The 72,089-nt window shown below is 47.9% G+C and overlaps 1 protein-coding gene across 2 annotated transcripts; it reads left to right on the top strand.

Moving 5' to 3' along the window:
• The first annotated feature begins 30,816 nt into the window (after window positions 1-30,816).
• LOC138295271 (zinc finger protein 850-like) lies at window positions 30,817-53,152 on the top strand. Of its 2 annotated transcripts, none has more exons than XM_069233461.1 (2): window positions 30,817-30,991; window positions 44,946-53,152. In XM_069233461.1, the coding sequence occupies exon 2, from the start codon at window positions 45,365-45,367 to the stop codon at window positions 47,639-47,641; it is 2,277 nt and encodes a 758-aa protein (XP_069089562.1). In that variant the 5' UTR covers window positions 30,817-30,991; window positions 44,946-45,364; the 3' UTR covers window positions 47,642-53,152. The 2 variants fall into 2 exon arrangements, with proteins under 2 accessions (XP_069089562.1, XP_069089563.1); XM_069233462.1 differs by lacking the exon at window positions 30,817-30,991 and adding an exon at window positions 31,753-32,173.
• Window positions 53,153-72,089: the final 18,937 nt, after the last annotated feature.

The following is a 72,089-nucleotide window of genomic DNA, read 5'->3' as shown; positions in this document are numbered from 1 at the left end:
GGGTTAGGGAAAAGAGGTCAGCAAATTGCTGGAGGACCTGCCTGCTGTCAGCTTGCTGTTGGCCAGAGAGGGTATCTGAGTAGATCACTCCATCTACTGTGCCATCTCTAGGGTCAGTGGAGAGGAGATCAGGTAGAGGTTCACTCTCTGCTTCCTGGTCCTCATCTGTAACCATTAACATGTTTACATCTGCCCTGTCATGGAAGAGTTTTATGCGGTTAACATAGATCACCCTCTTGGGGGTCCTGCTAGTGCCTAGGTCCACCAGGTAGGTGTCCTGACTCTTTTTCTCTAGCACTGGGTAAGGGCCACTCCATTTATCCTGAAGTGCCCTGTGAGCCACAGGCTCCAGAAACTAGACTTTCTGCCCTGGCTGAAACTCAACCATAGCAGCCTTTTGGTCATACCACATCTTCTGGAGTTGTTGGCTGGCCTCAAGGTTTTTACTTGCCTTTTCCATGTACTCTGCCATTCTTGAGCATAGGCCTAGTACATAGTCCACTATATCTTGCTTAGGCTCATGGAGAGGTCTCTCCCAGCCTTCTTTCACAAGATCTAGTGGTCACCTAACAGGATGGCCAAACAGAAGTTCAAAGGGGAAACCCCTACTCCCTTCTGAGGCACCTCTCTGTAGGGGAAAAGCAGGCATGGCAAGAGGACATGTGTAGGAAAGTACCATCTTGCCTGGCATGTTACCCCCATATTACACTGTATATATGTTGTTTTAGTCTATGTGTCACTGGGACCCTGCCAGGCAGGGCCCCAGTGCTCATAAGTATGTGCCCTGTATCTGTTCCCTGTGTGATGACTAACTGTCTCACTGAGGCTCTGCTAACCAGAACCTCAGTGGTTATGCTCTCTCTGCTTTCCAAATTGTCACTAACAGGCTAGTGACCAATTTCACCAATTCACATTGGCATACTGGAACACCCTTATAATTCCCTAGTATTTGGTACTGAGGTACCCAGGGTATTGGGGTTCCAGGAGATCCCTATGGGCTGCAGCATTTCTTTTGCCACCCATAGGGAGCTCTGACAAATCGTACACAGGCCTGCTAGTGCAGCCTGAGTGAAATAACGTCCACGTTATTTCACAGCCACTTACCACTGCACTTAAGTAACTTATAAGTCACCTATATATCTAATCTTCACCTGGTGAAGGTTGGGTGCAAAGTTACTTAGTGTGTGGGCACCCTGGCTCTAGCCAAGGTGCCCCCACATCGTTCAGGGCAAATTCCCCGGACTTTGTGAGTGCGGGGACACCATTACATGCGTGCACTATACATAGGTCACTACCTATGTATAGCGTCACAATGGTAACTCCGAACATGGCCATGTAACATGTCTAAGATCATGGAATTGTCACCCCAATAGACAATTCCATGATCCCCCAGGTCTCTAGCACAGAACCAGGGTACTGCCAAACTGCCTTTCCGGGGTCTCCACTGCAGCTGCTGCCAACCCCTCAGACAGGTTTCTGCCCTCCTGGGGTCCAGGCAGTCCTGGCCCAGGAAGGCCGAACAAAAGATTTCCTCTGAGAGAGTGTGTTACACCCTCTCCCTTTGGAAATAGGTGTGATGGCTGGGGAGGAGTAGCCTCTGGAAATGCTTTGATGGGCACAGATGCTGCCCATCTCTGCATAAGCCAGTCTACACCGGTTTAGGGATCCCCCAGCCCTGCTCTGGCGCGAAACTGGACAAAGGAAAGGAGAGTGACCACTCCCCTGACCTGCACCTCCCAGGGGAGGTGCCCAGAGCTCCTCCAGTGTGCCCCAGACCTCTGCCATCTTGGAAACAGAGGTGTTGCTGGCACACTGGACTGCTCTGAGTGGCCAGTGCCAGCAGGTGACGTCAGAGACTCCTTCTGATAGGCTCTTACCTCTCTTAGTAGCCAATCTTCCTTCCTAGGTAGCCAAACCTCCTTTTCTGGCTATTTAGGGTCTCTGCTTTGGGGAATTCTTCAGATACCGAATGCAAGAGCTCACCAGAGTTCCTCTGCATCTCCCTCTTCACCTTCTGCCAAAGGATCGACCGCTGACTGCTCAGGACGCCTGCAAAACCGCAACAAAGTAGCAAAGACGACTACTGCAACCTTGTATCACTTCATCCTGCCAGATTTCTCGCCTGTTTCCTGGTGGTGCATGCTCTGGGGGTAGCCTGCCTCCTTCTTGCACCAGGAGCTCTGAAGAAATCTCCCGTGGGTCGATGGAATCTTCCCCCTGCAACTGCAGGCAACAAAAGACTGCATCACCGGTGTAGGAGGCTGGACTGGCTTGTAGTGAGTACCAAGGGGTACTTGCACCTTGCACCAGGCCCAGTTATCCCTTATTAGTGTATAGGGTGTCTAGCAGCTTAGGCTGATAGATAATGGTAGCTTAGCAGAGCAGCTTAGGCTGAACTAGGAGACGTGTGAAGCTACTACAGTACCACTTAGTGTCATATGCACAATATCATAAGAAAACACAATACACAGTTATACTAAAAATAAAGGTACTTTATTTTTATGACAATATGCCAAAGTATCTTAGAGTGTACCCTCAGTGAGAGGATAGGAAATATACACAAGATATATATACACAATAGCAAAAATATGCAGTATAGTCTTAGAAAACAGTGCAAACAATGTATAGTTACAATAGGATGCAATGGGGAAACATAGGGATAGGGGCAACACAAACCATATACTCCAGAAGTGGAATGCGAACCACGAATGGACCCCAAACCTATGTAACCTGGTAGAGGGTCGCTGGGACTATTAGAAAATAGTGAGAGTTAGAAAAATAACCCTCCCCAAGACCCTGAAAAGTGAGTGCAAAGTGCACTAAAGTTCCCCTAAGGACAAAATAGTCGTGTTAGAGGGACAATGCAAGGAAAACACAAATCAGCAATGCAACAACGATGGATTCCTGACTGAGGGTACCTGTGGAACAAGGGGACCAAGTCCAAAAGTCACAAGCAGCTCGGAGATGGGCAGATGCCCAAGAAATGCCAGCGGTTGGTGCAAAGAAGCTCTTACTAGGCTGAAGAGCTGTGAATACTGCAGGAACGACAAGGGCTAGAGACTTCCCCTTTGGAGGATGGATCCCCCATGCCTTGGAGAGTCGTGCAGAAGTGTTTTCCCGCCGGATGGACGCCAACAAGCCTTGCTACACGCAAATCGTGCGTTTGGCGTTTTTGGACGCTGCTGGGGCCCAGGAGGGACCAGAAGGTCGCAAATTGGATCTGCAGAGAGAGGGGACGTCGAGCAAGACAAAGAGCCCTCACTGAAGCAGGTAGCACCCGGAGAAGTGCCAGAAACAGGCACTACGAGGATGCGTGAAACGGTGCTCGCCGAAGTTGCACAAAGGAGTCCCACGTCGCCGGAGACCAACTTAGAAAGTCGTGCAATGCAGGTTAGAGTGCCGTGGACCCAGGCTTGGCTGTGCACAAAGGATTTCCGCCGGAAGTGCACAGGGGCCGGAGTAGCTTGCAAAGTCGCGGTTCCCAGCAATGCAGCCCAGCGAGGTGAGGCAAGGACTTACCTCCACCAAACTTGGGCTGAAGAGTCACTGGACTGTGGGGGTCACTTGGACGGTGTCGCTGGATTCGAGGGACCTCGCTCGTCGTGCTGAGAGGAGACCCAAGGGACCGGTAATGCAGCTTTTTGGTGCCTGCGGTTGCAGGGGGAAGATTCCGTCGACCCACGGGAGATTTCTTCGGAACTTCTGGTGCAGAGAGGAGGCAGACTACCCCCACAGCATGCACAAGCAGGAAAACAGTCGAGAAGGCGGCAGGATCAGCGTTACAGAGTTGCAGTAGTCGTCTTTGCTACTATGTTGCAGGTTTGCAGGCTTCCAGCGCGGTCAGCGGTCGATTCCTTATCAGAAGGTGAAGAGGGAGATGCAGAGGAACTCGGCTGAGCTCATGCATTCGTTATCTGAAGTTTCCCCAGAGACAGAGACCCTAAATAGCCAGAAAAGAGGGTTTGGCTACCTAGGAGAGAGGAAAGGCTACTAACACCTGAAGGAGCCTATCACAAGGAGTCTCTGACGTCACCTGGTGGCACTGGCCACTCAGAGCAGTCCAGTGTGCCAGCAGCACCTCTGTTTCCAAGATGGCAGAGGTCTGGAGCACACTGGAGGAGCTCTGGACACCTCCCAGGGGAGGTGCAGGTCAGGGGAGTGGTCACTCCCCTTTCCTTTGTCCAGTTTCGCGCCAGAGCAGGGGCTAAGGGGTCCCTGAACCGGTGTAGACTGGCTTATGCAGAATTGGGCACATCTGTGCCCAACAAAGCATTTCCAGAGGCTGGGGGAGGCTACTCCTCCCCTGCCTTCACACCATTTTCCAAAGGGAGAGGGTGTCACACCCTCTCTCAGAGGAAGTTCTTTGTTCTGCCATCCTGGGCCAGGCCTGGCTGGACCCCAGGAGGGCAGCTGCCTGTCTGAGGGGTTGGCAGCAGCAGCAGCTGCAGAGAAACCCCAGGAAGGGCAGTCTGGCAGTACCAGGGTCTGTGCTACAGACCACTGGGATCATGGAATTGTACCAACAATGCCAGGATGGCATAGAGGGGGCAATTCCATGATCATAGACATGTTACATGGCCATATTCGGAGTTACCATGGTGAAGCTACATATAGGTAGTGACCTACAGTATATGTAGTGCACGCGTGTAATGGTGTCCCCGCACTCACAAAGTTCAGTGAATTGGCTCTGAACAATGTGGGGGCACCTTGGCTAGTGCCAGGGTGCCCTCACACTAAGTAACTTTGCACCTAACCTTTACCAGGTAAAGGTTAGAGATATAGGTGACTTATAAGTTACTTAAGTGCAGTGTAAAATGGCTGTGAAATAACGTGGACGTTATTTCACTCAGGCTGCAGTGGCAGGCCTGTGTAAGATTTGTCAGAGCTCCCTATGGGTGGCAAAAGATATGCTGCAGCCCATAGGGATCTCCTTGAACCCCAATACCCTGGGTACCTCAGTACCATATACTAGGGAATTATAAGGGTGTTCCAGTAAGCCAATGTAAATTGGTAAAAATGGTCACTAGCCTGTCAGTGACAATTTGGAAAGAAATGAGAGAGCATAACCACTGAGGTTCTGATTAGCAGAGCCTCAGTGAGACAGTTAGTCACTACACAGGTAACACATTCAGGCACACTTATGAGCACTGGGGCCCTGGGTTACCAGGGTCCCAGTGACACATACAACTAAAACAACTTATATACAGTGAAAAATGGGGGTAACATGCCAGGCAAGATGGTACTTTCCTACACAACCCCCCCCCAAACGAAGGACAATAAGACTAGCCATTACCTGATGAGTCTTCATTGTCTAAGTGGAAATATCTGGAGAGTCCATCTGCATTAGAGTGGCTACTCCCAGGTCTATGTTCCACTGTATAGTCCATTCCCTGTAGGGATATGGACCACCTCAACAATTTAGGATTTTCACCTTTCATTTGTTTTAGCCAAAGTAGAGGTTTGTGGTCTGTCTGAACAATGAAGTGAGTGCCAAACAGGTATGGCCTCAACTTCTTCAGAGCCCAGACCACAGCAAAGGCCTCCCTCTCTATGGCAGACCAACGCTTTTCTCTAGGGGTCAACCTTCTACTAATAAAAGCAACAGGTTGATCCTGGCCCTCAGAATTAAGTTGTGATAGGACTGCCCCTACTCCTAATTCAGATGCATCAGTTTGGATATAGAATTTTTTAGAGTAACAAGGGCTTTTCAGGACAGGTGCAGAGCACATGGCCTGCTTCAGCTCCTCAAAAGCTTTCTGACAGTTTGCTGTCCATAATACCTTTTTAGGCATTTTCTTGGATGTGAGGTCATTAAGAGGGGCTGCAATGGAGCCATAGTTCTTAATGAACCTCCTGTAATACCCAGTGAGGCCTAGGAAGGCTCTCACCTGAGTCTGAGTGGTAGGGGGAACCCAATCAATAATAGTTTGGATTTTCCCCTGTAGTGGTGCAATCTGTTCCCCACCAACAAGGTGTCCCAGATAAACCACCTTACCCTGCCCTATCTGGCACTTTGAAGCCTTGATAGTGAGGCCTGCCTTTTGCAGGGCCTCCAAAACTTTCCAAAGGTGGACCAGGTGATCATCCCAGCTGGAGCTAAAGACAGCTATATCATCCAAATATGCTGCACTGAAAGCTTCCAGCCCTTGCAGGACTGTGTTCACCAACCTCTGAAAAGTGGCAGGTGCATTTTCAGACCAAAAGGCATTACAGTAAACTGGTAATGTCCTCCAATGGTAGAAAATGCAGTCTTAGATTTAGCATCTTCTGACAATTTGATCTGCCAATACCCTGCAGTCAAATCAAAAGTGCTTAGATACTTGGCAGATGCCAGTGTATCTATGAGCTCATCTGCCCTGGGTATAGGGTGAGCATCAGTTTTGGTTACCAAGTTGAGACCTCTATAGTCGACACAAAACCTCATTTCCTTCTTTCCATCTTTAGAATTGGGTTTTGGTACCAGTACCACAGGAGAAGCCCATGGACTGTCAGAGTGCTCAACCACTCCTAGTTCCAACATCTTCTGAACTTCTTGCTTTATGCAGTCCCTGACATGGTCAGGCTGCCTATAGATCTTACTTTTGACAGGTAAACTGTCTCCAGTATCTATAGTGTGCTCACACCAAGAAGTGGTGCCTGGCACAATGGAGAAGAGTTCTGAAAATTGTCCTAGGAGATTTATGCAATTATCTTTCTGCTCAGCAGTAAGACAATCAGCCAAAACTACACCTTCCACAAGAGCATCTTGTTCTGTGGAAGAGAAGAGATCAGGTAGAGGATCACTGTCTTCTTCCTGTCCCTCATCTGTTGCCCTGAGCAGGGTGAGATCAGCCCTGTCATAGTAGGGTTTCAGGCGGTTGACATGGAGCACCCTAATGGGACTCCTGGCAGTGCCTAAGTCAACCAAGTAGGTGACTTCACCCTTCTTTTCAACAATTGTGTGGGGTCCACTCCATTTATCTTGGAGTGCTCTTGGGGCCACAGGCTCCAAGACCCACACTTTCTGCCCTGGTTGGTACTGAACCAAAACAGCCTTCTGATCATGCCATTGCTTCTGGAGCTCTTGGCTGGCCTGAAGGTTTTTACTGGCCTTTTTCATGTACTCAGCCATCCTCGATCTGAGGCCAAGTACATAATCCACAATATCCTGCTTAGGAGCTTTTAAAGGTTGTTCCCAACCCTCCTTTACAAGTGTGAGTGGACCCCTAACAGGGTGTCCAAAAAGAAGTTCAAAGGGGCTGAAGCCCACTCCTTTCTGGGGTACCTCCCTGTAGGCAAAAAGGAGGCATGGTAGAAGGATATCCCATCTCCTGCGGAGTTTTTCAGGGAGTCCCATAATCATGCCTTTGAGAGTTTTATTAAATCTCTCCACCAGTCCATTTGTTTGTGGATGATAGGGTGTTGTGAACTTGTAAGTTACACCACACTCCTTCCACATGGCCTTTAAGTATGCAGACATGAAATTGCTTCCTCTGTCTGATACTACTTCCTTTGGGAAGCCCACCCTGGAAAATATTCCCAGGAGGGCCTTTGCCACTGCAGGAGCTGTAGTGGTCCTTAAAGGAATAGCTTCAGGATATCTTGTGGCATGGTCCACTACCACCAAGATAAACCTATTGCCTGAAGCAGTAGGAGGGTCAAGGGGGCCAACTATGTCAACCCCTACCCTTTCAAAGGGAACCCCAACCACAGGCAGTGGGATAAGGGGTGCCTTTGGAGTGCCACCTGTCTTACCACTGGCTTGACAGGTTTCACAGGACTTACAAAATTCTTTTGTGTCCTCAGACATCCTAGGCCAATGAAACAGTGGTACCAATCTGTCCCAAGTTTTCATTTGACCCAGGTGCCCAGCTAAGGGAATGTCATGTGCCAGTGTTAGGAGGAACTTTCTGTACTCCTGAGGGATCACTAATCTCCTGGCAGCTCCAGGTTTAGGATCCCTATGCTCAGTGTACAAGAGGTTGTCCTCCCAGTAAACTCTGTGTGAGTCACTGACATCCCCATTAGCCTGTTTGACAGCTTGCTGTCTGAGACCCTCTAATGTGGGACAGGTTTGCTGTGCCACACTCAGCTCCTCTCTGGCAGGCCCCCCTTCACCCAAAAGCTCAGCAGTGTCTGCTTCCAGCTCCTCTGGTGTAGGTTCTGCACAGGGAGGGAATTCTTCTTCCTCAGAAGTAGAATCCACTGTAGAGGGAGGGATAGTAGGAAGTGGTTTGCTTCTACTAGCCCTAGCTTTAGGGAGCACTTGGTCCATTGTTCCAGGATCCAAGCTTCCCTGTCCTTTTTGCTTTTTGGCCTGAGCCCTTGTCAAAGCAAAAATATGCCCTGGGATGCCCAGCATTGCTGCATGGGCCTCCAACTCCACATCTGACCAAGCTGATGTCTCCAAATCGTTCCCTAATAGACAGTCTACAGGTAAATCTGAAGCTACCACAACTTTCTTTGGACCAGATACCCCCCCCCCAGTTGAGATTTACAACAGCCATGGGGTGGCTTTGTGTTATGTTGTGAGCATCGGTTACTTGGTACTGGTGTCCAAGTATGTGTTGTTGAGGGTGCACCAGTTTCTCAATCACCATTGTGACACTGGCACCTGTGTCCCTGTAGGCCTGGACCTCAACACCATTTATTAGGGTTAGTTGCTTGTACTTCTCCAAGTTATGGGGGCAAGCAACCAAAGTGGCTAAGTCAATAGCCCCTTCAGAGACTAAAGTAGCCTCTGTGGTCTCCCTAATCAGACCAACCCCAACTAAATTACCAAAAGTGAGCCCAGCTACTCCCTTGGATTGGCTATTAGTAGGTTTGCTCCCACCACCACTGCTATTAGTAGGGACACTAGGTGTAGCAGTAGGGGTTGTAGTGGTAGGAGCTGTGGTGCCTTTCTTTGGACAACTGGGATCTGTTGTCCAATGGCCTTTTATTTTACATAAATAGCACCATGGTTTCTTTTCCTTGTTCTGATTAAAGGAGGATTTGGACCCACCACCCCCACCAGAGTGTTTTTGTGGGCCTGATGAAGACTCATTTTTAGATTTGTCCCCACCCTTGTCAGAAGACTTACCATCCTTCTTTTTGTTGCCATCTTTGTCACCCCCTGTATGAACTTTTCTGTTCACTCTTGTTCTGACCCATTTGTCTGCCTTCTTTCCCAATTCTTGGGGAGAGGTCAGATCAGAGTCCACCAAGTACTGGTGCAACAAATCAGACACACAATTATTAAGAATATGCTCTCTCAGGATCAAGTTATACAGGCTGTCATAATCAGTAACTTTACTGCCATGTAACCACCCCTCCAAGGCCTTCACTGCCTGGTCAATGAAATCAACCCAGTCTTGTGAAGACTCCTTTTTGGTATCTCTGAACTTTATCCTGTACTGTTCAGTGGTTAAGCCATAACCATCCAGGAGTGCATTCTTAAGAACTTGGAAATTGTTAGCATCATTTTCTTTTACAGTAAGGAGCCTATCCCTACCTTTTCCAGTAAATGATAGCCATAGGATAGCAGCCCACTGCTTTTGAGGGACATCCTGTACAGCACAGGCCCTCTCAAGTGCAGCAAACCACTTGTTAATGTCATCCCCCTCCTTGTAAGGGGGAACTATCTTATGCAGATTCCTGGAATCATGCTCTTTTGCAGGATGACTATGGGGAATACTGCTGCTGCCACCATGGGTATCTAAACCCATTTTCTGTCTTTCCCTCTCTATTTCTAAAGACTGTCTATCCAAATCCAGCTGTTGCTTCTTGAGCTTCAGTCTGGTTTGCTCCACTCTCAATCTATTGAGCTCCCTTTCTAACAATCTGTCATCAGGGTGGGTGGGAGGGACATTTCTAGATACAGAGGTATGATGGGAATGAACAGAAGGAGACCTGTCCCTTACCAAGGGCACCCTAACAGCTTGGCTACCAGCATAATGTGAGAGCACATCATCAGTATGATGTGATTCAACCTCTGTACCAACTATGCTAGACTGTCTAGTAATGGGCAGGCTGAGAAGTTTCTTTCCTGAACCTTTTCCTGGGGGAGTCCCTGGATCAGATTGAGAACCATTAGCTACTTTTTCTACAGATTGGGCACTTATGGCCTTATCCTGTACTCTAAGCATATTAATTAACAGTTCTAAGGAAGGATTCTTCCCTACACTCAAACCTCTCTCTATGCAGAGACTCCTTGCTCCTTTCCAGCTAAGGTGATCATATGCAAGTTTGGACAGTTCAACTTTTTGGCCTGTGCCAGACATTTTTAGAGAGAGTTAAAGTGATAGACAAAAGAGAAAAAAGTTTTCAGAACTTTTTGGAAAGACAGAAAAAACTTTTTAAACTTTTAAGAACTTTTTGAAAGTTTAGAAGTACTTTTCAGCACTTAGAAAAGAGTGAAAAGAGGAAATGCAAAACTTTTTGGCTATGTGTATATACACTGACCTTGTTTTGTATATTTTTCTCTTATGAAAAGTACAATGACAAGAGTGGTAAGTAGTCTCAAAACACTTATCCCACCGCTGCACAACCAATGTAGGAGGCTGGACTGGCTTGTAGTGAGTACCAAGGGGTACTTGCACCTTGCACCAGGCCCAGTTATCCCTTATTAGTGTATAGGGTGTCTAGCAGCTTAGGCTGATAGATAATGGTAGCTTAGCAGAGCAGCTTAGGCTGAACTAGGAGACGTGTGAAGCTACTACAGTACCACTTAGTGTCATATGCACAATATCATAAGAAAACACAATACACAGTTATACTAAAAATAAAGGTACTTTATTTTTATGACAATATGCCAAAGTATCTTAGAGTGTACCCTCAGTGAGAGGATAGGAAATATACACAAGATATATATACACAATAGCAAAAATATGCAGTATAGTCTTAGAAAACAGTGCAAACAATGTATAGTTACAATAGGATGCAATGGGGAAACATAGGGATAGGGGCAACACAAACCATATACTCCAGAAGTGGAATGCGAACCACGAATGGACCCCAAACCTATGTAACCTGGTAGAGGGTCGCTGGGACTATTAGAAAATAGTGAGAGTTAGAAAAATAACCCTCCCCAAGACCCTGAAAAGTGAGTGCAAAGTGCACTAAAGTTCCCCTAAGGACAAAATAGTCGTGTTAGAGGGAAAATGCAAGGAAAACACAAATCAGCAATGCAACAACGATGGATTCCTGACTGAGGGTACCTGTGGAACAAGGGGACCAAGTCCAAAAGTCACAAGCAGCTCGGAGATGGGCAGATGCCCAAGAAATGCCAGCGGTTGGTGCAAAGAAGCTCTTACTAGGCTGAAGAGCTGTGAATACTGCAGGAACGACAAGGGCTAGAGACTTCCCCTTTGGAGGATGGATCCCCCATGCCTTGGAGAGTCGTGCAGAAGTGTTTTCCCGCCGGATGGACGCCAACAAGCCTTGCTACACGCAAATCGTGCGTTTGGCGTTTTTGGACGCTGCTGGGGCCCAGGAGGGACCAGAAGGTCGCAAATTGGATCTGCAGAGAGAGGGGACGTCGAGCAAGACAAAGAGCCCTCACTGAAGCAGGTAGCACCCGGAGAAGTGCCAGAAACAGGCACTACGAGGATGCGTGAAACGGTGCTCGCCGAAGTTGCACAAAGGAGTCCCACGTCGCCGGAGACCAACTTAGAAAGTCGTGCAATGCAGGTTAGAGTGCCGTGGACCCAGGCTTGGCTGTGCACAAAGGATTTCCGCCGGAAGTGCACAGGGGCCGGAGTAGCTTGCAAAGTCGCGGTTCCCAGCAATGCAGCCCAGCGAGGTGAGGCAAGGACTTACCTCCACCAAACTTGGGCTGAAGAGTCACTGGACTGTGGGGGTCACTTGGACGGTGTCGCTGGATTCGAGGGACCTCGCTCGTCGTGCTGAGAGGAGACCCAAGGGACCGGTAATGCAGCTTTTTGGTGCCTGCGGTTGCAGGGGGAAGATTCCGTCGACCCACGGGAGATTTCTTCGGAACTTCTGGTGCAGAGAGGAGGCAGACTACCCCCACAGCATGCACAAGCAGGAAAACAGTCGAGAAGGCGGCAGGATCAGCGTTACAGAGTTGCAGTAGTCGTCTTTGCTACTATGTTGCAGGTTTGCAGGCTTCCAGCGCGGTCAGCGGTCGATTCCTTATCAGAAGGTGAAGAGGGAGATGCAGAGGAACTCGGCTGAGCTCATGCATTCGTTATCTGAAGTTTCCCCAGAGACAGAGACCCTAAATAGCCAGAAAAGAGGGTTTGGCTACCTAGGAGAGAGGAAAGGCTACTAACACCTGAAGGAGCCTATCACAAGGAGTCTCTGACGTCACCTGGTGGCACTGGCCACTCAGAGCAGTCCAGTGTGCCAGCAGCACCTCTGTTTCCAAGATGGCAGAGGTCTGGAGCACACTGGAGGAGCTCTGGACACCTCCCAGGGGAGGTGCAGGTCAGGGGAGTGGTCACTCCCCTTTCCTTTGTCCAGTTTCGCGCCAGAGCAGGGGCTAAGGGGTCCCTGAACCGGTGTAGACTGGCTTATGCAGAATTGGGCACATCTGTGCCCAACAAAGCATTTCCAGAGGCTGGGGGAGGCTACTCCTCCCCTGCCTTCACACCATTTTCCAAAGGGAGAGGGTGTCACACCCTCTCTCAGAGGAAGTTCTTTGTTCTGCCATCCTGGGCCAGGCCTGGCTGGACCCCAGGAGGGCAGCTGCCTGTCTGAGGGGTTGGCAGCAGCAGCAGCTGCAGAGAAACCCCAGGAAGGGCAGTCTGGCAGTACCAGGGTCTGTGCTACAGACCACTGGGATCATGGAATTGTACCAACAATGCCAGGATGGCATAGAGGGGGCAATTCCATGATCATAGACATGTTACATGGCCATATTCGGAGTTACCATGGTGAAGCTACATATAGGTAGTGACCTATATGTAGTGCACGCGTGTAATGGTGTCCCCGCACTCACAAAGTTCAGTGAATTGGCTCTGAACAATGTGGGGGCACCTTGGCTAGTGCCAGGGTGCCCTCACACTAAGTAACTTTGCACCTAACCTTTACCAGGTAAAGGTTAGACATATAGGTGACTTATAAGTTACTTAAGTGCAGTGTAAAATGGCTGTGAAATAACGTGGACGTTATTTCACTCAGGCTGCAGTGGCAGGCCTGTGTAAGATTTGTCAGAGCTCCCTATGGGTGGCAAAAGAAATGCTGCAGCCCATAGGGATCTCCTGGAACCCCAATACCCTGGGTACCTCAGTACCATATACTAGGGAATTATAAGGATGTTCCAGTAAGCCAATGTAAATTGGTAAAAATGGTCACTAGCCTGTCAGTGACAATTTGGAAAGAAATGAGAGAGCATAACCACTGAGGTTCTGATTAGCAGAGCCTCAGTGAGACAGTTAGTCACTACACAGGTAACACATTCAGGCACACTTATGAGCACTGGGGCCCTGGGTTACCAGGGTCCCAGTGACACATACAACTAAAACAACTTATATACAGTGAAAAATGGGGGTAACATGCCAGGCAAGATGGTACTTTCCTACAACCGGTCCTCTGGGTCCCCTCTCAGCACGACGAGCGTGGTCCCTGGAACTCAGCAACTCTGTCCAAGTGACTCCCACAGTCCAGTGACTCTTTAGTCCAAGTTTGGTGGAGGTAAGTCCTTGCCTTCCCATGCTAGACTGCATTGCTGGGTACCGTGTGATTTGCAGCTGCTCCTGTGCACTCTTCCAGGATTTCCTTCATGCACAGCCAAGCCTGGGTCCCCGACACTCTAACCTGCAGTGCACAACCTTCTGAGTTGTCCTCCGGCATCGTGGGACTCCCTTTTGTGACTTCGGGTGGACTCTGGTTCACTCCTCTTCTAAGTGCCTGTTCCGGTACTTCTGCGGGTGCTGCCTGCTTCTGTGAGGGCTCTCTGACTTGCTGGGCGCCCCCTCTGTCTCCTCATCCAAGTGCCAACATCCTGGTCCCTCCTGGGCCACAGCAGCATCCAAAAACCCTAATCGCGACCTTTACAGCTAGCAAGGCTTGTTTGCGGTCTTTCTGCGTGGGAACACCTCTGCAAGCTTCTTCACGACATGGGACATCCATCCTCCAAAGGGGAAGTTCTTAGTCCTCTTCGTTCTTGCAAAACACCAAGCTTCTTCCATCCGGTGGCAGCTTCCTTTCACCCTCAGCTGGCATTTCCTGGGCTCCTGCCCACTCTCGACACTGTCGCGACTCTTGGACTTGGTCCCCTTGTCTTACAGGTATCCAGGTCCGGAAATCCACTGTTGTTGCATTGCTGGTGTTGGTTTTCCTTGCAGAATCCCCCTATCATGACTTCTGTGCTCTCTGGGGGTTGTAGGTGCACTTTACACCTACCTTACAAGGTCTTGGGGTGGGCTATTTTTCTAACCCTCACTGTTTTCTTACAGTCCCAGCGACGCTCTACAAGCTCACATAGGTTTGGGGTCCATTTGTGGTTTGCATTTCACTTTTGGAGTATATGGTTTGTGTTGCCCCTATACCTATGTGCTCCTATTGCAATCTATTGTAACTTTACACTGCTTGCATTACTTCCTTTGGATATTACTGCATATTGTTGGTATTGTGTACATATACCTTGTGTATATTTTGCATCCTCATACTGAGGGTACTCACTGAGATACTTTTGGCATATTGTCATAAAAATAAAGTACCTTTATTTTTAGTATATCTGTGTATTGTGTTTTCTTATGATATTGTGCATATGACACCAGTGGTATAGTAGGAGCTTTGCATGTCTCCTAGTTCAGCCTAATCTGCTCTGCTATAGCTACCTTCTATCAGCCTACGCTGCTAGAAACACCTCTTCTACACTAATAAGGAATAACTGGACCTGGCACAAGGTTTAAGTACCTCTGGTACCCACTACAAGCCAGGTCAGCCTCCTACAACATCCCATCTCCTTTTGAGTTTTTCAGGTTGCCCCATGATTATGCCCTTCAATGTCTTGTTAAATCTCTCAACAAGACCATTGGTTTGTGGATGGTATGGTGTGGTGAATGTGTAAGTCACCCCACACTCATTCCACATGTGTTTCAGGTAAGCTGATATGAAGTTGGTACCTCTGTCAGAAACCCCCTCCTTAGGAAATCCCACTCTGGTAAAGATACCAATTAGTGCTTTGGCTACTGCAGGGGCAGTAGTGGACCTAAGGGGAATTGCTTCAGGGTACCTAGTAGCATGATCCACTACTACTAGGATATATTGATTCCCTGATGCTGTGGGAGGTTCAAGTGGACCCACTATATCCACTCCCACTCTTTCAAAGGGGACCCTCACCACTGGAAGTGGAATGAGGGGGGCCTTTAGGTGGCCACTTGTCTTACCACTGGCTTGACAGGTGGCACAGGAGGCATAAAACTCCTTTACTTTCTGGGACGTATTGGACCAATAGAAATGGTTGACTAAACTCTTCCATGTCTTGGTTTGTCCCAAATGCCCAGCAAGGGGAATGTCATGGGCTAAGGCCAGAATGAACTCCCTAAACTCCTGAGGCACTACCACTCCTAGTGGCACCAGGTTTGGGATCTCTTGCCTCAGTGTAAAGGAGTCCATCTTCCCAATAGACCCTGTGTGTTCCACTGACATTTCTTTGTTCTTGTTCAGCAGCTTGCTGCCTTAGGCCTTCAAGAGAGGGACACGTTTCTTACCCCTTGCACAGCTGTTCCCTTGAGGGTCCCCCTGGGCCCAAGAGCTCAACCTGATAAGGTTCTAACTCCATAGGCTCAGTTCCCTCAGGGGATAGAACTTCTTCCTGAGAAGAGAGGTTCTGTTTATTTTTCTGTGCTGAATCTGGTTCCCCAGTCTTCTTTCCTTTCCTCTTGGAGGGTTGGGCCATTATTACAGACTCCAACACCTCTTTTTCACACTGAGCTCTGCACCGTGCCCTAGTCTTGACACACACCAGTTCATGGATACACAGCATGGCTGCATGGGTTTTGAGTTCTACCTCAGCCCATGCTGAGAACTCCAAGTCATTTCCAAGCATTCTACTGGTATGGCAGAAGAGACTACCACCTGTTTCAGGCCAGTGACCCCTCCCCATTCTAAAGTTACCATAGCCATGGGAAGTACTTTAGTCTGATTGTCAGCATTGGGAACTGTCCAGTCAGGCATTGTCCTGGGGAAACCAGTTTGTCTGTCAACATAGTGACACTGGCACCTGTATCCCTCAGGGCCTCTACTCTAGTCCCATTAATAAAGAGGTGCTGCCTGTATTTTTGCATGTTAGGCGGCCAGGCAGCTAGTGTGGCTAAGTCCACCCCACCCTCAGAGACTAATGTATCTTCAGTGTGGACCCTGATTTGCTCTGGGCACACTGTTGATCCCACCTGGTGAGTGGCTATTCCAGTGTTAACTGGAGTAGTAGTTGAAGTGGAACCTTTCTTGGGACAGGCGTTGTCTCCAGTTTGGTGTCCATGCTGTCTACAGCTGCGACAACAGGCCTTTTTGGGATCAAAGTTTTTACCCTTGTACCCAAATGAGGATTGTGAAGAGGCTTTGGACCCACCCTCCTGTGCAGGTTCTTGGGGCCCTGTAGAAGACTCTTTACTTTTTCCCTTGGATGTCTCAACATTCTTCCCCTGGGGAGGTTTTGTGACCCCTTCCTTTTGGTCACCCCCTGTGGAAGTCTTGGTCACCCTTGTCTTTTCCCAGTGGTCTGCCTTCTTTCCCAATTCTTGGGGAGAAATTGGACCTAGGTCTACCAGATGCTGATGCAGTTTATCATTGAAACAATTACTTAAAAGTTGTTCCTTCATAAACAAATTATACAGCCCTTCATAATCATTTACACCACTGCCATCAATCCAACCATCTAGTTTTTCAACTGAGAAGTCAACAAAATCAACCCAGGTCTGGCTCGAGGATTTTTGAGCCCGCCTGAACCTAATCCTGTACTCCTCAGTTGAGAGTCCAAAGCCCTCAATCAGGGTAGCCTTCATGAGGTCATAGGATTCTGCATCTTTTCCAGAGAGTGTGAGGAGTCTATCCCTACACTTTCCAGTGAACATTTTCCAAAGGAGAGCACCCCAGTGAGATCTGTTTACTTTTCTGGTTGCACAAGCCCTCTCGAAAGCTGTGAACCATTTGGGGATGCCATCACCATCTTATTGTGTTACAATCCCTTTGGGGATTTTTAGCATGTCAGTATTCTCTCTGACCCTATTTACGTTGCTGCCACCATTGATGGGAGCTAACCCATCTCTTGTTTTTCCCTCTCTATGGCTAGGAGCTGTCTCTCCAAAGACAATCTTTTTGCCATCCTGGTTAACAGGAGGTCATCTTCATTGAGGCTGCTCTCAATGCTTCCAGAGTTGCTGGACTCCCCTGTGGGAGAACCAGCATCTCTGACTATCACTTGTGGAGTCAGGGTTTGAGGGACCCTGGCCTCCCTAACTAGGACAGGAGGGAGGGAATTATCCTCCAAGTCACTAGCTTCCCCCTCTCTAAGTTTATCTTCAGAGGGGTGGTCTCTTGCAAACCCTGCCAAAAGCTCCTGGAGCTGTACTTTGGTAGGGTTTGATCCTGTTTTTATGTTTTTTATCTTACAGAGAGTCCTTTACTCTGACATCCTTAGATGCAGGTAAGGGGTGAGGTTGAGTTCCACCACCATCTCTTCTGTGCTAGACATTATTTTTCTAAAAGTTGGGATACTTTTTAAGAATCTAAAACTATTTCTAGAACTTAATCCAAACTTTTACAAAACTTTTAAACTCTAAAAGAAATGCTAACAGGGACTTACACAAGACCTAGCAGGACTTTTACAAATTTAGACAAATAGCTCAAATTGCAAAAATCTGTTTCTAATGGCAATTTTTGGAATTTAGTTGTGTGATCAGGTATTGGCTGAGTAGTCCAGCAAATGCAAAGTCTTAGATCCCACAGCTGCCACCAATGTAGGAAGTTGGCTCTCTATATACTATTTCAAAGTAAGAAATAGTGTGTACAGAATCCAAGGGTTCCCCTTAGAGGTAAGATAGTGGCAAAAGTAGATAATTCTAATGCTCTATTTTGTGGTAGTGTGGTCGAGCAGTAGGCTTATCAGACGATAGTGTTAAGCATTTGTTGTACACACACAGGCAATAAATGAGGAACACACACTCAAAGACTTACTCCAAGCCAATAGGTTTTTATATTGAAAAATATTTTTTTTCTTAGTTTATTTTAAGAACCACAGGTTCAAGATTTACAGTTAATACTTTAAATGTAAGGTACTTCACTTAGATACCTAAGGAACTTTGAATGAAAACAATATAATGTACAATCTTTGTAAAAATGTCAATAAGCTATTTTCAAAATGGACACAGTGCAAAAAGCAACAGTTCCTGCGGGAGGTAAGTAAAGGTTAGATTAGGAGGTAAGTAAAACACTTACAAATTACAGTCCTGGTGCATAGGCAGCCCACCGTTGGATGGTTCAAAGCAACCCCAAAGTTACCACACCAGCAGCTCAGGGCCGGTCAGGTGCAGATGTCAAAGAGGTGCCCAAAACACATAGGCGCCCATGGAGAACAGGGGTGCTCCGGTACCAATCTATGTGTTGCTTCACTCTTCAGAATAACAGAACTTTGCACTTCAGGATAGTTTAGAGCACAATGGGAAACAATCACTCTTACACACCTTTGTAAGTAGAATAATCAGGTTTATTTATGGGGCAAGTTCTCATATAGCAAAACTGACCACACTAATATATCATGAAAAATAACATGAGAATAACTGTGAGAATATGAGCACTCTGTGATATCATGAAAAATAACATGAAAATAACTGCAAGAATAAGTGCATATTACACACACACACACACAATATGCTTCAATGCTTATAAATTGAAAGGCTTCACCGAAAAGAGATTCTGTATCCCTCCGCCACACACAAAGCCGGGGAACCCAAATCGACTGGCACAGGGAGTCTCCTTCTGGACAATCAGTCCTCCTGGCGTTGCGTTCAACCCAGAAGAGAGTTCCTAAAGCAGTCTATCAAGGCTCCTGACCTTTATAGTATTTACTAACGCCCAGGAGTCTTTTCTAGAAAAAGACCCCCTCCTTTACAAATTGTGCAATCGGCGGTACCTTGTTCACCCATCGAGACGTCTCCTCGGAATGGGCCAGGTTCCCAGAGGAGGGCTCCAAGGTGAAGCTTGCATTCCTCCTTGAGTACAGGCGCATCCCCCTGTTGTCCTAACTGATAGCTCGTGGAATGTAAATAGCGCCCTTCGTATCAGACAGATGGAGCGAAGTTGATCAGGATAACACCCCACCCTGCAGCTTGTGGAAAAACATAGAACAGTGCTTTACGCACAGAACCAGGCTCGACAAAATGGAGTTGTGAGCCAATGTAAAATGGAAGCAGAGGCCAATGGTCCATATAGTATATTTCATTGCCCTTACCCTGCACCACTGTTCACCTTGCACGTAGTGCATGTAGCAATACATTCCACCCTTGGACCATTTGGCCAACTTACAACTAAGTATATCCTATAAGCTGAAATGGCAATGCTCTTGGGAGGCACTGAGATAGAAGGTTAGGCACACACTGAACACAACAACATAACGAAATTAAAATAACTATTATGATAATGATTACACCAAGGGTATAACGCAGTTGGCCTAAATTAGGCAGCCATCCAAAAAGCCAGTCCCACCACCCCTTGTCAACATCCTGCTGCACCCCTTCACTAACTTATGCAGGGCTTCTATGTGGTAATTGATTGATATGGAGTGGTCGGATAAATTAAAACAACACAACCCTTCAAAATCATTGCAGCCATGGTTGTGCTTGAGCAGTAAATAATCAATAGCTGTGCAATTCTGCAAAGCAGCTTTTCTAGTTCTCTGTACATCTAATAACAGCTCAGCTAAAGCAACTGATGTATAATTAATATTCTTAACTACTAAACATGCAAGTTTATTAATAACTCTGGTATTATACACTGCGAGCCCTGGCACCCCTACGATATAACCAGCTAAACTGACATATTCCGTTTTGGAAAGCAATGAAATTTCAGAATCACAGTCTGTAGGCAATTGAATAGTGTCTCTGGTATAGCGAGGGTGTAGAGCAGTATCCATAGGTAACATGAGAAAGCCTAAGCGTGTCCAAGCACAAGGCTCTCCAGTTAGATTGGCTGGGATATAGGTAAAAGAGATGTTACCACACGAAAAGAGCCAACCTTTAGGTAACTTAACGCTTCGAATATGGCTGGCAGCAGGCACCACATTCTGGCAGAACATTGAATTATTTACATTCAAACAGGTCAGGTCATTTCGTGAGTGGCACAATGTCTGTTGTGCAGCAGTTAAGTTTTTGTCTCTTTTCTCCAGTTTAAGCTGAGCACATTTACCTATTTTTATAGGATCACAGGTCAATGAACAGCACACATCCCCATTTGAGATGTTAAACGTGAGTATGGATGTCATGTTCCTCCACAACCGCCTGCCCACCTCCGGGCAATGACGGCAGTACTCATAGAGTGAAAGATGGGAGCGAACGTCACTCACATCCACCATTCCATCCTGGTTGGTATCGTTAAAGATGTGCAATAATACCACAGCAGGAGTGGGCACCGCCACTAGACAAGTGGTAATCAGATCTTGAACGCTTTGCATGTTACTCATACAGAAGTGAGATACATTCAGCACTTCCTGCGCCAGATGAATCCAAACATTGTTCGGTTGATGTAATAGTGTCGGCATCTGCGGCTGACGATTGAATCTTTGGACTATGAGCCCCTCCCGCTCCCTGGTGGAGCCTCCCGAAAGGGCTACATACACCACACTCATCGCACAGGCACCCCACAGGATGATCTGAAAAGAACAAAACATGTATTATCATTCTCGCAAATAGCATTTGTCAGCGGGAACATGTTCCCATTTGTCTTGACCAGGTCGCATAACTACCAGGACATTGTCTGGTCCAGTGGCAATAACATCAGCGGGTTGATGAGGGTTATTTGGGGATTCAATCCACACTTTGGCCCCTGGGTTCTTGTCAGTAGATCCGAACCCTCCTTTGCCTCTTACAGTGAGAAGGGCTGGGGCACTCCCCTTCTTGACAACACCTCCATAAACCGGCATGATGATAATCTGGGAAATGTGATCACCGGGTTGCACCACTAGGTCTGTGTCACCACTGTTCAAGAGAATGACTTTCAACTCGCCCTGGTAGTCTGCATCTATCATGCCTCCTAAAATTTGGATGCCTCTGAGGGCGAACCCAGATCGAGGGGCGATTAGACCATAATGCTCAGGGGGAATCTGAATTCCAACCCCTGTTTCAATCAGAGTGATGTCTCTAGGCTTCAATCGATGCATTTGTAAGGCATGCAGGTCAAGTCCTGCAGATTCTGGTGTAGCTCGATATGGGGCCAAAGCTCCTGGAGCCGTTTCCCAATACACAATGGTATTGCTTGCTGTAAATGGATTAATCTGTAAAGCAGGTGTGAGTATTCTCATGAGAGGTGTCTCGGCATTCGTAAGGGGTCGGTGGTTCAAAATTTGCAAAGCATCATACAAATTATCCCTCCACCCCTTCAGTGTATCATCAGACAGTTTGCGCAATTGTTCTTTCAACAACCCATTCATTCTCTCAATCAGTCCCGCTGCTTGTGGGTAGTAAGGTATGTGAAAAATCCACTCGATGTTGTGTTGTGTACAATAGTCCTGCACTAGTCTGCCCTTGAAGTGCCTGGCGTTATCACTTTGAATCTGGAGCGGCACTCCATAGTACAGAATCAACAGATCTAATGTATTCAGGGTGCACTGCTGAGTTGCGCGCTTGCGGGGAAAGGCTATGAGATAACCAGAGTAAGTATCAAACCACTGTGCAGGCATACTGACACCCTCTGCTCACTGGCATTGGTCCAATGTAATCAATCTGCCATATCTGTCCTGGCAGTTTACCTCTGCCTAGCTGGCCTCTCACCACCTGTGGGACCGGTCTGTGCTGTGTATGCTGACAAATGGGACATTCAATGATTGCTGTTTTAATTAAATCTAGGGGAAGATGCATCCCTCTAATCTCTGCCCACCTGTGAGTAGCTTTTTCTCCAAGATGTCCGCATTTCTGGTGTGCCCATTTAGCCATTCCCACCAAATCAGAATTCTGCGCCTCCACTTCAGCCTCTTGAATCTTGGCTCGATCGTCTGCAAGACAATTGAACCATCGGTCTAATGAATCAGTTGGACAGTGAGCGTCCACATAATAGACAGTAACGGTGCTTTGAGGTAACATTTCCCAGATCTCTTGCCATAACTCCTTCCCCCATACCTCTATGTTATAGATTTTGTACTGATGTGCATGCCACGTGGGAAGCCAAGTAGCTAACCCATTGGTGGTAGACCAGGAATATGAATAAATGTGACATTTTCCAGGTAGCTATTGTTTCAAAGCTTGATACACAGCGTAAAACTCTGCAAACTGGCTTCTTCTTCCCTGTCCTGTAGTTGTTAAAAGCTTCTTTGTAACAGGATTATAGGACACTGCTTTCCAGTGCCTTTTCGATCCCACATATTTTGGTGAGCCATCTGTGAACCACACATGTTTTCTATCATCTGCAGACAAGTCTGCGAATGGCTGGCCTCTTCCTACCGGAGATTTACACACCGGAGGTACATCGTGCAACATTTTTGAATTCTCCACAGGAGCCTGCGCTACCTGCTCATGCAAAACGGCGGTTCCTTTTGGACCCGCTCGTGCCCTGTCCTGGACATACCATTTCCATTTTATAATGCTGGCTTCCTGCGCATGCCCAATTCTGTGAGTCTTAGGAGAACTCATCACCCACTGCAAGATGGGGATTTCAGGTCTTAAAATCACATTATGTCCCAATGTAATTTGCTCGGTATCAACCAGAGCCCAATAGCAAGCCAGCAGCTGCTTCTCAAAGGGAGTGTACCGCTCTCCTGCCTCGGGTAACTTCTTTGTCCAAAATCCCAGGGGCACCCTCTTTCTTCCTTGTTTTTGCCATAAACTCCAATTAGCATGCTGCCCCTGGACTGTCACATTCAGCTCAATGCCTCCCTCCCGAATCGGCCACAAATCCAAAGCATGCTGAATGGCGTCTTTCGCCAATTCAAACGCACGCTGCTTCTGCTCTCCCCATTCAAACGCATTCTTCTTTCGTGTAACTTTGTACAATGGGGCCAAAATCTGAGACAAATGGGGTATGTGCTGTCTCCAATACCCGAATAGTCCAACAAAACTCTGGGCTTCCTTCCGATTTCACGGCACTGCAAATTCTTTAATCTTTTGTTTCACTTTTGGCAACACTTCTCTGTGTCCCTGATTCCACTGAATGCCCAAAAATTTCACACTCTGAGACGGTCCCTGCACTTTCTCGGGGTTAAGCTTCCACACTTTATTCTGCAAATGTTCCACCACCCTGTCTAGCTGAATCTGCACCTGTTCTTGTGTCTCTCCCTGCATCATCACGTCATCTATGTAGTGGGAAATTTGCACTCCGGGAACCACTGGTACTTCATCCAAATGCTCTGCCACCAGCCGGTGACAGATAGTGGGGCTATGTAAATACCCCATGGGCAATCTACAGAAGGTGTACTGGCGCCAGGCCCATTGGAATGCCAGCTGGGGCTGGCTCTCATTGGCTATTGGTATGGTGAAGAACGCATTGACAATGTCAATTGTGGCATACCAAGTCCCACTGTGTTTCTGTATGTTTTCAATCAAGATAATGGTGTCTGGGACCACCGCAGTCAGAGGAGGGGTATATTTATTCAACTGACGATAATCAATACAAATCCTCCAACTGTTATCACTTTTGCGAACAGGCCAGAGGGCATTATTCCACGCAGTGGTGATGGGAATTATTACTCCGGCCTCCAGTAAGTCATGTATAGTCTGACTAATCTCCTCATGTCCTCCCGGTATTCTGTACTGTTTCATTAGAATCACCTTAGTGGCTTGGGGAAGGGTTACTGGAGGAATCTTCAACAGCCCCACCCTCACGGCGGCTATTGATATAAATCTTTTGGTACCAAATTGATAACATCCATCTTCCAAATGTAGGGACATCCCTTTCAAAATGTCAATCCAATAATGTACTCAGGAATGGGCACAATCAAGACAGTGTATTCTCTCTTTGGGAGTGCCCCTATTTTCATGGGAACTATCTGCACTGCTAGGGTTTCTTTTCCGCCCAATCCCGTAATGGTGAAGTACTGTCCCTTGAATTTTCTTGGGTTTCCGTGAATTAAAGAGGCCTCCGCTCCGGTGTCAACAAGGGCTCGAACTTTCTGAACATTTCCACGTTTCCAAAAAATGTCTACTTTAACATGTGGTCTGTTATCTTTGCGAGCCCATCCCTGCACCGGAGTTTGACCTATTTCCTAGTCTATTTTCACTCTGCGCACATCGAAGTCTGCCCAAGTCAGATCTGGATACAGTCTGCAGTAATTCTCAGGGAACTCCTCCTCCCTGTCTCTGCTTCGTAATCTCTCTGAGCTTACTAGCTCCCTCTCCCACTCTCTTCCTCAAGTTCTCTCGGGACCTGTCAGTTCCCGGTCTCTCTCCCTGCTCCGGGTTCCCTCTGAGCCTCAGTGCTCTTGCTCCCAATCTCCATCATCTGGGGATCTCTCTCTACTGCGGGGCTCTCTCCCTCTCTCTCCCTTTTCATCCTCACGCTCCTCCCATCCTGCCTTTCTCTGGTTCACCAGTTTGTTATCTTTCTTGTTCCCTTTCCTGCTCCCCTCCTTCTTATCCAAACCGCGTTTGTGGTACATCTCCCACATGTCCTTGGTGGTTATCCCACACCCCATCTTTCAGCAAGGCCAGAAACATGTCCCGCCTTGACACCCTGTTGTTATCAGTACGATTCTCAGACTGTGAATGCCTGTCTGGCTTAGTCCACTCCCCTAAATCACTTAACTCACGCACGGCTTCTACCACCTGAGACAGTGGGTTACCAGTCTGATTAATTAACAAAGTCATGATGACATGCTTGTATGCAGGAGGAGCGGACCTAATCAGCCGGTTTCGCACAGACACATTTGAAATTCCATTCATCAAATTATGAGCATTACCCAGAAAGATAGCTGTTTTCATCCCTTCCTCCTTCAATCTCTGTACTGCATCTCTCAAAGTATACCAAGGTTTATCATTAGGCGGCCAGTCTGACTCTGTCGGATACTTTTGAGCACACCCTTGCCCCGCTAACTCCAACAGATTGGTCATGGGACCATTCCCTGGATAAGTCCTAAACTCATTTTGGATAACCGGGTCCGTACTTAACATACAAAGCCTCGGGGCGTCGCTGTGATCTAATTGGACCCCCTGACCCTGCATATCATGCACTCGCACCATCCACGTAAGCAATGTTTCCCCAGACCTCTGTCTATCACATCACTTAGTTCTTGCTGTGTGTAATCCTCCAGAGCATCCAGCATCACCCCCCCAGGATTAGCTGGGCTATGCTGTAACTTTCGCCGATATATTGGCTGTGCACGGACAACATTCCTGCCCTCTGTCTTTTCCTGACTAACATCTTGACAATTATCCCCCCCGGACTCATCTGAAAAATCAGACGTATCTCAGATGTTTCCATCCCAAAATTCAGGGTCAAAGGCTAACCCTGACTGAGAGATAGCTAAATGTACCTTCTTTTTATTAACTTTCCCTCTTCGTTTTTTGTGTTTATATTGAGCGACGCTAACTGCCGTCCTCTCTGCAACCAGCTGGTACATTTCAAGCTTATCACTTAACAATTTATTTTGACAAGCTAACATGGTAGAGGAATTTCGGGCTTCTATTCACTCCTTCTCCAGCTGCTCGTGGTCTTTCTGTAACTGTAAACATTTTTCATGCAACTTTCTGTACGCAGAGAGCAAGATCCAACCTCGCCTCCCTAACGTACAAATCTCTTTTCCCTTGTCAATTGACACTTTTTGTAAACATGTTAAAACATTTTCAGGTTCTGCATTTAACATACACGCATTCCAATTTTCACACAAACCAGCACAACGTGACCATTCCTGAGCTAAAAGTTTATACAGGGCAGTTTCCCACCCCGGTATTTCTATGTCCGGATTTGATACATGAGAACTTGCTTTTGAACTCGCTTTGATCTTATTAAACATTTTCCTTTTTTTTTCGAATCCTGCCGACTACGCCAAATTGTGTTGCTTCACTCTTCAGAATAACAGAACTATGCACTTCAGGATAGTTTGGAGCACAATGTGAAACAATCACTCTTACACACCTTAGTAAGTAGAATAATCAGGTTTATTTATGGGGCAAGTTCTCATATAGCAAAACTGACCACACTAATATATCATGAAAAGTAACATGAGAATAACTGTGAGAATATAAGCACTCTGTGATATCATGAAAAATAACACGAAAATAACTGCAAGAATAAGTGCATATTACACACACACACACACACACAATATGCTTCAATGCTTATAAATTGAAAGCCTTCACCGAAAAGAGATTCTGCATCCCTCCGCCGCACACAAAACCGGGGAACCCAAATCGACTGGCACAGGGAGCCTCCTTCGGGACAATCAGTCCTCCTGGCGTTGCGTCCAACCCAGAAGAGAGTTCCTAAACCAGTCCATCAAGGCTCCTGACCTTTATAGTATTTACTAATGCCCAGGAGTTTTTTCTAGAAAAAGACTCCCTCCTTTACAAATTGTGCAATCGGCGGTACCTTGTTCACCCTTCGAGACGTCTCCTCGGAACGGGCCAGGTTCCCAGAAGAGGGCTCCAAGGTGAAGCTTGCATTCCTCCTTGAGTACAGGCGCATCCCCCTGTTGTCCTAACTGATAGCTCGTGGAATGTAAATAGCGCCCTTCGTATCAGACAGATGGAGCGAAGTTGAGCAGAAAAACACAACACCCTGCAGCTTGCAGAAGCTTGTGGAAAACACAGAACAGTGCTTTACGCACAGAACCAGGCTTGACAAAATGGAGTCGTGAGCCAATGTAAAATGGAAGCAGCGGCCAATGGTCCATATAGTATATTTCATTGCCCTTACTCTGCACCACTGTTCACCTTGCATGTGGTGCATGTAGCAATACAGTCTGCCAGCAGGTAAGTACCTGTGCCCTCAGGAGGCAGACCGGGGGGAGTTTGTAGAGCACTGGGGGGGACACAAGTAGGCACATAAACACAACCTCAACGGCACAGGGGCGGGCGGGTGCAGTGTGCAAAGCAGGCGTTGGGTTTTATATAGGTTTCAATGGAGGGACCCGGGGGTCACTCTGGCGGTGCAGGCAGACACAGGAGGGGCTTCTCGGGACAGCCACCACCTGGGCAAGGCAGAGGGTCGCCTGGGGGTCACTCCTGCATCGAAGTTCGGTTCCTTCAGGTCCTGGGGGCTGCGGATGCAGTGTTGGTTCCAGGCATCGGGTCCCTTGTTACAGGCAGTCGCGGTCAGGGGAGCCTCTGGATTCTCTCTGCAGGCGTCGCTGTGGGGGCCCAGGGGGGTCGTCTATGGTTACTCACGGGCTCACAGTCGCCGGGGAGTCCTCCCTGAGGTGTTGGTTTTCTGCAGGTCGAGCTGGGGGCGTTGGGTGCAGAGTGTAGAGTCTAACGGTTCTGGCGGGAAACGTGAAGTCTTTGGAAGTTGCTTCTTTGTTGCAAAGAAGTAGCTGGTTTTGAACAGGGCCGCTGTTCACTGGAGTTTCTTGGTCCTGCAGTCCAGGGCAGTCCTCTGAGGCTTCAGAGGTCGCTGGTCCCTGTCGGATGCGTCGCGGGAGCAGGTTTTCGAAGTTGGAGACAGGCCGGTAGGGCTGGGGCCAAAGCAGTTGTCATCTTCCTTCTTCTCTGCTGGCTTGTGGGTCAGCAGTCCTTCTTCTTTCTTCAGGTTGCAGGAATCTGCTTTACTGGGATCTGGGGACCCCCTAAATACTGAATTTAGGAGTGTGTTTAGGTCTGGGAGGGCAGTAGCCAATGGCTACTGTCCTTGAGGGTGGCTACACCCTCTTTGTGCCTCCTCCCTGTGGGGAGGGGGGCACATCCCAAATCCTATTGGGGGAATCCTCCAAACTCAAGATGGAGGATTTCTCAAGGTAGGGATCACCTCAGCTCAGGACACCTTAGGGGCTGTCCTGACTGGTGGGTGACTCCTCCTTGTTTTTCTCATTATCTCCTCCAGCCTTCCCGCCAAAAGTGGGGGCAGTGGCCGGAGGGGCGGGCATCTCCACTAGCTGGGATGCCCTGGGGCGCTGTAACAAAAGGGGTGAGCCTTTGAGGCTCACCGCCAGGTGTTACAGTTCCTGCAGGGGGAGGTGAGAAGCACCTCCACCCAGTACAGGCTTTGTTCCTGGCCACAGGGTGACAAAGGCACTCTCCCCATGTGGCCAGCAACATGTCTGGTGTGTGGCAGGCTGGCAAAAACTAGTCAGCCTACACTAGAAGTCGGGTAGGTATTCAGGGGGCATCTCTAAGATGCCCTCTGGGTGTAGGTTACAATAAATTGCACACTGGCATCAGTGTGCATTTATTGTGCTGAGAAGTTTGATACCAAACTTTCCAGTTTTCAGTGTAGCCAATATGGAACTGTGGAGTTCGTGTTTGACAAACTCCCAGACCATATACTCTTATGGCTACCCTGCACTTACGATGTCTAAGGTTTTGCTTAGACACTGTAGGGCATAGTGCTCATGCACATATGCCCTCACCTGTGGTATAGTGCACCCTGCCTTAGGGCTGTAAGGCCTGCTAGAGGTGTGACTTACCTATGCCACAGGCAGTGTGAGGTTGGCATGGCACTCTGAGGGGAGTGCCATGTCGACTTAGTCATTTTCTCCCCACCAGCACACACAAGCTGTGAAGCAGTGTGCATGTGCTGAGTGAGGGGTCCCTAGGGTGGCATAAGACATGCTGCAGCCCTTAGAGACCTTCCCTGGCATCAGGGCCCTTGGTGCCAGGGGTACCAGTTACAAGGGACTTACCTGAGTGCCAGGGTTGTGCCAATTGTGGAGACAAAGATACAGTTTAGGGAAAGAACACTGGTGCTGGGGCCTGGTTAGCAGTTAGTGGGTAACCATGCCAAGGAGGCATTTCCTCACAGAGGGCCTAAGCGCAAACTGCCCCAAATAGCCAAAAAAAGGCTCGGCACAGGAGAGGAAAAGGCCTGGCAGCGAAGGGGTTCAAGAAACACTAATTACATTTTAAAATGTTTACATTTTGTTTGTGCAATTTACATCCCAAATATTTTGAAGATTCTATGTGTACTTGCCACTTAGGGATAACCCAGATCACTAATTTGGCTTTTGCTCAATTTCAAAACCAGTTAAAGACATAGACAAAGCGGGCAATTGCCTTGCACAACCTTGCAAGGGGTCTGGCCCTTGCTCACCCTTCACAAGTACGAACAGCGGACCATTGCACCAGAAGAGTTTGCCAAGGTGGATGGGTGTTGCCTGTTCAACCACTTGACAGTGCCTCTTCTGTTTCTCTCCTGTCTGCAGAGACAACTCCACAGGTTCCCAATACCTTCCGATAATCTTGGTGGACCCATCTTGTCTGATTTTAGGAATTGTCCCACCTTGTTCTTCTCTTCCTTATTTTTGAGGTTCTTAGCATCAACCTCCCATTTGATCTCGATTTCATCCTCCTCTTTTATTATCTTTGATTGGTGGTCCGGGCTCCCATTTCTGAGATAAATGTAGAGTCCCAGACATACAGTCTAGTGCTGTGAGACTACAGACAGCATATGGGCACCTCACATCCGCACATTAGGTGTGAGACTGTTGCCCACACCATCTGCCCTGCCTCACTAAAACAATTTTTAGGTTGAAACTCCAGGGGCGGTTGCGGTGAGCCAGATGTTTTTGTTCAATTTGTTTAAACTAGAATAAGGTTAATTACCTTAATGGTTCCAAATCTGTTTGCCAGGGGTTTAAAAATGTTAAGAAACATCATCATTGTTACTTTCTCTTTAAGAAAGTTTGGGTAGATGTGGGTAGGGGTGATGGACCTGCCGCAGTACTGAAGGGCATTAATTTGCCACTGAACAAGGACATAATGTGACACCTGAATGTAGCATACCAGGAGGCCATTACACAAAGTCCACAGTGAATAAATAATGCTATGTTAGCAAAGAGTAAATAATGCACTGATAACGTAATGGGGTATGGCCTCTCTTGGGTGGGTCTGTAAAACGGACATTTGTTCTTGAATTTTTGTCCTGTATGTTGACCCTCCGTCCTGAATTTTTTACAGTCTTGTCCAGAATTTGCCGCAATGCCAGGTGGTCACCCTACCGAGCTCTCCTTCGCGATTTCAAGGTTTTACACAGCGTAATTGCACTTGTTTTTTTTATTACCATGAAAAGGCGAAACCAGACTGGTCTTTTTGTTCTGACTGGTCTCCTTCACGCCCAAGGCGTGGCACTTTAAATCGGCTCCCTTATGTGAAATTGTATTACTTATTTTTCATTTTCAGTTTATGTGGCAAGAAATATCCTAATAGCTCTAACTCGAGCAAATGCGAGACCCATTGCATTGCAAATGCTTGTTTTTACCTGCGGCTGAGTTAGTTTGCTCCCAATATCCACATAGATCTGGTATTAAATAAATGCAGTGCATTGTACAGTGTGCTCTGGGGTTGGGGGCCACATACTCCCCTCTGCCCCCCTCCCCCGCCTCTTACGTCCAAGGGAGCCCCCACCCACCACTCATCACCCCCATTTTCAGTCATCCTTCGCTGTCCGTAGGTCTTCAAAAATACACACACAACACTGTAGGATTTGTAATGCACCCTTTCTATTAAAAGTTGCATTCTGGGGCCTGTAGTTTCATCTACCATTCGCCTATCTACTTACAAATGGCAGAAACGGAGCCGGGGGTGGTTCCAAGAGACCCCCATGCAGACACGGGTAGCCAGGCCTCAGTGGGGGCTCCTGCCCCCTCCCAGGCCCTCTAGATGGCCCCTCCCACAGCAGAGCGCTGCGAAGCACTACATGTGAAGAGAGGAGCTCCTGGGGAACGATAACTATAACAGCCCCCATCTGAAGCATTCGTGGAGGGGGCAGGAGGGTGAGTCCGCAGGGGGCACGAATGGGGGCGGCCAGAAGAGTTACAGGGTTTTTTATTAATGTATACATTTGTGCACAATCATATAGCGCTAACATTACCGAAAGCTGCTGACGCGCTTTACAAGAGGAATATTTCTTCAGAGGAGGAGGGTTTACATGGCCGTGGGGCGAGGCTGTGTCAGATTTGGGGGTGACGAGGTCCAGATTCTGGACTGTGCTTAGAGGGAGGGAGGGGGAGAAAAGAATAACAGCCCCTCCCGCAGGAATTTGTTGGGGGTGGGGGTTCTGCAGGGAGGGGGCAGGAAAGAGGCGTTGGAAGAAGGGAAGGGCCCAGGAATGGTGGGAAGAGTTGTATGTAGTCTAAGGGGTGCAGCCAGGAAAGGGGAGCAAGCACCAGCTGTGAGGGGGTGCAGCCAGGACAGGGGCGCAAGCACCAGGTGTGGGGGTGCAGCCAGGACAGGGGTGCAGGGACCAGGTGTGGGGGTGCAGCCAGGACAGGGGGCAAACACCAGGTGTGAGAGGGTGCAGCCAGGACACGGGGGCAAGCATCGGGTGTTGGGGGGCAGGGGAGGTGCAGCCAGGACAGGGGTGCAAGCACTGGGGGGGGGGGGGGGGAGTGTGCAGCCAGGACAGGGGTGCAAGCACTAGGTGGGGGGTGCAGCCAGGACAGTGGTGCAGTTACCAGGTGTCGGGGTGCAGTCAGGACAGGGGTGCAAGGACCAGGTGTGGGGGTACAGCCGGGGCAGGGGTGCAAGGACCAGGTGTGGGGGTGCAGCCAGGACAGGGGTGCAGGGACCAGCTGTGAGGGGGTGCAGCCAGGACAGGGGTGCAGGGACCAGCTGTGAGGGGGTGCAGCCAGGACCGGGGTGCAAGCACCAGGTGTGGGAGGTACTTCACTCATCTCTACAGGAGGCTGCACCACAGATCTGGGGGGAGGTCACATTTATTGTGTGAGGAGGGAGAGAGCATAGCGCCTTCTATCCCTCCCTCCTGCATCCTTTCACCATCCCTCTGGTAGGGGTAATTGGGGGTGCAGACCACCCCCACTAGATGAAGCACTTCCGCGGTCCCTGCTAATGGCAGAGGTGGTGGCGACCACACAAGCCCTGAATGGGCACAGACAGTGAATTATTATCACCCAGAAGTGCCATGTGAAGGGAGCGCGCCGTGTGATCTGCTGCAGGTGAGTTGTGGCCGTGTGATCTGCTGCAGGTGAGGTCTCGCCGTGTGATTTGCTGCAGGTGAGTTGTGGCCGTGTGATCTGCTGCAGGTGAGGTCTCACCGTGTGATCTGCTGCAGGTGAGTTGTGGCCGTGTGATCTGCTGCAGGTGAGTTGTGGCCGTGTGATCTGCTGCAGGTGAGTTCTCACAGTGTGATCTGCTGCGGGTGAGTTGTCGCCGTGTGATCTGCTGCAGGTGAGTTGTGGCCGTGTGATCTGCTGCAGGTGAGTTGTCCCCGTGTGATCTGCTGCAGGTTAGTGAGTTGTCGCTGTGTGATCTGCTGCGGGTGAGTTGTTCCCGTGTGATCTGCTGCAGGTGAGTGAGTTGTGGCCGTGTGATCTGCTGCAGGTGAGTTGTCTCCGTGTGATCTGCTGCAGGTGAGTGAGTTGTCGCCGTGTGATCTGCTGCAGGTGAGTGAGTTGTCGCCGTGTGATCTGCTGCATGTGAGTGAGTTGTGGCCGTGTGATCTGCTGCATGTGAGTGAGTTGTGGCCGTGTGATCTGCTGCAGGTGAGTGAGTTGTGGCCGTGTGATCTGCTGCAGGTGAGTTGTCTCCGTGTGATCTGCTGCAGGTGAGTGAGCTGTCGCCGTGTGATCTGCTGCAGGTGAGTTGTCGCTGTGTGATCTGCTGCATGTGAGTGAGTTGTGGCCGTGTGATCTGCTGCAGGTGAGTGAGTTGTCGCTGTGTGATCTGCTGCAGGTGAGTGAGTTGTCACCGTGTGATCTGCTGCGGGTGAGTGAGTTGTCGCCGTGTGATCTGCTGCGGGAGAGTGAGTTGTCGCCGTGTGATCTGCTGCAGGTGAGTTGTAGCCGTGTGATCTGCTGCAGGCGAGTGAGTTGTCACCGTGTGATCTGCTGCAGGTGAGTGAGTTGTGGCCGTGTGATCTGCTGCGGGTGAGTGAGTTGTGGCCGTGTGATCTGCTGCAGGTGAGTGAGTTGTGGCCGTGTGATCTGCTGCAGGTGAGTGAGTTGTCGCCGTGTGATCTGCTGCGGGTGAGTGAGTTGTCGCCGTGTGATCTGCTGCAGATGAGTGAGTTGTGGCCGTGTGATCTGCTGCGGGTAAGTGAGTTGTCGCCGTGTGATCTGCTGCAGGTGAGTGAGTTGTCGCCGTGTGATCTGCTGCAGGTGAGTGAGTTGTGGCCGTGTGATCTGCTGCGGGTGAGTGACTTGTCGCCGTGTGATCTGCTGCGGGTGAGTTATCGGGGTGGGAGGGTCGGAGCCGGGAAGTCACTGAGTGAGGGGGTTTGCTCCCTCCTCCTGTTTACAGTGTAATTAGTGGAATAAAAACGGTGACTGGGTTCCTTCTCCCCGACCCCTCCCGGGGGTCTCAGGCCGGTGACCCCTGACACTGGGCTATATTGGTATAAAAGTGACCTCTGTCCTGGGAAGGGGCCAGGTTGGTCCGGGTCACGCACAGTGGGGCCACATTTTTCCCGGTGTTGTGGATTGGTAAATATTGGTCTGTTTTATAAATGACTTTCTGCTACTTTTAGCATATTGGGCTGGAATTTAGAAATGTGTGTGGGTTACAGGATCAGTCTTTTGTGGGTTGTACCCCTGAGCTCGGAGACCCTGCAAGGTGAGAAGTGAAGAAACTTTAGAAGTGCAGCGGGGTCACCTGCATTTCAGCAGCCCCCTCCCCTCCTCCCCCCACATCTGCACTTACAGAAGCTTCCCTGAACAATGGGAGTTTCACAACATAAACCTTTATTATACAGCGCGGCAGATAGCGCCTCGACGCCATTTAAATCCACTTTGTGGGCGCAGGACCCTGTGATTTGCCAGCATGAAAGCCCTGCTTGTTTAATCCACAGTTTGTTGGACAGTTTCCAGGGGGGAGGAAGGTAACCGAGTCCATGGAAAGAAATCTCAGCTCCTCACATTAACAATCTCCTTTGTCAACTTTGCTTACAATTCTCCAGAGCTGCTGACTTAGAACTGGGGAGTCAGGATCCAGTCTCGGCGCTGGCTCAACATCCTGTGATCCTGGGCAGATCACTTAATTGCCCTGTGCATAAAATAAATGAATAATGTGCCCTTGTGTAATGTAACTAGTGTCAAGTAAAGCCCCCCAGTACCCCCAGGTCGAGCTTCAGCTCCCTGAAAATGCCCCCCCATGAGGACTCAGAGAGAAAGTAAGCAGTTAGCAGGAGCAGACATTCTGCGCCCACCCCCTCTGCGGAAGGGTCCGGGCACAAATCTCCATTTACTGCTTGACTCCGCCCCTGCCCCTCCTTCCTAGGAGTAGCAGCATTGGGCTACATAGGGACTACTTTTTGGTTGGCTTTGGGCTGGAGAGAGCTTTAAAAATCTGCTCCCCGGCCCCTTGGCCCCCTCTCCCCCATACTTCCTCTCATCCATCTCCACGCTTTCACCCCTCGCTACCCTCTGCCTCCCCCTCTCCCCCTTTGCCCCCTTCCTCCCCCTTCTGTTTCCCCCTCTCCTTCCCAATAGCTGATACTACAACACTCACTGCACTCGGGGAAACTTGGCCCATAATGCTTTGCAAGGTATTACTTTTAACATTTTTGCCCATAACTCAGCCGGTGGTGGTCCTAGGACAATGGGACCACTCCCAAACCATTCATCACGACCTGGTCTTTCTGTCTCGGTCATCTCTGGGCCTCCACACTAAGTTAGTGGGGACCCAAAATAATAACCCCTCCCACCATTCTGTGTCTTTTTAAGCTCTCTCATGGCTGGAAGTTTTGCAGCTGAAAGTAGATTCTGTATTAAGGGTCTTATTCGTAGTATCATTGCAGTAGGCCTGCTAGCCCTGAAAATGTGTAATGCACTATGCTCTCTAGGGCTAAATATGTGGCTGCTCTGCATTATTTTCTGCCATTCTGTTTTCATGTGCTAATGCCCTCTTTGTGTTCTTTAGGGGCTGTTCTGAGCATTACAGTCAACGTAACTCGCCCCATAATCCTTTGAGGGGGATTCTTTCTTTTTTCAAACCATTTTTCATCATATCTCAGCCTGTGGTGGGTCTGGGATAATGGGACCTCCACCAAAACATTCAGCACAACACACTCTTTCTGTCTAGGTCAACTGTGAGTCCCCACACTAGGTTAGTGGAGACCTCCAAAATAACCCCCCCACATTCAGTGTTTATTTAAGCTCTCTCATGGCTGGAACTTTTGTTTTACATCTGAGGCTCGTTTCTGTTTTAAGAGTCTTGTTTGTAATATCATTGCGGTAGGCCTGCAATCCTTGAAAATGTGCAATGTACTATGCCTTCTAGGGGCTAATTATATGGTTCCACTGCCTTCATTTCTGCCATTCTGTTTTTATGTGGTTATGCTCTCTAGGTGCTAACTGCATGGTAACAGGGCCATGTTTCTTACAAATGCTATTTTTATTATGCTGTCATCTAGCGGCTGTTATAAGCATTATAAACACCATTCTACAATATTCGCAGCACTCGGAAGCACTTGTTTTTGTTTTTTAAATGGGGGCAAAGGGCTGCAGAAGAAAGCTTGTGTTTTTCCCCCTGAAAATGGCATTGTAGGAAAATGCCACTGTTGGCATGATTACTCTCTAACGTTTTGCCTTTTGTTGATACCAGTTTGATTGGAAGCGTGCTGGGACCCTGCTAACCAGGCCCCAGCACCAGTGTTCTTTCCCTAAAACTGTACCTTTGTCTCCACAATTGGCACAGCCCTGGCACACAGATAAGTCCCTTGTAACTGGTACCAAGGGCCCTGTGGCAATGGAAGGTCTCTAAGGGCTGCAGCATGTATTATGCCACCTTGGGGACCCCTCACTCAGCACATGCACACTGCCTCTCAGCTTGTGTGTGCTGGTGGGAAGAAAAAGACTAAGTCGACATGGCACTCCCCTCAGAGCGCCATGCCCACAACCCACAGCCTGTGGCATAGGTAAGTCACCCCTCTAACAGGCCGTACAGCCCTAAGGCAGGGTGCACTATACCACAGGTGAGGGCATAGCTGCACGAGCACTATGCCCCTACATTGTCTAAGTCAATTCTTAGACATTGTAAGTGCAGGGTAGCCATACTGAGCATATGGTCTGGGAGTTTGTCAAAAACTAACTCCACAGTTCCATAATGGCTACACTGAATACTGAGAAGTTTGGTATCAAACTTCTCAGCACAATAAACCCACACTGATGTCAGTGTGGGATTTATTGAAAAACGCACACAGAGGGTATCTTAGAGATGCCCCCTGTATGTTAGCCAAACTACTAGAACTAGGCTGACCAGTTTCTGCCAGCCTGCCACATGCAGACAGCTTTGTGCACTCTGTGACCAGAAACAAATCCTGCACTGGGTGGAGTTGCTACACACCTTCTCCTGCAGGAACTGTAACACCTGGCGTTGAGCCTCAAAGGCTCAAGCCTGGTGTTACAGTGACCCAGTGCACTCCAGCTAGTGGAGATGCCCGTCCCCCTGGACACAGCCCCCACTTTTGGTGGCAAGTCGGGGGAGATAATGAGAAAAACAAGGAGGAGTCACCCTCTCAGCCAGTTCCACCCCTAAGGTGACCAGAGCTGAAGTGACGCCATCCTCAGAAAATCCTCCTATAGGGATAGGGATGTGCTTCCCTCCCCAGAGGGAGGGAGCACAAGGAGGGTGTAGCCACCCTCAAGGACAGTAGCCATTGGCTAATGCCCTGTGACCCTAACACACCCCTAAATTCAGTATTTAGGGGAGACCCTGAACCCAGGAAATCAGATTCCTTATGACCTACGAAGAAGGACTGCCTAGCTGAAAACCCAGCAGAGAAGAAGGAAGACAACTGCTTGGGCCCCAGCCCTACCGGCCTGTCTCCTACTTCAGAGAACCTGCACCTGCGATGCATCCTGCGGGCCCAACGACCTCTGAGACTCAGAGGACTACTCTGCACCCAAGAAGGGTCAAGAACTCACGTGGACAGCGGACCTGTCCAACCAAGAAAGAAGAAACAATCTTTAAAGGGACTCTCACCTCACTCCAGAAGCGTGAGTCCCCACCACTCTGCCCCTGGCCCGTATCCAGAGAAACCAACGACCCAGAGAGTACCCCCAGGTGACTCCGATGACGTGTCCATCCTGGGTTGACCTCTCTGCAGCCCCACGACAATGCCTGTAGAGGGAATTCCGAGGACCCCCCTGACCGCGACTGCCCTGGACGAAGATATCCGACACCTGGAAAAGCACTGCATCCGCAGCCCCCAGGCCCGTGAGAAACCGACCACTGGTGCAGCAGTGACCAGCAAGCAGCCCTCACCCTAGCCCAGTTGGTGGTTGGCCCGAGAAGCCCCACTGTGTCCTGTCTGCAACGTCTGAGTGACGCCCAGGTCCCTCCATTGAATCCTATTGCAAACCCGGTGCCCTGTTTGCCCACTGCACCTGGCTGCCCTTGTGCCGCTGAGGGTGTGGTTTGTGTGCCTACTTGATGCCCCCTCAGTACTCTACCAAACCCCCCTGATTTGCCCCCGAGGACACAGGTATTTACCTGTTAGCAGACCGGAACCAGAGCATCCCTCCTGTCTCCATAGGCGCCCATGTTATTTTGTCTCCTCTTTGACCTCTGCACCTGATCGGACTGTTTTGCTGGTGGTGGGTGTTTGGGGTTGACTTGAATCCCCAACGGTGGGCTACCTAGGCCCCGGAGACTGAACTTGTAAGTGCTTTACTTACTGTAATAACTAAACTGTACTTACCTCCCACAGGGACTGTTGAAAATTGCAGTGTCCACTTTTAAAATAACGTATTGCATTTTATGAAAAACTGTGTACATTACTGTTTTGGTTCAAAGTTCTAACTATATATATATATATATATATATATATATATAGTACCTTTCATCTAATGTACTTACCTGAAATCTGAATCTTGTGGTTTTAGAAATAAAATAACTAAATATATTTTTCTATATAAACAACTATTGGCCTGGAGTTAAGTCTTTGAGTGTATGTTTTCACTTATTGCTTGTGTGTGTACAGCAAATGCTTAACACTGTCCTCTGATAAGCCTACTGCTTGACCACACTACCACAAATAGAGCATCAGTATTATCTATTATTGCCACTATCAACCTCTAAGGGGAACCCTTGAACTCTGTGCACACTATGGGGGTGATTCTAATTCTGGCGGGCGGCGGAGGCCGCCCGCCAGAATTCCGCCCCCATAATACCGCTCCGCGGTCAGAAGACCGCGGAGGGTATTATGAGTTTTTCCCTGGGCTGGCGGGCGGTCTCCAAAAGACCGCCCGCCAGCCCAGGGAAAAACTCCCTTCCCACGAGGATGCCGGCTCGTAATCGAGCCGGCGGAGTGGGAAGGTGCGACGGGTGCAGTAGCACCCGTCGCGTATTTCAGTGTCTGCAAGGCAGACACTGAAATACCTTGCGGGCCCTCTTACGGGGGCCCCTGCCGTGCCCATGCCATTGGCATGGGCACGGCAGGGGCCCCCAGGGGCCCCGCGACCCCCCCTACCGCCATCCTGTTCATGGCGGCTTTCCCGCCATGAACAGGATGGCGGTAGGGGGGGTCAGAATCCCCCATGGCGGCGCAGCAAGCTGCGCCGCCATGGGGGATTCTGAGGGCAGCGGTAAACCGGCGGGAGACCGCCGGTTTACCCTTTCTGACCGCGGCCAAAGCGCCGCGGTCAGAATGCCCTGCGGGGCACCGCCGGCCTGTCGGCGGTGCTCCCGCCGACCCTCGCCCCGGCGGTCGAAGACCGCCGGGGTTAGAATCAGCCCCTATATCTCATTTTGATATAGTATATACAGAGCCAGCTTCCTACAGGCATCAACAAAGGGGTTGTGGTGCTAACATCACCATCTTCCCAGCTTTCTATTGATCATAGTAACAATCTGGCAGAATTCTTTCAGGAAAAGATCACTGATATCTACTCCTTCTTTCCGGTCATTTCTGGCCACGGTGACCCGTATATTAGCATCCAGCCTTCACCGGTTCCATGTGCAGTCTTTCAGCCTCTGACAGAGGCGCTTGTTACTAACTATGCCCACAATATAAAATCAGGATCTCCCCTTGACCCTGCTCCTCCCTCTATTCTAGCACTGGCCTCCAATATAATATCTCCTCCTCTGACAAATATTCTTAACCACTTCTTAACCTCAGGATTTATGCCCCAATCCCTTAAACATGCCGTGGTCAAACCCTTACTGAAAAAACCTAAGCTCGACCCCACATTGCTAAGCATCTACAGGCCTATTGTTCTTTTCTGATTCTGGCTAAGAATATGGAAAAGCATGTCAATACTCAGTTGACATGTTTTCTTGAAGACCATGAACTTCTGAACTCTTCTCAAATGGGATTCAGGCCGCAGCACAGGACAGAATCAACTGTACTAGCATTCTCAGAAAGCACCCGCCAATTGTTAGATCACGGTGGACATGCAGCCATCATCCTTTTAGATCTCAGTGCCGCATTTGACACTGTAGACCATAACATCCTCCTTCAAAGACTTTCTGCTATAGGATTAGAAGGCACAGTACTGAGCTGGTTTTCATCATTCCTGAAAGGCAGAACCTTTCAAGTCCTTGACCGCTCGTTTCTGTCTAAAACACTCTCCCTTACATGTGGTGTCCCTCAGGGCTCCTCGCTGAGCCCTACACTTTTTAATATCTATCTCTCTTCTTTAGCCAAAGTCGTGGAACTCCACGGCCTTTCTGTGGTCTCATATGCTGATGACACACAGTTAGTAGTGTCACTCTCTAACGTCAAGGGTCCTTCTCATACGAACCTTTCACTCTGTTTGGCAGATGTAGCCAAATGGATGACTCAGTCCAAACCTAAACTTAATGATGGAAAGTCAGAAGTAATGATTGTGGGTAACTGTGCCCCCTCTAACTTCCCAGCACTACTTCCAGAAGATTTTAACAATCTTCCGCTCCCTAAGGATCATATAAAGAGTCTAGGCTTCTGGCTAGACCGTCGCCTTACGATGGAGCAGCAATCTCAAAAGATTGCTTCATCATGTTTTTGCCTCTTAAGAACCTTAAGGAAAATTCTTAACCTCCTGCCTCCTCTTGCCAGGAGAATTCTTATCCAGGCCCTGATATTGTCACGACTGGACTATGGCAATTCCCTCTTTCCTAGCTCTCCTGGCTATGTGATAAGGAGACTGCAGGTTGTGCAAAATGCGGCCGCAAGATTACTCATAAACATACCTAGATATCTATCAGCTAAGCCTGCTTTAGTCTCCCTTCACTGGCTACCCATAAGACATCGGATGAACTTTAAGGCCCTATGCATGACACACAAAGCCCTTCATAATAAAGGCCCAACATTTCTTAGGCAAAACACCTCATTGTACGTTCCTACAAGGACTCTGAGATCTTCTACTGCCCTGCTAGTTCATATCTCTCGATTCAGGAGATCTTCATGGGGAGGTAACTCTTTTTTATGTTAAAGCAGCTCATCTTTGGAATTCCCTTCCCCTAGAACTCCGACAAGAACCTTGGAACTACATTTCGTAAAAAAATTGAAGACCTTTCATCATAGTTCTTTTCTTGGGTTTCCTGTTCTGAGCTGTCACTTACCTTTCAGCGCTGGGAGGCCTTCGGGTAGCCATGCGCTTTACAAATTACCTAAACTAATCTAAACTTTCAGGAACAGGCAAAGTTGAATCAGAAAACCTGATTTTTCAACAAAGTTTTGGCATTTTACTGGGATATACTCAATTTTTACTATTTTTTGTGCTTCAGCCTCCTTCCTTTGGGTGCCTTGGGTTCTAGATGAATATACAAGACCTATATACCCCCCACAACTAGAAGGGTCCAGCAGACGTAACAGTATATTACTTTTGAAAATCTGCCATGAAGGATCTACACAACTGACCCTTTGCTGAGTTCAGAATTTTGTCTACTTTTCAGAAATGTTTACCTCTCCGCGATCCAGCATTGCTTTCACACCTATTTCTGTCAATAACTGGAAGGAGGCTAAAAGCACAAAAAATAGTTTAAAAAATGGGGTATGTTCCAGTAAAATGCCAAAATTGTGTTGAAAAATTGGGTTTTCTGATTCAAATCTGCCTGTTCCTGAAAGCTTGGAATATGATGATTGTAGCACTACAAACCCTTTGTTGATGCCATTTTCAGGGGAAAAAACACAAGCCTTCTTCCGCGGCCCTTTACCCTCATTTTTCTTTTTAAACAAAAACACATTTTAGTTGTATGTTGGCTAATTTCTTGGTCTCCTCCAAGGGAACCCACAAACTCTGGGCACCTTTAGAATCCCTGGATGTGGGAAAAAAAGATGCAGATTAGGTGTGGATAGCTTATGTGGACAAAAAGTTATGAGGGCCTAAGCGCAAACTGCTCCAAACAGCCAAAAAAGGCTCAGCACTGTATGGGGGGTGGGGGAGACGCCTGGCAGCGAATGGGTTAAGGTAGTCACAGTCAAGAAAAAGTAAATAACAATACAGCATTAAGGTAGTCAGACAATAAAAAGTAAATAAGAATACAACATTAAGGTAGTCAGACAATAAAAAGTAAATAAAAATACAACATTAAGGTAGTCAGACAATAAAAAGTAAATAAAAATACAACATTAAGGTAGTCAGACAATAAAACGTACATAACAATACAGCATTAGGGTAGTCAAACAATAAAAAGTAAATAACAATACAGCATTAAGGTAATGACGTAAGTGACAGATTACAACCTGCATGAGTCAGGTGCCCCCATTGGAGGATCGTGTCGCTGGGGGTTGGATCTTTGGGAAACGTGGATCAGCTTGTGGGCAAGTTGAGTTGTTAAGCAGTAAAGAATTGAGGTCCTGTTTGAAGCAAGAAAAGGGAGGGGTTTCTGCGGAGGTCCTCAGGGAATGAGTTCCAAATCCTCTGAACATTTCCTGAGAGAGAGAGAACACGCCTGGGAGGATTCCCTCTTCAGATTTGAAGGTATGAGAAGAAGTGAGTTGGAGCTTTTCAGTACCGGACTCTTCCGGCTCTCGATAGTTTGGTTTCTTGGTATCTGGAGTTCTTTGTATGAAGCTCTGTGTGGGTGATACACGCTGTCTTTGAGATGCATCTTCCTTCAGTGGGGAGCTAATTGAGGCTCTTGAGTGCAGGTGAGATGTTGTCAGACCGTTTAATTCCTGTGAGGAATCTGGTACTGGCATTAAGAATTGTTCTTGGATGTGCAAAGTGTCTTCGGGGTTCCAGTGATGATGTTGCCGTAGTCAAGTTTCGGGAGGACTAGGGATTGTACTACGGTCTTATGATCATCAGGGGGAATACATTTTTTTGATTTTATTGCGGTATTTGTATCTTATTTAGTGTGGAATCAAATGCCTGATGTCTCTGGGTGATGTTACTTTGTAGTAGAATTGTGTGTCATCCACATACCAGTGATATTTAAGTCCAGGTGGGTGTTTTGCTTCACTAATGACCGAGTTGAAACACTCATGCACTGACAAAAATCTCTGGAATGTGCTCCTTAGTCTAAAGAAGACATTTATTATATCACTACGCAAGGTTCAAAAGGGAGATTTGCATGCTGAAAGCACACATTTACAAATGGTCACAGCATTGAAATGAAAACATGTCCAAATGGTTCTCCACTGCAATATACACAGCAAACACATGTATCTATATGTATATACATCACAATGCAAAGCAGATAACAAGAATTAAAAAGTATGCATCACCATGAGGCATGGGCACATCTGCTTCATCTCCCTTCTATCAGCATCAGATTGAGGAGAGAGAGAGAGATCAATTATCCTCACGGGAAGGATGACACACCTCAGCATCCTGAGCATGTCTGAGATCTGAATCACTCTCTCCGGTCCATCTGGTCTCGGCCTCTTATGCTTTGAACAAGCAAGAGAGGAGAATTCCAGAAACTCCCTCCTCATAAGTTTATTATTCAGAAAATGCTGGTTACTTTAGGCTAGCTTTGAAAAGAACAAGTCGTGATTTGGCCAAAATCACAAGGTGCCCTTAATCAAAACAACCGTCCTAGTAAATTCTTCTCAGCCTAAGCCCGTGGTGGAAAAGAACACGCAAACAAGTAGAATAAAAACATGAGCACGTTGTACAATGTGGAAAATTACTTCCAGCTTTTAACGTGGCGGTGGCTAATGCTAAAATAAAGTCAATAGGCGAAATGAAGCTGGTGGTCACTAATGTGACGGTGTGCTGCTAGGCTAAGTGCAACGTGGAGTCAGTGGTAAAAACACAAATATCATTACAGTGGGTCAGAATAACTGTGAGGGTCAGCCGCAAGGGGAGATTACATGGGGCTGGAGAGAGGATTAAACCTTGAGGTACTCCTTGTGGAACTGGTGCAGGCTTCGAGAGACGGCTGTGGATTTATATTTGTTGAGAATGATCTCAGGATATTACCATTGATACCGGTGCGGTTATTGAGTGTCTCCAGTAATGCTGGATGGTTGACTGTATTGAATATAATAGTTAAATATCTATATAAGCACGACAAACAAGCAGTGAAAGCAAACTTGCGAGACATACAGATTTAGCTGGTTTACAAGCACAGCAATAGTCTTCAATTAAAATACATACAGGATTGCAGGTATAAATGTACTTCATTGGGTGCATTCTAAAAAGTGACTTACTTTATAAAGAATAGATGCAAATGGACACCTTCTGATAAACTCTAATATAGCAGCAATCGAATACACAAAGGCAGCTCCAAAAGGAATTTAAAGCATCATTGTCAGGAGTCAGGAACTGATAAATGTGGAATGTGCCCTGTTGCTGTGAAGAGCTGGTAGAAAGCGTCCTGCTATCACACGAGCCTCTAAACACAAAGGCAGCGCTAACGTAATTATTAAGTACAAACCAAAACACTGGCACTGAAGGGAACTACCTCCTTGTGAAAGAGTAAAATGCAGTCACTCAAAGTGAAGTTAGTCAGTGGCTGAAGTAGGCGGACTCAGAACCCAGTGCCGTATTCTGTAGTGGGCGGAAGCAAAATGTAAATGGCACAACAGCAGACCAATGGATGGAGAGCTAAAAGCCACTTTAAGTATGTTGTACAGGTAATTTTTACAAAATAAAAGGGCTTGCCTAACTTCAGACAAAAAACGGAAAGTGGTGCATGTGTCATTCTGCAGGTGTGCACATTTGTGGATAAACATCTGAATGCCTACTGGAGGATTCAACAGTATCCACATCAATGCACCTTTTGTTTTTCTTTTTTCTGATGTTATTTACTTTCCCAATGTGTGCTTAAAATGGTTGTAAACCTCCTTTTCCTTGTGTAGCTCTGCTCCGAGCCTCGGATCTCTGGAGTTACACTATGTAGAAGATGCTCGGATTACCTGCCCGGGTTCTATCCCAGGCTCTCTGATAGTATAAAGGGCTCCCTTGCAGCAGTTGCTTATGTTTCCTGCCATTATTGCTCTATGTTGCATGGTCCATTCACTGCAAAGGCTCCATCTTGTATTATGTGTTAGGCCGTGTGATGATAGGAAGCATTCCATTGATAAGAAGGGAGACATCTTGTCGCTATGGATTTAACATTGTAGCGTGTTGGGGAGAGGGTCTCACACACTGAACAAGGAACCTTCTCTGGTGTCTTGGTTACTCCTTGAGTCCACACTCCTCGCTAGAAGGAGATCACGGAAGGATCGTATGCCCTTACTCTGCCTATTGCATCTTTACATTGAAAGTGTAATCTAGAATTTCTTCAGCGTACTTGTCTATATGGACAATTAAATGTCTCATTAAATGCCAATGGATTTTTGTGGTGGATTCTTCATTTAAGCTTATTCAGTGTTTCTTTTTCTTATTGTAACAGGTGAAATAAATACAGTAATACATGAAAATTTAAATACATTGAGCTTTACTTATGTAGGAAGTGATGTACAAACAGAATACCTCGAAATCTCTTCCCTTCAAGGCTAAAGCCTCGCCAAAGTCGTCTTCTAGAGCAGAAAACCCAAACTGCCCAATGAGGTCTGTACTTGGCTCTCAGACATCAGACGATTTACACTGAAGACCTGACACACGGATATACTGAAGCAAGTCTGATGAGGTGCTCATCACGAAGGAAGAGCTAACCTGGTATCAGAAAGAACACACAGGACAGAAACCGTATGAATATCTAGAATGTGGCAACACATTTATTAGGCAGAGAAAGAGCAAGAGAGACATCAGAAACTTCATACTGGAGAAACACCATATCGATGGACTGAGTGTGGCAAAGTGTTCTTTGTAATGAACAACCTAATGCAGCATCAGAGTGTCCACGTCGAGGAGAAACCATATCAAAGTACAGAATGTAATAAAGTGTGCGGGCAGAAGACTAATCTAAATCAGCATCAAAAGATCTACACTGGGGAGAAACCGTATGAATTTACAGAATGTGACAAGGGATTTATTACCAATGGACACCTAACACAACATCAGAACGTCCACACTGGGGAGAAACCACATGAATGCAATGAATGTCACAAAGCATTTAAAACTGATAAACAGCTAAAACGACATCAGAAAATCCACACTGGGGAGAAACCATATCAATGTACAGAATGTGACAAAGCATTTATTTTTATTGGAAGGCTAAAGCAGCACAGGAAAATCCACACTGGGGAGAAACCATATCAATGTACAGAATGTGACAAGGCATTCATAACATATGGAGAGCTGAAGCACCATCAAAATGTCCACACTGAGGAAAAACCATATAAATGTTCTGTATGTAATAAAGTGTTCAGATGGAAATATAATCTAAAGCGTCATTGCAAAGTCCACACTGAGGAGAACCTGTATGAATGTACAGAATGTAATAAAGTGTTCAGAAGGAAGCAGACGCTAAAGTCTCATCAACACATTCACACTGGTGAAAAACTGTACAAATGCACAGAATGCGACAAGGTGTTTACTACCAATCGACAAGTATCGCAACACCAGAAAATCCACACTGGGGAGAGACCCTATGAATGCACTGAGTGTGACAAGGCATTTATAACAAATGGAAATCTAAAGCAACATCAGAAAATCCACACTGGGGAGAAACCATATCAATGTACAGAATGTGACAAGGCATTTAAAACAAATGGAGCGCTGAAGCTACATCAGAAAATCCACACTGGGGAGAAACCCTATGAATGCTCTGAATGTGACAAAGCATTTATTACAAATGGGAAGCTAAAGCAACACCGGAAAATCCACACTGGGGAGAAGCCCCATGAATGCACAGAATGGGAGAAAGCATTTTTAACTAATGGAAGTCTAAAGCCACATCAGGAAATCCACACTGGGGAGAAACCATATGAATGCTCTGAATGTGACCAGGCATTTAAAAGAAATGGAGGTCTAAAGCAACATCAGAAAATCCACACCGGGGAGAAACCATATCAATGTACAGAATGTGACAAAGCATTTAGAACAAATAGAGAGCTAAAACGACATCAGAAAATCCACACTGGGGAGAAACCATATCAATGTACAGAGTGTGACAAATCATTTATAACAAATGGAGAGCTAAAACGACATCAGAAAATCCACACTGGGGAGAAACCATATCAATGTACAGAATGTGGTAAAGCATTTATTGTAAATGGAGAGCTAAAACGACATCAGAAAATCCACACTGGGGAGAAACCATATCAATGTACAGAATGTGCCAAGGGATTTATAACAAATGTAGAGCTGAAGCTACATCAGAAAATCCACACTGGGGAGAAACCATATCAATGTACAGAATGTGGCAAAGCATTTATTACAAATTGGGAGCTAAAGAAACATCAGATAATCCACACTGGGGAGAAGCCATATCAATGTACACAATGTGACAAGGGATTTATAACAAATGGAGAGCTAATGCGACATCAGAAAATCCACACTGGGGAGGGACTATATCAATGTACAGAATGTGCCAAGGGATTTATAACAAATGGAGCGCTGAAGCTACATCAGAAAATCCACACTGGGGAGAAACAATATCAATGTACAGAATGTGACAAAGCATTTATTACAAATTGGGCGCTAAAGAAACATCAGATGATCCACACTGGGGAGAAGCCATATCAATGTACACAATGTGACAAGGGATTTATAACAAATGGAGGGCTGAAGCTACATCAGAAAATCCACACTGGGGAGAAACAATATAAATGTACAGAATGTGGCAAAGAATTTATTACAAATTGGGCGCTAAAGAAACATCAGATGATCCACACTGGGGAGAAGCCATATCAATGTACACAATGTGACAAGGGATTTATAACAAATGGAGCGATGAAGCTACATCAGAAAATCCACACTGGGGAGAAACCATATCAATGTACAGAATGTGACAAAGCATTTATTTGTAATGGAAGGCTAAAGCTACATCAGAAAATCCACACTGGGAAGAGACCATATCATTGTACACAATGTGACAAGGGATTTATAACAAATGGAGAGCTAAAACGACATCAGAAAATCCACACTAGAGACCGTTTAACTGCTCTGAATGTGGCAAGGCCTTTAGAACAAATGGGTACCTAAAACAATTTCAGAAAGTCCACACAGGGGAGAGACCATATCAATGTACAGAATGTGAGAAAGCATTTTTAACTAATGAAAATCTAAAGCGACATCAGAAAATCCACACCGGGGAGAAACCATATCAATGTACAGAATGTGACAAAGGATTTATAACTAGTGGAAATCTAAAGCAACATCAGAAAATCCACACTGGGAAGCGACCATATCAATGTACAGAATGTGACAAAGCATTTATTAGAATTTGGAAGCTAAAGCAACACCGGAAAATCCACTCGGGAGAAACCATATCAATGTACAGAGTGTGACAAATCATTTATAACAAATGGAGAGCTAAAACGACATCAGAAAATCCACACTAGGGAGAAACCATATCAATGTACAGAATGTGACTAATCATTTATAACAAATGGAGAGCTAAAACGACATCAGAAAATCCACACTGGGGAGAAACCATATCAATGTACAGAGTGTGACAAATCATTTATAACTAGTGGAAATCTAAAGCAACATCAGAAAATCCACACTGGGAAGAGACCATATCAAGAAGGGATTTATAACAAATGGAATGCTAAAGCAACATCAGAAAGTCCACACTATACAGAGACCATTTAACTGCTCTGAATGTGATAAGGCATTTAGAATAAATGGGAACCTAAAACAACATCAGAAAGTCCACACCGGGAGAGACCATATCAATGTATTGAATCTCACAAAACATTTATAACGAATGGAGGGCCAAAGCAACATCAGACAATCCACATGGAGAGAAATCCTAAGTACGCACAGAATGTTATAAAGTCTTCTGCAGGAAGAATAAGCTAATGTAGCTTCAAAAAATCCACATGAAGGAGAAACCATTTTAATGTACAGAGTGCGATTAGGGATTTTATACAAAACAAAATTTAAAATGACATAATGTTCACATGGAAGAGAAATTATATAAATGTTCTGAATGTGACAATGCAATCATAAGAAATAAAGTTAATGCAACATCAAAAGTCCACCCTGAAGACTGCACTGACCGTGGCGAGGCATTTATTAGCAAGGTAGAGTTAAAACAACATTAGAAAGTCCCCATTAGGGAAAATCTATGTGAATGTACAGAATCAATCAATAAGTATTTATGAAGCATGGCAAGTCACCCGAAAGGGTCTCAAGGCACTGGGGGAGGAGGTGATGTAAGGAGGTACCAATCCATTGAACAGCCAAGTTTTGAGTCCTTTCCTGAACAGATGCAACGATGAGGTGGATCCCAGGTGCAGGGGACGTTTGTTACAGATCTTTGTGACCAGGTGGAAGAAGAAGAAGCCACTGTGCTTACAGTGTCTGACTCTAGGAGTGTAAGTGAGGAAGAGGGAGGCGCAATGCAGGTGTCTGGTGAAAGAATAAGCATTTGTTGATATAGGCCAGTCCTTCCTTGTGGAGTGCCTTGTAAACGTGGGTAGTATCTTGAACTTGCATCTCTTCTGGGCTGGGAGACAGTGGAGTTTCCTGAGGTGGGGAGTGATGTAGGTCTGCTTCGGGAGGTCGAGGACTAGCCTTGTTGCTGAGTTCTGTTTTGTCTGCAGTCGTCGCTGGAGGTGAGCGGTGAATCCTAAGTACAGAGTGTTCTAGTAGTCAAACCCGCTGATCACAAGGGCCTGGGTGATTAATTGTCTGGTGCTGGCGGGGAGCCATCTGACGATCTTGTGGAGCATATGCAGTATGAGGAAGCAGGCGGTGGAGATTGTGTTGATTTGCTTCTTAATGGAGAGATTGTTGTCCAGGACAATGCTGATGTTACATGTGTGGTTGATAGGGGTGAGGGAGGGTCCAATTTCTGCCAGGCACCATGTGTTGCTTCAAGAAGAGATGTAGTTACCGAAGATGAAGACTTGCGTCTTGTCTGTGTTCAGTTTGAGGCAGTTGCGCTTCAGCCAATTGGTGACATTGGCCATGCACCTATGCAAGTTGCCTCTGGAGGTGGTGAGGCTTTTGACAAAGAATGGGTGTTGTCGGCATATGAGATGATCTTCATCCCGGGTGATTTGATGATGTTGGCTGGGGGGCAAGGGGTCATGCAAGTGTTGAAGAGGGTGAAGCGGAGGGAGGATCTTTGTGGGATGCCACAGATGATGTTCTTGGGCTTCAAGGAGTAGGGAGGGAATCAGATTTTCTGAATTCTTCCGGTAAGGTAGGAGGTGATCCATTTGAGGGCATCTCCTTTGATTCTGATGTGGTGGGGCCTGTTGATCAGGATCTGGTGGGAGACCGTGTCCGAGAGGTCGGGGAGGATGAGGGGTGCAGTCTCACCAAGACTCAAGAGGGCTCTGATGTTGTCATCGGCTGCTATCAGGATGGTATCCGTGCTGTGATTGGTTTGAAAGTTGGACTGGGAGGAGTTCAGGAGGTTGTTGTGCTCCAGGTGTCTAGTCAACTGACTGTTGATCGTCGTCTTGAGGACTTTGGCTGGGAACGAGAGCAGATATCGGTCGGTAGTTCCTCAGTTGTTCTGGGTCTGCCAAAGGGTTTTTCAGGAGGGGTTTCACTTCTTTGTGTTTCCACTGTTCCACGAAGGAGGCCATGGCGATGGATGTGGTCAGGAAGTTTGTGCTCGAGCTGATCTTCTTGCTCCTGAGGTTGACGATAAGGTGGGGCGTTGGTTCGGTGGGTGCCCCAGAGTGCATGGAGTTCATGATGGGGGTGGTATCTTTCATGGAGAGGAGGTTCCAGGTAGTGAGTCTGAGGTCAGGGTTAGTGTCAGAGTGTGTGAGGCTGTCATTGGCGGAGAGCTGAGGTTCGATGCCCCTGTAGATGACTACGATCTTGTTGTGAAAGTAGTCAGTGAGTGTGTCGTACAGATCCTGGGAGGGATTGATGATATTCTCAGTGGCCACCTGGTTGCTGAATTCCATAATGATGGCAAAGAGCTCCTTGCTGCAGTTTGAGCTGGTTCCCTATGTGGCGTGTGAGTGCGCTTTTCTTCGCTTCTTTAAGGAGGAGGTGGTACTGCTTGATCGATGTCCTGAATGAGGTGCACTACTCTGGCTCCTTACTGGTGCGCCATATTCTTTCTAGCCAATGACATTCTCATTTAGAGTTCTGAAGTTACGGAGTAAATCAGTTGACAGTCTTTGAGGATCTTCTGATCTTGGTTGACTTGGTGGGGGTGACCGTCAACGCAGTCTGTAATCCAGTCCGAGGAATTCCTGATGGCCTGTTTCAGGTCGGGAACTCTGCTGGTTGGCATGAAGTGTGTTGTTTCAGTTATCCTCTGAGACAGTCTTCCAGTTGTGCTGAGGTGCCTTGCGTGGTTTGGCTTTGGTTTTCTTGGTGTTGTGCCCTGTGATGATGAAGTGGACAATGGAGTGGTTGGTCCAGGTGAGTTCTGTGACGTGGCCTTAATTTATTCTTTCACTGGAGGTGAAGATGGGGTCAAACGTGTGCCTTGTGATGTGTGTTGGGTCAGTAACGAGTTTGTGGAGGCCGATGTTGCTCATGCCTTCTATAATGTGGTCAGTGCTGTCATCTTTAAGGTCGTCCATGTGGAAGTTGAGATCTGCTAAGAATATGTAGTGTTCAGAGGCTGTGGCGAGCGAGCGATGAAGTCCGAGGTGGCATGGCAGAACCTGGGGTGAGTTCCTGTAGAATGGCAAAGTGTATTTAATGAGGTAACCATATGAATGTACAGAAAGTGACAAGGCATTTATAAGAAGGGCACAACTAATGTACTATTGGAAACTCCACCCTGGGGAGAACCATATAAATGTACTGAATGTGACAATTTATTTATCTGCAAGGCCCTTCTGATACAACAGTAAGCCAAGATAGAGGAGAAAGTCATGATGATGGAGAATGCATATCACTGCACTCAATGTGGCATGGCATCCTTTGCAAAGTTAATACAAACATGGAAAGTCATTACTAGTGGGATATGTGTCCCCCACACAGGAGCGACCCCATAGGAATATACTAAATATGACAAAGCAATCATTACAAAGGGACTATTAATGCAGCATCTAAAAATCCACGTTGGGAAGTAACTGATGCAATCAATGTGACCAGGTGCTGATCAGATAGTCATATTGGCAGATACAACCTTTTCCTGCAAAGCATTTTTTTACAGGAGGAACCTAATGTGTCAACATGCATTCCAGGGAGAAACTGTATCTGTCTTCAGTGTGACAAGTCATCCTTTACAAAGAAATAGCTTACTATTGATCCGAAATTATATACCAGGGAGAAGCCATTTCAATATTATAAATGTGAAAGAGCATTTCCTACCAGAAACTCTGAGGCATGAAAAGACTACCAGGGTTTAAGATGTACTGATTGAAAAGTCTTTCATTTGAAACAGTCATCAGTTGCTACGTCAAAAAAACCACACCTGCAGACGGATATAGGGGGAATGAAATACCTGAACAAAATGTGAAACAAAGGAACAGAAAGGTCCCAGGACAACTTTTCCCTTTCCCACAGAGGTGACAATGTGCAAACTCCAGAGAGCATGAAACTTCAACAGAATGCAGATGTTACATAAAGCAACAGCCAGATTTCTTTGCCTGTTCCCAGTCTACTATTGTATAAGGACTATTTTGGCTTCCTAATGATAAGATCTGGCTCTGCCTATTTACTAATTTATGTAGGATTTGTTCTGCACGGCCCTCTAGGGCTCGTATTCACAGTTTTGGGGACATTGTGTGTTATCTAGTATCTTATGTTCTTGCTGTTTATTGTTGACATTTTATTTCTTTTATTAACAACACTGTCTGGGGGAGGACAAGTGGAGTTTTGGGGTTGGTTTGAAGTCAGATGCCACTGGCCTTAGAGGATTGTAGCCCCCGAAGTTTGTGTGCATCCGGTTTATGGTTTCATGTGGGACAGGAGCTGCCACCATTTGTACAGACTTTGCAGGACAGTTTGCTGGACAACCTGTGAATAGGAGGCCTCTACTTAGAGCAGTGATTACAATCTCCTATATCACGTGTAGGCAACAATTGTACTCTTCCTGCTTCTGTACAATATATTTTCTTAACGTGCTGATCAGTCATATAATGAATATCTGCTGAAAGTACTGACTGCAATCTTAGTTGTTTGAACACTGTAACCTTTTTTATACCTTACAATGTAAATAGTTTCTTAAGTTTTTAACGCTCTCTAATGTCCATTCAGGCTATGCCCACACAGTAGAAACAAAACAAATAAATAAATCTGTTTTCCTGAATAGGGAAAGACAAAGCAAAGGTTTTATCTCTCCACGAGCCTTGCTCCAAAAATTATAAACTCTGTGGCCACCGTTGGGGAAAAATTGTAGGGGGTTAATGAGATGACTCAAACAGCAAATTTATGTAAAGACGCCATGGAGATGGACTAGAAATGTCATCAATGTGTACCCACCCCTTAGCCACATAAAATATGAGTACCTGGTTGTGTACCCCTTTAGTTTCTTCTAATGTGAGTAAATGGTCTAGTACCCCCTTTGGTGTCTTGCAGTGATATGAATGTGGCAGAAATTAATTAAATTGCGATCTTTTCTATAATGATTTCTTCATTTTTATTTAGAGGGTTTCATAAAGTGCGAAGATGACCCAAAAGAATCAGAGCACTGTACCTAGGAAAAGATTGTGTTGGTTACATACATAAGCGCAATACCACTTCTAAACCATAAACACACTGGGTCCGATTCACAAAGGTAAATTTGCACTTTTGGTCCAAGTTTAGCCCAAAAGTTTAAGTTTACGACTCTTTGTTATTAGTTACTAGTAGTATCTTACGTCTGCACTCAGGACAGAATCTCCACTCCGAGTGCAGAGATGCCAATCCGTGCCCGGATTATACTCTCCTCACCCGGAGTAGAATCTCTGCACTCAGGATGGATTTCAGTCCCGAATGGGGATATTCAGTCCTGAGTGTGGATGTAAAGATACTACTCGTAACTTACCTTTGTGAATACCTAAAAGTCAAAACTTGGACCAAAAGTGCAAGTTTACCTTTGTGAATCAGGCCCAGGCGAGAGAGACAATGTATCAATGTTATCAACTCTATGCCCACGTACTTAGATTGAAGTAGTCCACGATGTCACTGCTGGGTGTGGTGATGGGATAACACATCCAGTGATTTCTCCTGTTTCCAAAGCTGACTCGTGGTCACTGTGCAGCTTGACAAAGCCCTTTTCCTGTTTCCTGTTCCAGAGCCAACTATAGTAAACTGTCAAGACAAACAGCACTGTACCACACTCCTGTCCAACCTGGTGTCCAACTGGGATCCTTCCTAGTACTAATGATAAAAAACATAATAATACGAAACTGAATGGGCCCATCTGGTGACTGTAGAGCCACACTGGGAAGAATATGAAGATGAATCCTCAGGCCATGAATGGGCAGAAGGGGCAATTGATAGGTCATTGTTTCACATTCCTGAAGACATTGATACTTGGATAGAGACTATTAAAAACTGGAAGCTTCTCTTCACTTGTTTATGAAAGGCGAACTGTTGTTAATTCTGCAGTGAACAAGGTGTACTCTTGTGCTTTAAAGACTGTAAAAAAGGGAGACACTCGATGTGTTAGAAACGGTCCCCCCACCCCCCACCATTCACCAGCTACTAATCCTCAAATAACAACCCACAGTCTCAAGACAAGTTATATCTCTCATCGATATGGAAGAAGGACAGACGTCTAACACTTCTGTTATATCTAACACTGCGGAGCGTCACAGGAGTCTGGGCAACAATGTGATTGATGCCAGTTTATCCACCCTGAGGCTAGACTGTAATGCTCTGCTAAGGTTACTCATGTGGGTAGGGGTTTGTTGGAAGGGCTGTTTGGGCGACTGTTACTAGAACACAGGTGGCACAGGGTTTGATGTCAGAAATACTTCTGATCTGACAGGTCAGCTTAGTGGAGAGGGTCAAAACTGCAAATACAGCACATATGGCTGGGGCCGGCCCTGGACGTACGAGGAGGCTGCTTGCCTGGACCTTGAGAGGGGTGAATGACCACCACAAGGCCCAACTGGTGATTGCATACCTCATTAGATTTAAGATGGATTTTACATGAATTCAGGAGATGCATGCTGCTTCTTTGGGAGTTAATCATTTTTCAAAAATCTGGAGATCGTACCTATGAGAGAGAGGCCTCTTTTTGCATGGTTAGCCCACAACTTTTTGCCTGGAAAATGATGTGGGTTCAAAATTGTAAGTACCCTGGGCCCCTGCCATACAGGTTCCCAGGACCAGATCTCTTTCCCCAAAGCTGTTATATGTATTTGCACTTCAGTCTTCTCTGTAAGTCTCTAGTAAATTGTACCCCTGGTGCCCAGGACATGGGCACTGAAGAGAACCCCTAGAGCTACTGCACCTATTGTGTCACTCTGAGAGGCCCCACACCAGCCTCATGCAGACTTCCATTGCAAGTGTATGACAAGGTCTATTTAAAAGTTAAAACCTCAACATGGCACTCACCAAGGGTGCCCCATCCACTAACACTGCATGCACTATAGGTAAGTCATCCCTCTGGCACGCCTTGCAGCACTAAGGCAGGGTGCACTATAATGCATGTGAGGGGATATGTTTGCAAGAGCAAATATGCCCCTACTTTGTCTTTACCAAACCTAAAGGCATACTAAGTGTACAGGGGAGCCATAGCAAGCACATGTGCTGGATACTGGTTGTTACGAGTTCCCCAGTTACATGATGGCTACTCTGAATAAGAAATCCTCACTGGTACCAGTGCTGGATTTATTATACCATGTACCCAGGGGCCACCTTACAGGTGCTCCTGTAAAACCTACACCACCCTGACATGGTTTCTGGCTAGTCCAAACTGGCCTGCCACCACAAGAAACGATTCTGGATCCCTGAGGTGAGGGCTTCTGCCCTCTGGGACCAGAACACAAAGCCTTTCCTGGGTTGGGGGTGTCACACCTCCTCCCCCAGGAATGTGCCCTGCTCTTGCAGGAAGCTTCAAAGTCCATGCCGCCTTTGATGCACCATTCCAGCCATTTGCTGCTAGCAGCAGATGGCCACCCGCTATCCCAAACCCCACTTTTTACGGGAGGAATGGCAGGAAAACACACAAAGATTAGGGGGAGTGACCACCTTCAGATGAGGAGGCCACTCCATTTCATTTTCCTCCATCTTGGATGGCAGGAAAATAGCCAACCATGGTTAGCGATGGGACCCCTTCCCACAGGAAGTGGTCACATAGTGGGTGTAGCCACTCAGAGGTAAGTGGCTCATTGTCCATTACCAGGAACTCTCCCTAACACCCACTAAATATATTAATTTAGTAGGCGTCCCTAGACTTGGAAATCAGATTCCATGGACATAAGAAGGCCAGCGACAAAGAAGACCAAGACTTCTCGAGAACGGAAGTGCTGTTGCTAAAAGGAAAAGCCACCAAACCCTGCCTGCTGCGACCAGGACTCCACAATTGCTGTTGAGGGGTCAACTGGACATTGGACAGACACTAAGAAACCCCAGAGGACCTCCACCGTTCTAAAAATTGCCAAGAACCTCCCTTCAAGTGAAGGCATCACTCCCTGCAACCTACAGGAAAGAAACCAGTGAAGTCAAGTTCACTGACCGGCACCTGAGCAATGAACTCACCATAGCAGCCTGACCAACTTTCACCCGACGGACTCTGAGGACAAACCCTGCAATGTGCCAAGTTTGGTGGCACTGCGACCTCCAATGGCAGAGATGTTCCATGCCCTTGGGGTACTGGAACCTCAATGCCGGACACCCAGAAGAAAAGTCCACTCTGGACTCTCCGAGGACCAGAAGCAAGCACCAGTCAAAGGACTTCAGGACACCCAAGAACTACCCACAGAGTGGTGCTGCTGACCTACAATACAACCTCAAAGTGACCAACACCTGGCTCCAAAAATTCCTTGATGCATGACCCTTGGCTGACCTATCTGTTCTGCACCCGGCCTCCCTGGTCCCTGCATCAGAGAACTAGTTGTGCTGGGGTCCCTAACCCCTTGTGACCTCGACCCTCCAAGGGGACCCACTGGACTTACCTCTAAGTCCCCCTGTGCAGTCTGTTTCCAAATGGTTCCCTTCCCTGTGGCTCACCCACTCCAAGACATTCAGTCTCTGCTCCTGCCAGAACCGGGAACCACCTTAACTTCTCCGGCTGGCCCACAGGACATCTCAATGACCTCGACTGATAAACAAAAGGTGGCACTTGTGAGGGTATTGCCTGATTTTTTTTATACAGTTTAAAAATGTTCTCTCATTGATTCCTACGGTGCGTAATTACACACAGCAAAATAACATTTTCTAAACTTTGAAAAATCATAACTTAAGAAGTACTTACCTGTTTTAATGATCTTGGTCTTAAAATGTTATAAAAATCTGAAGTATTTTTCTAAATTGGTCTTGATTTATCTCTTCTGAGTGTGTGTCCACATTAATTGATGTTGTGAGTATAATAATTGCTTATCAAATCTCCTGGATTAGCCTAACTGCTCGTCCGAGCTACCACAAAAATAGAGCATTAGGTGATCTGTTTTTGCCTCTGGACACAAGGGAGTGGTTGCTCTGACTCTCTGCCAGTGTACTGTGTTTTTGTACACTATAGAGAGAGCCAGCTTCCTACTGTATCTCTATTTCTATTCCTATTCCTCCTTCGCTGGGGAAGTGGCCATATTGGTTGAACAAGGTTTGGATTTTAGGCCTCTGGATACATTCTGTGATAGAGGGGGCCGCTATGTGGTTGTGCAGGGTTTGCTGAGCTCAATAAGTATGGCTCCAACTTTAATTCACTGTATATTAGGATTACTGAGAGATAGAACGTCATGCCATGGGCTGAAGATATCATTACTAGAGTGAGAATATGGCCCTAAATAGGCTAGAATTTTGTGGTGCAGTGGACAGTAGAATTTCTAGATAAGTATGCTGGTGTACTTGTGACATTTACCTTCTGGGGGCTCATTGTGGAAGACGCCAGTGGTTTAGTGAGATTGCTTTCTTTGGACGGCACTGTGGCTACTGGAAAGGGTCCCTTGCATCTCCCCCAACCCTGGTGGAAGAAGGACTTGAGCATCTAACCCTTGACGTTTTGTCCGTTCCAGGCGGTTCTACAGATACAGGTGTTGCGTAGAGTGATGCTCCTCACAGCAGAGTCATCTTCTTTCTGGAGAACCCACACCAGAGACACAAAGACGTGTGAGGTTTCTCACCTGACTGTAATCAGCCCATCAAAGGTGTAATCAGTGAGTAGACACTGCTCAAGGGCTTTCTCCTCTTTTACAACACAGTCTGCTGTCCCACCCCTCACTCCTACCATCCACCAAATTATGGTTCTGTGGAAGACCAATGAGCAGATCCTAACTAACTAAAATGTCTCATGGACTAACAGAAGGAGCCCTGTCTCCACTCCCCTCACTTCTGTGTCTATGATTTATGTTGTTGTCGGAGAGTAGGGTCTTCATACAAGAGTCATACAGGTGGGAGATATCTTCTTTATTTCATGTTAGGTTCTTATGTTCAAGGAACAGCAGATGGGTCCTGTCAGGGTCCCATCCTCCTTCCAACTGTCCCTATCTGCTATACGACCACTCAAACCACACTAAGGAAACGCCTCTTTTTGTATGCTCACCACCAAGTTTTTCGACTGATGCTGGTGCTTTTTCGACTCAGGAGTGCACTGAGGCCTGCTAACTAAGACTGCCTTGCCAGTGCCCTGACCCCAAAACGTGTATGTTGAATTGGCTTGTACCGAATTGGCATAATCTAACTTACCTGTAAGTGCCTAGTATATGGTACCCAGGGCATGTCAGTTAGAGGGTCAGCTCAGAGATTGCAGCACTGGTTCTGCCACCCTGGATGTGACACAAGTAAAATGAGTCTCCCAGTCCACCATTGCAGACTGGAGAAGCAGTTTTAAACTGCTGGCCCACCTTTTTTGATTTGAAGTAATGGCAAAGCTAAATTGCCCCCTGTCTTATATGTGTCACCCCTATGCCAGGCCCCAAGCCAGGGTGTAGCATATTTCATGGGTAAAACATGTATGTTCTGACAGTAAAATGTGGATTTGTTGTTTTTTTACTGTGGAAAGTCTTGTTCACCCAAATGGCGATTACATATTTACACGCTGAACCCCTCAGCTGTGCTAACTCTGAAACGGTGCGACCTTAAAGTTGATTCTCCAAGGTATCAAACAATCATTAAATTAATCTCAACTTGATACTCCAGTTGCAATTAATGTAACCAGTTGTGCTGTGCTTTTACCAAGTTGCCATTGTGTTGTTTTTAATCCCATGTGCTTTTCACAGTTGCACGTGGGGTCTTGTTGCTGAGATAGCGCGTTTCCCCGGGAGAGGAGAAAGGTAACACATCCCAGGAAAGAATACAACAGGGGCCTTCACTGGAAAGAGACATTATCTCCCTCCTGCAGAAGCCACACAGGTGGTGGTCGAAAAGGTGAGCTTCAAAGGAAAATCCACCTTTGAAGGGCAAATGGGAAACACTTGGGAGAGGGGCTGCTGTATTGTCTGTGTAGACAGGCTGGCACTAGGCACAGAAAAGGGAAAACCAGTTGGATGGTGATCACTTCCTTTTTGATTTGCAAATATCGCTGTTCAGTTAATGTGAGAGACCTGCTGGCGTAGGCGTCAGGAGCTCATTCTTCTTCATTCTTTTGTTGGAGCACCACTGCTCCAAGTTCTTTAGGACCAGCTTAGACAGCGATAGTCTCTTTTCAGGGTCAAAATATCTAAGAGTGGTGTTGACCGACAGGGCCTTTTTTGTTTCTTGAAACGCTGTTTTCTGTGTTGGGCCCTGCTCCCATGGAATGGTGATTTTCGTGAGGTCCCTCAGCAGTTGAGTCAGTAGCATGAGGTCTTTGATAAACCGGCCGCAGTATTTTACCATTCCTAGGAAACTGCGGACTTCAGTTACCGTTGTTGGTGGTGGAGTGTTTTGGATGTCCCTTTTTTTTCGGAGTCGGAAGCGACACCGGTTGCGGAGAACCCATGCCCAAAAAAGTTCAATTTGTCATTTAAGAATTCACACTTGCCTCAATGCAAAGTCAGACATGAGTCTTGTATCCAGTGGAGAATTCTTTTCAATCGAGCAGGGAGTTCTGCCGCTAAGGGGGCATAGACAAGGATGTCATCACTCACATTGATAACACCTGTAAGATCAGCAAGTAGTTTGTAGATTACATTTTAGAATACCTCTGCAGCACTTCCAAAGCTCAGCCTCCGGTAGCGTCACAGCCCCACTTTTGTCGAGAATGTGGTAATATATCTCAATTGCTCGTGAAGTACCAGCTGATGGTATCCAGATCGGAGGTCTAACTTGGAAAACCAACAGGCGTCACTCAGCTCCCCTATTACATAATCTATAGTCGGTGTGAGGTGTCTTTCCCATTTTACGGCTGCGTTGGGCAGCCTCATGTCCACACAGATTCTCACCTTCCAGGCTGCTTGGGTTACTTGGTGACCACAATTGGGGAGACCCATGGTAAGGGCCCGTCACCTTCTCGATGATGCTGGATGCCTCCAGTTTCTCAAGCTCTCGCTCTACTTGCGGTTTCAGATGAAAAGCGATTCGGCAATGGCGTAGTGCCACTGGTTGGATAGTCTTGTCAATGTGCAGCTTGACCTCTCGGCCCTTTAGGCAGCAAATGCCATTGAATACTTCTGGAAATTCTTCTAATGTTTAGGCAATCAATTCATCATGCACCCTGAATGCAGATGCCGCTATGCCCAGAGATTCAGCCACTCCACACCTCAGTAACATGTCATGGCCTGCTTCAGCCACATACACTTGATACTCAATGGATCGCGATCCATGGGTGATCTTTGACTTGAACTTGCCCCTCATCTTCAACAGGGTTGATTGACTGTAGGCGAACACTTTGACTGCTGTGGGGTTTAAGTTAGGCCTTGGCTCCATCTCTTAGTAAACGTCCTGAGACATAATGTTGATTGAGGCACCTGTTTCAACCACTGCAGGAGTGGCGTGGTTCCTAACCAGTATTAGACATTTCAGCAATCGGCATGTTATGCGGGCCACCGTGCCTATCGTGAAGATCGACTGTATTGAGTGCTCACCCCCTTCGTCGTCATCCATGTCGCTGGTGGAGACTTGCGCCCCACCGACCGTGTTGACTGCTGATCTTGAAGTAGGTCCTCTTGGTGATCGGCATATTTGAGGAAATTAGTGAACTTCTTTCCTTTCACTGGGCATTCTGTATGGCGAGGCATTGGCCCTACACAGTTTCCACAAACTTTGGACATGGTAACAGGTCTCTTCAATTTTGTTTTGCTAGGCACCGCTTGTAGGAAAGTAGCCTCTTTCTAGCATGGTTACCCCCACTTTTGGCCTGTTTAGTCAGTGTGTTTGGCTGTGTCTACTGGGATCCCCCTAATCAGGACCCCAGTAGTTATGCTCTCTCCCTTAAATTATGGTTGTAGGATACTGGCAATCCAGTATTTCACCCACAATTGAAATGCTGGTGCCCCCTTATAAGTCCCTAGTATATGGTACCTAGGTACCCAGGGCATTGAGGTTCCAGGGGATCCCTATGGGTTGCAGCATTTCGTTTGCCACCCGTAGGGAGCCCATGCAAAGGCTTCTACGGGACTGCCATTGCAGCCTGTGTGAAAAGGTGCATGCACCCTTTCACTGCCATTTACACTGCAGCAGGTAATTTATAAGTCACCCCTATAGCAGGCCCTTCAGCCCTGAGGGCAGGGTGCAGAGTACCTGTGTGTGAGGGCACCCCTGCACTAGCAGAGGTGCCCCCATGACCTCCAGGACGATTTTCCCAGACTTCGTGAGCGCGGGGACGCCGATTTTTACCCATGTACTGGACATGGGTCACTACCTGTGTCCAGCTACATAATGTTAACTCCGAACATAGGCATGGTTGGTATCAAACATGTAGGAATCATACTACCATGCTTTTGCAAGTGTTGGTTGTATGATCCCATGCACTCTGGGGACTCCTTAGAGGACCCACGGTACTGTCATTACAGCCTTCTGCGGTTTTCCAGGCAGCTCCAGCTGCTGCCACCTCATAGACAGGTTTCTGCCCTCCTGTTGCTTGAAAAGCTCGAGCCCAGGAAGGCAGAACAAAGGATTTCCTTTGGGAGAAGGGTGTTCTACCCTCTGGAAATAGGTGTGACAGGCTTGAGAGGGGTGGCCTCCCCAAGCCACTGGAAATGCTTTGAAGTGCACATTTGGTGCCCTCTTGCATAATCCAGTCTACACTGGTTCAGGGACCCCCAGTCCCTGCTTTGGCGCGATACTGGACAAAGGAAAGGGGAGTGACCACTCCCCTGTCCATCACCACCCTAGGGGTGGTACTCAGAGCTCCTCCAGAGAGTCCCTGAATTTTGCCATCTTGGATTCCAAGTTGACAGGGAACTTTGGGAGCATCTGAGTGGCCAGTGCCAGCAGCTGACATCAGAGCGCTCCCCTGATAGGTGCTTACCTGGTTAGCTGACCAATCCCCCTTCCAGGGCTATTTAGGGTCTCTCCTTTGGGTGGTTCTTCAGATTTGGATTGCAAGACTACAGCAGGAATCCTCTGCATCCTCCACTTCACCTTCTCACCGAAGAAACTGCATCTGGACCCTCCAGGAACTCTACAACTGCAACAGAGAAGCAGGGATGACTTCTGCAACATTGTATCTTCAGCTCTTGCCAGCAACTGCAACTGTTTCCCGGTTGTGCATCCTTAGATGACAGCCTGTCTTCAGCCTTCACCAGAAGAGTGAAGGCATTTCTCTTGGGGTGAAGGAGTCACTCCCCTGCTTCTGCAGGCACCTACTGCAATTACGACGACTGTGTGGATCCCCTCTCCTGCTGAGCTGCGTGGATCCTGCATCACAGGTGGTGGACTGAAGTGGTCCAGACGGTCCTGACGTCCTACTTTGGTGGAGGTAAGAGCTTGCCTCCCCACACAAGACAGTACCCCCATGCACCCCATGCTTTGTAGTTGCCAAGGCTTGTTGGCATCCTTCCACAAAGTTGTTCGTGCACCATGCAGCTTCCACCCCGGCACTCTATACTGCAACATACGCCTTCCTGAGTGGTTCTCCGGTGGCGTGGGAGCCTTTGTCGTAGGGCTGCATGGGCCTCCTTTTGCTTCTCCTTTGTCCCCGTGCTGTGAGACTCATGTGCGCGCTGCCTGGTCTTCTGTGGACTCTCTGAGTTGCTGAGAGCCCCTTCTGACTCCCCCTCCTGGGTAGAGTCCACCTGGTCCTTCCAGGTCCTGGGCAGTGCTATTTTCCGCTAACTGCGACCTTTGTGTATGCCAAGGCTTTTTGCCGGACTTCAGTGACACAAACCAGACTGAAATCCTCCATCTGGCATAAGACATCACTTGCACCAACCTGGAACCTGATGCCTTCTTCTTGGGTGCAACTCACTGTTCTTCTTTACCAGTGGCTCTTCTTTTGCACCTTCATCTGAGTTAGCAGGGGCTCCTGTTCTCCCTGGACTCTTCTGTGCTTCTTAGACTTGGTCCCCCTCTTTCACAGGTCCTCAGGTCCGGGGATCCACTGTTGGTGTCTTGCAGTCTCTTCTGGTTCTTGCATAATATTTTTTCTTGTGTTTCTGTGTGTACTGGGAAAGTTACTGTGTTTTACTCCTGCTTTCCTGGGCACTGGGTTGGGTTCTAGAATTTACCTTCAATGTTTTCTAGTACTCCCAGTGACCCTCTACACACTACACTTGCCTAGGTGGGAAACTGACATTCGCATTCCACTTTCTTAGTATATGGTTTGTGTTCCTCCTAGGCCCATTTCTAAGCATTGTAATTTTCACTAATTGACTGTTTTCACAGATGTTTTTGCATACTAGTGTACATACTTTGTGTATTACTTACCTCCTAAGGGAGTATAGTCTATGATATTTTTGGCATTTGTGTCACCAAAATAAAGTACCTTTATTTTTGTAACACTGAGTATTTCCTTTCATGTGTGTGAGTACTGTGTGACTACAGAGGTATTGAGTGAGCTTTGCATGTCTCCTAGATAAGCCTTGGCTGCTCACCTACAGCTACCTCTAGAGAGCCTGGCTTCTAGACACTGCCTACATTTCACTAATAAGGGATAACTGGACCTGGTATAATGTGTAAGTACCATAGGTACCCACTACACACCGCAATACTGGACGACTGGCAGTACAATGGCAACTAGACTTCTGCCTGGCCCAAGAAGACCTTGAGGGATGTTGACCCCTGTGGGCAGGATCACCTCACCACCCCCGTTGACTGCGGAGCAGCTGCAGGAAGACCCTGTCGACCATGTTGCCTTCACAGCATCTTTGAGCACCTTCAACATCCTGTATCCCTAGCATTAGGACCACTTCAAAAGGAATCAATTGAATGAGGATAACCTGCCTGGAACTTTCTGGAGACTATTTCTTCTGTGGAGGTAACTGTTTCTGAGAGCCTTGCTGGCCCCGCTGTCTGGCTCCCTGCCGGAGTTGGTCACCCAAAGTAAATCTAACCAACTGCGTTTCAACTAGCCCAACTTTTTGGTGAAAAAGTTTCTAAGTGTCAAATTCATTATATTTGCCAATCCTTGTTTGCGGTTGAGGGAAATGTTCTGATTTATATCCTGGAAATTCCAGCTCTGCATTCCTCTGGCTCACTCACTCACAGCATTCATGTGCTACACTGGGTACACATGTAAACACACAACACACTCAGGGGTGTACTTATGAGCCCCTTTGTGTTGCTCTTGCACCTTGCAAAAGTGGTGCAAGAGTGCCGTAAATGAAAAATGAGGCTTCATAAATCTTGGGTAATGTGACGCAGTGCAAATTCTAGCCCATGTCCCCATCCCCTATCCCTGTGTCCTTATCTCATGTCCCTGTGTCCCCATCTCATGTCCCCATTGCCTGTCCCTGTGTCTTCATTTCCTGTCCCTCCATCTCATGTTATTACCTGTCCATGTGTCCCCCTCTCCTGTCCCTCCATCTCCCTCTCCTGTGCCCCATCTCATGTCCCTATTGCCTGTCCCTGTGTCCTCATTTGTTGTCCCTCCATCTCATGTTATTGCCTGTCCCTCCCTCTCCTGTCCCTCCATCTCCCTCTCCTGTCCCTGTGTCCCCATCTCCTGTCCCTCCATTTCCTGTCCCTGTGTCCCCATCTCATTTCCTTTACTCTCCTGTCCCTGTGTCCCCATTTCATGTCCTTATTGTCTGTGCTTGTGTCCCCATCTCCTGTCCCTCCATCTCCTGTCCCTGTGTCCCCAGGCATCTCCTGTGCCTGTGTCCCCATCACATGCCTCTGTGTTCTTATCTCCTGTTCCTGTGTCCCCAACTCATGTCCTTATTTCCTGCCCCTATCTCATGTCCATGTGTCCCATTCCCTGTCCCTGTGTCCCCATCTCCTGTCCCTGTGTCCCCATCTCATATCCCTGACTCCCATCTCCTGTCCCTGTGTCCTCAGGCATCTCCTGTTCCTGTGTCCCCATCCGCGCCTCTGTGTTCTTATCTCCTATCCCTGTGTCCCCAACTCATGTCCTTATTTCCTGTCCCTATTTCCTGTCCATGTGTCCCCATCTCCTGCCCCTGTGCTCCCATCTCCTTTCCCTCCATCTCCTGTCCCTGTGTCCCCATCTCCTGTCGCTGTTTCCCAATCTCATGTCCATATCTCCTGTCCCTGTGCTCCCATCTCCTGTCCCTGTATCCCCATCTCATGTCATTATTGCCTGTCCCTGTGTCCCCATCCCTTGTTCCTGTTTCCCGATCTCATGTCCTTATCCCCTGTCCTTGTTTCCCCATCTCATGTCCTTATCTCCTGTCCCTATTTCCTGTCCCATGTGTCCCAATCTCATGTATTTATTGACTGTCCCTGTGTCCCCATTTCCTGTGACTCCATCTCCTGTCCCTGTGTCCCCATCTCCTGTCCCTTCATCTCCTCTCCCTGTGTCCCCATCTCCTTTCCCTCCATCTCCTGTTTGTGTCCCCATCTCATATTATAATTGCCTGTTCCTGTGTCCCCATCTCCTGTCCCCCCATCTCTTGTCCCTGTTTCCACATCTCATGTCCCTGTGTTTCCATCTCGTCTCTCCATATCCTGTCACTGTGCTCCCATCTCCTGTCCCTCCATCTGATGTCCCTGTGTCCCCATCTGATGACCCTATGTTTCCATCTCCTGTCCCTGTATCCCCATCTCATGTCCCTGTGTCCCCATCTCCTGTTCCTGTATCCCCATCTCATGTCCCTGTTTAAAAAGGTTTTTCTCTTTTCTTTAAACGTTTTCTAAACTTTTTCTCTTACCTCTATCCTCTTTCTTTTCACCATGTCTGTGGTAGAGACCACTCCCAAAGTTGTGAAGAAACCTATGATAATCCAAACTTCAAATGTTTGAGGGGTCTCTGTATAGAAATAAGTTTGGGGATTGATAAGAATCCTACTAAGGATCTCCTTCTTAGCCTTCTCCTTGAAAGTGACCAGAGTGAGACTGGTCAAACCCGGGATCAGGAGATTGAAGAGGGGGTATCCAGATAGATTCAGGGGAGGGTCCTGAGAGCTCTGGGGAGGGTACTTCCAAAGATCTTTCACTTGTCAGGCCACCTAGTGAAGCTGGTAGTGGGAGGGGGGGTCACACACCAGTAGGGAACTGTTCACTCCAAAAGGCCAGGTCACTAGGGTTCGGGTAATTGGAGAAAGGTCCACTTCTGCCCATTCTCACATTATCTCTGTGTCAGATAATTCCCAAACCTCCCACCCTGAAGATAACACCCTAGACAGGGAGCTCAGAAAGCTGAGGTTGGAAGAGGCCAGACTGAGGCTAAGACAGCAGCAGTTGGCCTTAGACAGGGAATCTTTAGATGTAGAGAGAGAAAGACAGAAGTTGGGGTTAGTTCCCCATGGTGGCAACAACAGCAGCAATCTTGATAATCATCCTGTTAGAGAAACAGATTTAAGAAACCTGCATAAGATTGTCCCCCCCTTACAAGTCCATGTCCCTGTACTTTCTTCACCTGTCCCTGTGTCCCCATCAAATGTGTCCTTACCTCCTGTCCCTGTGCTCCTATCTCCTGTCCCTCCATCTCCTGGGTCCCCATCTCCTGTCCCTGTCTCCCTATCGTCAGTTCCTGTGTCCCCATCTTTTATCCCTATGTTCCTATCTCTTGCCCTGTGGCACCTTCTTTTATCCATATGTTCCTATCTCTTGTCCCTGTGTCCCCAGCTCCCGCCCAGTCTCCTTATCGCCTGTCTCTCTGCCTTTATACCTCTCTTTGCATTTTTGGGTGCAGCAGACAAAGCCACCTGGTTCTGGGTCCCCAACTCCTGCCTCTTGCCCTTGTCTCATTTGTTCCCATCTCCTTCCTCATGCCCCTGTGCATTCATTGTAGGAAAGTACCATCTTTCTTGGCATGTTACCGCCATTTTTACATGTCTGTCAGTATGTTTTTGCCTGTTTCACTGGGATCCTGCTAGCCAGGACCCCAGTGCTCATAGTTTGTGGCCTGAATGTGTATGCCTGTATAGTGTCTAACTGTGTCACTGAGGCTCTGCTAATCACAACTTCAGTGCTCATGCCCTCTCTGCCCTTAAATTTGTCACTATAAACGTGTGAACACCTTTACCAATTTTTAGTTGGAATACTGGAACACCCTTATAATTCCCTAGTATATTGTACCTACGTACCCAGGGTATTGGGGTTCCAGGAGATCCCTATGGGCTGCAGCATTTCTTTTACCACCCATAGGGAGCTCAGACAAACCTTTACATAGGACTGCCACTGCAGCCTGAGTGAAATAACGCACAGGTTATTTCACAGCCATTTTCACTGCACTTAAGTAACTTATAAGTCACCTATATGTCTAACCTTCACTTGCTGAAGGTTAGGTGCAAAGTTACTAAGGCCTCATTAGAACCCTGGCGGTCGGTGATAAAGCGGCGGTAATACCGCCAACAGGCCGGCGGTCCAAAAAATGGAACTACGACCATGGTGGAAACCGCCAACACAGACAGCCACTTTAACACTCCGACCGCCATGGCGGTAGCAGCAAACACTGCGGCGGTAACCGCCAACAGACAGGCGGAAGTCAATGTACCGCCCACACTATTACAAGGCACCAATCCGCCAGCTTTTCCGGGGCAGTACCAATGCCATCAAAAGCACGGCAGAAACAGTGTTTGGAAGGGAAACCACTCACCTTTCGCGATTGAACGGAGAACCAGGACACCATGGAGCCCGAACTACAGGTCTTACCAATGTTGGTGTATCTTCTCATCTACCAGGAGTACGAACGTCGGCGCCGACGACGACCACAGTGAGTACTGCACCTAGCACACAGGGGAGGAGGAGGGAAAAGAGAGTGACACACACACGCAAAATGCAACAACCCCACCCCCCACACACAACAACACACACAGACATATCCAATAACATCACAGATACACCCCGTCGCCCCCTGGAAGAACGCAAGGACCAAACAAAATTAGTTTAACTAGTGTAATATTCGAACAATCAGATAGCCCAAGAGAACAGCAATTAATCAGTATACACAAATATCTACAGCAGGTACACAAGTCCGTACACTGTCCAATGAAATATCCGTAAACCAGTGGTCCCAAAAAGCATGGGCAAAGCCCACACATGACACGTGCCTCAAAACAAAGTGAACACTGCAGGGGCATCAGGTTAAAAAAAAAAAAACAGGCACCTCGGGGGGAAGGGGAGGGGTGGGCACCTCAGCCATATTATTGTACGACGCTACTGCTCCTTGAGGGGGCTCCATGCCCACTGCTTGGTCCTGGGGAGTGCAAAGCCACAGTCTCTCAAGTCTCTCAAGTGGGTGGGTTGCCTACTGTTTGGTCCAGGGGAGTGCAAAGCCACAGTCTCTCAAGTCTCTCAAGTGGGTGGGTTGCCCACTGTTTGGTCCTGGGGAGTGCAAAGCCACAGTCTCTCAAGTGGGTGACATGTTCCACTGGTTCTGGAGGGGGCTTTGTGCCCAGAGTGCTTCATCCTGCCAAGGGCTGTGATAGTGGATGCTTTTCTCCACTAGTTCTGGAGGAGGCTTTGTGCCCAGTGATGCTGCTCCTGGGGTGTGGCATGTTGACTTCGTCTCACCTGTGTGTCACAACCACGCGATGTACCCGTAACAGGTAGCATGATACTCCATGGAGGCAGACCCACACTCCATCCTGCGGCGATTTAGGCTGCCAATTGCTGGTTCGTATCAGTGCTGGAGGTGGTGTCTCAAGTGGCGTGTCCAGGGTCCAGGACCTCACCTGCAGACTCTGACGGCTGCACACTAGGGTTGGGGCTGACGTCCGACAGAGTGGCATCGGCTGTGCATGTGGCGGTGCTGATGGTGGTGCAGGCGGCGGTTGCTGCGGCGGAGATGCTGCCAGTGCAGGCTGTGGTGCAAGTGACTGATGGGGTGGATGGAGACACCATACCGTCCCTGGCAGCCTCGGATGGCTGATCTTTGGGGAGGATGCTGCAGACTGATGTTGTGGCAGCGGTGGTGCAGGGGGCGGTGCAGGTGGTGGTCTGAGTGGCAGTGGTGACTGGGGTGCATATGGCTACCATCCCTGATGATTTGGTGGTCACCAGTCCCTCCCCAGGTGACATTGTGCCCAGAGGTGATGTTCCCTTTGGCTTGTGGCCCTTCCCCATCTTGACAGCCGCTGAAGGGACCTTGGCACTGTCCACTCAGTGTTTGTGAGAGGCTTTGATGGGTGGGTAGTATGACTGTCCCCTGCTTGAAGCCGGTCAATTTTTGAGCTTTGCAGGTGGTGGAATAGGGTGGTCCTTCTTTTCCGTAGGTAGCACACTGGCATCTCTGACAGGTGCCCCTTTTGACCGTACTGGAGAAGCAGGGACCACAGCGGATGCAGATTTGGTGGCTGAGGTGCTGTGCTGGGATCTAGACACCCTGGCCCTAGGAGAAGGACGGGGGGGAGGTGTAGGGAAGAGCTCTAGGTTAGCTAGGTAATTTTTTTTGGACACACTGGGACGGGAAGATGGAGGGGGTTTGGGAGTGGAGGAAGAGGTAGTGGTTGTAGGAGGTGTACGTTTGCTGAGTTTGGGTGAAGGTGCATGGGTTGGAGGCTGTTGTGAGGTGGATGGCTGTTGAGTGTGTGTGCCGGTGTTTGTGTACTTTGGGAGGAGGGCTCACAGACACACTGGGAGAGGACACAGGGGACGTGTGAATGGTAGGGGTGGTGATTGCACGTGAGTGGTGTGTAGTGATGGGCTTGCTGGTGATGGAGGTAGTGGCTGAAAATGTAGTGCATGCAGGTGTGAGACGACACAGAGAGGGAGGTGGAGGACGTGGAGGAGGGGGACACAGTGGAAGCCGTGGATGTTGATGTGTCTGCATGGGTATGGTTCTTGTGTGAGTGCCTGTGGGATGTGTGGGGCTTATGTTTTCCTGAGCCACTTTTGTGTGATGATGTGTGTGGATGCTGGCCTGATGGTGTGCTTGGGATAGGCTGAGGTAGAGGGGATTGGGTCTGGGTAGTGGAAGTTGGAGGGGGGAGAGGCCAGAGCCTGAAATGCTCTCTGTTGGGCCACCATGCCAGAATGAATGCCCCCCAGGTATGCATTTGTTTGCTGCAAATGCCTCTCAACACCCTGGATGGCATTCAAATTGGTTGACTGCCCAACAGTGAGGGATCTCAGGAGGTCAATAGCCTCCTCACTGAGGGCAGCAGGGCTGACTGGGGCAGGGCCTGAGGTGCCTGGGGAGAAGGAGATGCCCACCCTCCTGGGTAAGCGGGCACGGGAAACACGCAGAGGGGCTGCTGGGAGGGCGATGCTGGTAGGGTAGGTGGCGGCTGTACCTGTTGTGGCGGTGGGCACAGAGGTGCCCGTCACAGCAAGGGAGCTCCCATCAGAGGAGGAGTCGCTGTCGCTGGTGTCCCCTCCTGTCCCCATCGTGGAGCTCCCCTCACCCTCTGTCCCACTGGTGCCCTCACCGTCAGTGGATTAACCCTCCTGGGCCATGTGGGATGCAGGTCCCTCCGTCTCCGGTGCCTCTGCTCCTCCGCCAGATGATGCTAATGCACTCAAGGACAGGGTGACAAAACAAGAAGTGGGGGAAAGACAGAGGAGACACATGGTCAATGGCAGCAACAACACTACCATTGGCGGACACAACACACAGGGAGCAGCCCTATGCACTAGGCCATGCACTAGCTGTTAGTAGGAAATTCACCTGCCCATGGGGGACTATGCCGAACACCATTTGTTGCACACCTGGAATCCACAGGAGGCTGACTAGTTGTAGATGCCCACTACCACTATTGGGGTTGGAGTGCCTCAGAGCCTGCCTAACAAGGGACCTATCCTACCATGTTCGCCCTGGCCTAGGGCAACCCACAGCCCACATCCCCCACCCAGACACCTCGTAAAGTCAGCTGAATGAGACTGTATTTACCCCCTTGTGGCTGCTGTGATGCCCTCAAGCACCCAGCCAACTCAGGATATGACACAGCCAGGATCCGGAACATCAGGGGAGTCATGGTGCGACGGGCACCCCTTCCACGTTGGGAGGCCAGCCCCAGCTGGGCCTCCGCCGTCTTCTTGCTCCAGAGGCGCAGGTCCTCCCATCTCTTGGGGAAGTGGGTGCTCCGTCTATGATAGACCCCCAGGGTCTTCTGGTGGGCGCTGACCTAGAGAAAAGGTATAGGATGACAGGAAATTACTCTCCCGTCTGGTTCGTCATACTCATTTCCCACCCATACCCTGACACACATACACTCACCATCCTCACATGCAGGCCTCAGCCCCCCCCCATGTATCTTCCATCCACACCACTCCATACATTCATGGCCCACGCATCATGCTCACAGTGTACTCACCTGTTTGTCTGGAGGACCCTAGATTAGCATGTACTGGGAGAGGACCCCTTCCACTATTCTCTCCAGCTCCTCGGAAGTGAAGGCAGGGGCCCTTTCCCCAGACACTCGAGCCATTGTCGCTTTCAGACACAGGTCACAGCAGCACTTGCAGTGTAGGTCCTCTCGTGTTGAAGGTCAGGTATCAAGTGAGTGAACAGATAGAAAATGGCGGTCACGTCCACGGTGGTGCATACTGTCACCGCCTGTGTACAACGTCATTGGCTCCTGGAACCCATTGGGGCCAATGATAACCAATGCTGAATTGTGCGGCGCTATTCGACCGCCTACTGCGACGCTGCACAACGCCAGCGCAGTTACCTCATTTCCCCTTGTCCCTCCTTACAGGTCAGGCAGCCTCCATGTCCGGGTGGCACATGGCATTGCACCTAACTGCGTCATCACATTTAGGCAGACATACGGACAGACAACTCCACACACGGATTTACTCACATTACAGCAAAAACCCTTGTGCATCGTATGTGGTACATGACCCTCTGCTCACCATTCTCCTCCATAGGGCACATCTGCTGGGGCAGATGATGAGATGGCGTCATCCTCCGGTGTACAGACCCCTGGTGGACCTGTTGACAATTGAAGACAGACACATCATTATCACATACAGACTTGAT

Source organism: Pleurodeles waltl, chromosome 5 (genome assembly GCF_031143425.1).
Source record: "Pleurodeles waltl isolate 20211129_DDA chromosome 5, aPleWal1.hap1.20221129, whole genome shotgun sequence".
NCBI lineage: Eukaryota > Metazoa > Chordata > Amphibia > Caudata > Salamandridae > Pleurodeles > Pleurodeles waltl.
Note: the sequence above shows the minus strand (reverse complement) of the source record. Positions and strands in the feature narration are given on the sequence as shown.

Bases quoted from the DNA above. Each gene is read 5' to 3' on its own strand.
- LOC138295271 (XM_069233461.1), top strand. From the start codon at position 45,365: ATGAACAACCTAATGCAGCATCAGAGTGTCCACGTCGAGGAGAAACCA.